Source organism: Macaca mulatta, chromosome 19, assembly GCF_049350105.2.
Source record: "Macaca mulatta isolate MMU2019108-1 chromosome 19, T2T-MMU8v2.0, whole genome shotgun sequence".
In the NCBI taxonomy this organism is placed as follows: domain Eukaryota; kingdom Metazoa; phylum Chordata; class Mammalia; order Primates; family Cercopithecidae; genus Macaca; species Macaca mulatta.
In genome coordinates this window covers 24,725,009-24,797,097 of record NC_133424.1, presented here as the reverse complement: position 1 = coordinate 24,797,097, position 72,089 = coordinate 24,725,009, and the positions used below count along the sequence as shown (strand labels likewise).

At 38.0% G+C, this 72,089-nt stretch overlaps 2 pseudogenes; one reads left to right on the top strand and one right to left on the bottom strand.

Annotated features, from left to right (window-relative positions):
- Nucleotides 1–16,029: 16,029 nt before the first annotated feature.
- On the bottom strand, nt 16,030–64,340 carry LOC144337081 (uncharacterized; annotated as a pseudogene).
- On the top strand, nt 64,220–64,746 carry LOC114674200 (small ribosomal subunit protein uS10 pseudogene; annotated as a pseudogene).
- The last annotated feature ends 7,343 nt before the right edge of the window (nt 64,747–72,089 follow it).

The following is a 72,089-nucleotide window of genomic DNA, read 5'->3' as shown; positions in this document are numbered from 1 at the left end:
TGTCATAATTAAAACTCAATGTTTTACCTTCATCCCAAACAACACTGCCCCTGATGAAAGTATAACAAAGGCATTGCAAGGTCTGACTGCTCTGTCCAATAGGTTAGCCAACAACTCAGGGGTAAATGACCCCTTTACAGGATGGCTAGAAATGTGGTTCGGTAAATGAAAAAGAATAATAGCCTCAATTCTTACTTCCCTCGCAGCCGTAATGGGTGTACTTATTCTTGTTGGATGCTGTGTCACACTACGCATCCATGGGTTGGTGCAGAGGCTCATAAAAACAGCACTTACTAAAACAGCCCTTAACTATCCTCCACCTTATCCAGAGTAGCTTCTTCTTTCAGAAAATCAAGTAGAACTAAGCTAAGACATGTTAAAGAAGTTTGAAGAGAAAGAGCTGTAAGGAAAATGCAAGAGGAAGGAGTTGTTAGATATGAGTGCTGGCGAAACTAACTACCAATAGATTGGTCCTGCAAAAGATGTTCCAGGGATTTCTAATATAATAACAAAAGACTGATATTCATCATCATTAAAAAATATAAAAGCATAAAGCTAACAAGTATAAAACAAAAGAGAAAAAATAAATCAAATCACAACATGACAGAAATTTGTTAAACCACAAAGATAGATAAAAAGAAAAAAAGACAAGAAAATATTTAATATTATGACAGCAACAATAACTTACTTATTAATATTAACCTTGAATATAAAAATTATTCATTGAAATGTATAGATTCACGAAATGAATAAGAAAAAAATGATCCAACTCTATGTCGCCTACAAGAATCCACCTTACTTGTAAAACACATATAAATTAAAAGTAAAGGGGGGAAGATATTAATACAAACAGAAACTAAAAGCAAACAGGAGTATCTATACTTATATCAAATAAAACAGAGTAAATAAAAAGTGGTAACAACAAGGATAAAGAAGGTCATCATCCAATAGTAAAGAAATTATTTGAGCAAGAAGATATAACAATTCTAAATATATATGCGCCCAACATCAAAGCACCCAGATTTTAAAAAGAAATATTATTAAACCTATAAAAAGAGATAGACAGTCACACAAGAAGAATGGGGAAATTCAACATTCTCCTCATGGCATTAGAGAAACCATTGAGATAGGAAAGTTGGCAAATCAACGAAGTACCCCCAAAAACCAAAATTATATCAACTACTTACTAAGACCACGGTAGAATAAAACTACAAATCAATATCAAGAGAAATTTCAGAAACTATAAATTTACAAAGAATTAAAGCAATATGCTCCTAACAGTCACCATAAATGAAGTAATTAAGATGGCCAGCCAAGGGTGGTGGCTCACCTCTGTAATCCCAGCACTTTGGGAGGCTGAGGCAAGTGAATCAGCTGAGGTCAGTACTTTGACACTAGCCTGGGCAACATGCCAAAACTGTATCTCTACAAAAAATATTTAAAAAAAAGCTAGGTGTAATGATGCGCACCTGTGGTCCTAGCCACTCAGCAGGTTGAGATAAAAAGATGGCTTGTGCCTGGAATGTGGAGGTTGCAGTGAGCCAACATTGTTCTACTGCTCTCCAACATGCATAACAGATAAAAACCCATCTCAAAAAGAAAATTAAGATAAAAATTAAAAATACATGGGAAAAAAGATAGAAAGAGAAACACAATATAATAAAACCTGTGAGATAAAGAAAATATACACTAAAAAGGCAGTTTACAGCCTAAATACCTGCATCAAAAAAGTAGGAAGCTTACATATTAAGCACCTGACATCACGCACACTTCAAGGAACTAGAAAATTAATAACAAACAAAATTCCAAGTTAGAAGAAAAAATAACAAAAATCAGAACAGAACCAAATGAAATAAAGATGAAAAACAATAAAAATGATCAAGAGAATAAAGAGTTGGTTTTCCAAAAAGACAAAAAGGGTAAATTGCTAGGTAGATTAACCACAAACAGAATAGAAATCTAAATAAAATCAGATACAAAGGAGACAATACAGTGGATACAGCAGTAATACAAAAGATCACTAGAAACTATTATAAACAACTAGACACTAATAAACCTGAAAACCTAAAAAGAATGAATAAATTCATGAAAACATACAACCTCCCAAGATAGAGCCAGGAAGAAATACAGTACCTGAACAAACCAATAATGAGTAGCATGATTGAGTCAGTAATAAAAAATATCTCAACAAAGAAAAGCTCAGGACTAGAAAAATGCACAGCTAAATTCTACCAAATATAAAAAGAATAATAATCCTCCTTAAACTCTTCCCAAAAATTGAGGATAATGAAATTCTTCCCAAGTCACTCTGAGGTCAGAATCACCCTGATACCAAAACTAGCCAAGGACACAACAAAGAAAACTATTATTATTATATTATTATTATATTATTATTTAAAAATGGACAAATGGGACTCAAACAAATGAATTTTTGCATAGCAAAAAAAAAAATCAACAGGGTAAATAGGCAACCTACAGAATAAAAAGAGTGTATTTGCAAACTATGGGCCAACATGAAACTAATATTGAGAATTTACAAATAACTCAAACAATTCAAAAATATCATAATAAGAAATCCTATTGAAAAATGAGCAAATAATACTACTAAGCATTTTTCAGTGAAGACATACAAATAGCCAACACGCATATGAAAAAATGCTCAATCTCAAATAACTAAATATAAAACTACCATTTGATTCAGAAACCTCATCATTTGGCATCTACTCAAAGAAAAATAGTTTATTATATGAAAATGATACCTAATGTCACCTACAAATAGGCAACTGCAAATGAAAACAATGATGAGCTATCACTTCAAATCTGTTAAAAATTACTAATATCAAAAAGAAAAAATGGAAAGTGGGCATGGTGGCTCATGCCTGTCATCCCAGCACTTTTAGATGCCAAGGTGGGAGGATCACCTAAGTGCGGGAATTCTAGACCAGCCTGACCAACATAGGGAAACACCATCTCTACCGAAAATACAAAATTAGTTGGTGGTGGTGGCACATGCCTGTAATCCCAGCTATTCCGGAGATGGAAGCAGGAGAATCTCTTGAATCCACAGGAGAATCGCTTGAACCCAGGAGGAGAAGATGGCGGTGAGCTGAGATCAAGCCATTGTACTCCAGCCTGGGCAAAAAGAGCAAAACTCTGCCTCCAAAAAAAAAAAAAAAAGAAAAGAAAGAAAGAGAAGAAGAGTAAAGAAAAGAAAAGAAAAAAGAAGAGAAAGAAATAGCAAGTAACATCTGTCATTGATGTTCCTGAGATTTCTGAAACAAATCTTAATGTCATCACTGCTCTCACACATTTCAGATATGATGGAAAAAGAAAACTTCAGAAACAATCTAACATGCAGTTCCTCAAAATGCTCAGAGATATTCTTACATTACCCTTGAAGCAATGGAAGAGTAGGCATATCATGCAGTATAAACCATAAAGAGGACTTTAGCTCTCACGGTACCTTCAAGGAAAAATCACTAAATAGCAAGTAGAGTCCATAGAGAATTTAACGGTATGGGACAAAAGATGCTCCTATATAAAAGCTACGGAATAAAAAATGGCTTTTTAGGAAATCTTTCCATTGAAGCAGAGCATCCCATACCACATTTTAAGGTCTGCAATTCTTTTTGACCTTTGTACCTCTCGTCTGTGTTATCTGCTTCATTCATGCTTACTTGTCTCCGTATTTGACTACTGTCTCGTCTCTTCACATTGCACGGCTCTTTTATTTGCTCAAGACAGGAGATCAGACCAGGTTTAGAGAAAGCAAGGCCTGTTTTGTTAGAAAAAAGTAACATAACTTACTGAGATTCTACAGTTACCAACCTTGTACCATGTTCAGTAGAGAGGAGAAATTGTTATGAAAGATTCTAAAAATTTAATTCCAAAATACTGTTTTCTGATAGAAACTTTAGAATATTTAGAACATATTTTACATTTCTAGGTCCTTAGCTCTACTATCCAACATTATTGAATTTAAAATTGGTGCTGGATATTGAATTTTAATATTTGGGCAAGAATATTTAATGCCACTGAATTTCTAGAATTACTATTAATCTAGAGTGAGGAATACAGATTAGCTCAAGAAAGGGGAAGGTTCCTGTTAAAACATCTTGAAGATTTTCTTTTTTATTCCAATAAACCTTCAGGTTTTCCTTAAAAGTGTTGATCTAAAAATAATTTATGCAGAGGAAAAACTCCCAAAATTATTCTACAAAGGGAGAAAACAGAAGCCTTAGGGTATATTAGAAAATCTGGGGAAATTTTATTGTCACAGAGAGACCAGTTTTCGATGGTTCTCTAACATTACATCTCTACAAATTTCACTTAGCAGTATTCAGACATTTCCATACCTCCTGAGAGAATTCTATGGCCACAGCCTTGAAAGTTAACATCTCCTAAAATAAATCTCCTAAAATAAACACCCACACATACTTAGCAAGTGGCCATAGGCAGAATTGTTACTTTTACTCTAAGTGTTTGAGAGTTAAGAGAACTGGCTCTGTTTTACTTAAGAGACTGGCATTATCCAGTAAAATATTGTTCAATAGAGAAAGATTCTCTAATGCATTCCTTCATTCTGAGGAAAGAGGATGAAACAAGATCCACAAAACCAGTGTAGGTACTATCGTTTTCTGAATGATACAGCATAAAATTTATGGCATAAACACAAGCATATACAGTTTTGAATTCCATATATACATTATACAGAGTAAGTTGTGTCCTGTTCTCATATGGAGAAGTTACAGTAAGTTAGAAGGTACCTCTCAAATTTTAATGCATACATCAATAAACTGGAGATTTTATTAAAATACGTATTCTAATTCAAGAGATCTGGGATGAGACCTGAGTTACGGTATTGCTAACAAACTCACCAATGATGTCAATGTTTCTAGCTTAAGAAAAATACTTTGTAAAACATCTAGTAGGTGATAGAACCTGGGTTTTATCCCAGTGTATATGACCAGTAAACAAAGATGACAGCTTTCATTTTCCAAAGCAAGGTATAAACAAAGAGAAACCATTAAGAGAAAGAGTATAAGAAAAACGGATGTTCTGTGGTCAAGAATAGGCCATGGTAAACATCTGGTTCAGCATGACTCAGTTAGTTTGGAGTGCAGGTGCACAATTCTGCTCATTATGTAACCTGGCCGTGTAAGCTCATACTTGGCTCTGAGCCACTATTGAGTGTAAGGAGTACAGAGACAGGTGGACAGGAGGGAGAGGGAGAGTAAAACCGCTCACCCTGTACACAGGGCTCATGCTTAGGCTTGTGCCTAGAAAGAAAAAAAGCCATCTCAAAACTTCCCACAGTTCCTTGATTGTTTTTCCAGCAACCCACCACTTACCCACCACTCCTGTTAGACCTCAAATTAGACTGGAACCTGACACCTGGCATGACAGGGGAGCTTTCAGATTAAATGTGATTGTTTATGCACATTAGTTAACTCTCCAAAATACCTACTAATAATACAGATTTTCAAAAGAAACATTGTAGTGAAGAATTTATTCACAAAACACGTTAACCAAGTGAATAAAATTAATGGGACAGATTGGTATCAGGTGCTGACACATATAGGCAGACGCAACAAAACATCTGTGAGACTACTGACCCAAAAACCATAAATTATAATCTGAATCTAATCATGAAAAAGTGTTTTATGTAAAGTTCAAGCCACATATGTTGCCCATGTTTTGTAATTTCTAATAGTGTATTTAAATACTCTCTCTTTAGCATTCTAGAAGGCAAATTTATTTGAATTCATTCCCTTTCATATCTTTCTAAATTATTCCAGGCTACTAATTCCATTCTTTTTATTTTTATTTTTTTATTTTTTTTATTTTTTTATTTTTTTTTTATTTTTTTGAGAGGGAGTCTCGCGCTGTCGCCCAGGCTGGAGTGCAGTGGCCGGATCTCAGCTCATTGCAAGCTCCGCCTCCCAGGTTTGCGCCATTCTCCTGCCTCCGCCTCCCAAGTCGCTGGGACTACAGGCGCCCGCCACCTCGCCCGGCTATTTTTTTGTATTTTTTAGTAGAGACGGGGTTTCACTGTGTTAGCCAAGATGGTCTCGATCTCCTGACCTCGTGATCCGCCCGTCTCGGCCTCCCAAAGTGCTGGGATTACAGGCTTGAGCCACCGCGCCCGGCCATTCCATTCTTTTTAAGTGTGCATTTAAATATTATGTTCTTCATAGAGTTCATGGAGCATTCTGATGGAACCTAAAAGGTGCGGTTTTCTCCCTCACTGATAACTGAGGACCCAGCACCATTCCCAATAAGAATGTTTTATATCCCCACCTTCCCAGGCTGACCTGTCAACAAATGGAATACTTTCAATATTTTTGGGTATAAATTCAAGGTGAGTATTAGTTGTGATAGGTAAGAAGCCTGGATGGAGAGAATAAATATAAGGCTCTGATATATAGGGGTGAATTATTTTAATGAAATCCTTTCACTGTCATGAGAAGAAAAGAGAAAAGGTAGTTGAAATAATCTTGTTAGGCAAAAGCATCAGAAGTAGAAATGTAAATGATTGCAATTCTAAATACATGACATTCTAGAAGAAAATGTGGACACAGTTTTGACCTGGGACACACTTATCTGACAATCAACCATTTTTTCCTCTCTTCTCTGATTCCTTCTCAGGAGAGATTATCTGAACAAATCACCACCTTCATCTTGAGAAGGTGTCATTAAAGGCATTAGAACAGACCTTCTGAAGGAAGCAGACTGCTCCTGAAGGACCCTGGAGACACCCCAAATACTGAGAGTGCCACAACTGCAGAAATGGGAAAGGGAGGCCTTCCTCTCCTAAACACACAACCCCACTGGAGAAACTGAAAGTCTGTTTGTGGGAGAAGTTTCTAACTACCTGGAGCTGCATCAAGTTAGAGAGCCAAGCTGAGTGAAATACAGGGGCGCAGGAGGCAACAGGAAGGCCCTGGGAGCTCGCTGAATCACCAAGGAGCCCATTCCTGCCTGGCACCACAGGGATCCATCGAGGGGAGGACAGAGGAGCAGGCGGTAAAACTTTCAAGGGGAGAAGGGCTTCCCTAGCTGAACTTTGTAACAATTTGAATGGGGCAAGAAGCCTTCTGACCAGAACTCGGGGGAAGGCATGAATCTGGCTTGAAGACTTCACAGGCATGGAAGAACTTAAGTCCTTTTTTTTCCTGCAGCTGGGAGACAGAAAACCTGGGGAAATTTTCAAGCCCAACTCGCCCTCCACCTGGAAACAGACTCAGGGCTGTTATGAAGGGCACAGTGAGAGTGAGACCAGCCCTTTGGTTTGCATGGAAGCTGAGTGAGTCCTGTGACTGCCAGGCTTCCCCCACTTCCCTGACACCCTGCATGACTCAGCAGAGACAGCCATAATCCTCCTAGTTTCACAACTCCAGTGACCTGGGAATCTCACCCCCATCCACCACAGCAGCTGCAGCAACAACCACCCAAGGAGACTCTGAACTCAGACACACCTAGCACCTCCTGCACCCAATGGTCCTTCCCTACACACCATGGTAGCGGAAGACAAAGGACATATAATCTTGGGAGTCTTAGGGCCCCACCCACTGCTGGTCCTTTTCAACGCTACTACAGCTGATGCTTTCTGGAAAGTGCTATCTCCTGGCAGGAGGTGTACCAGTACAAAAATAAAGCATTAAATCACCAAAGCTAAGGACACCCATGGAATCCATTGCACCCTTAGCCACCTCCACCAAAACAGGCACAGGTATCCATGGCTGAGAGACCCATAAATGGTTCACATCACAGGACTTTGTGCAGACAACCCCAAGTATCAGCCTGGAGCTGGGAAGACTCACTGGGTGGCTAGACCCAGAAGAGAGACAACCAATCACTGCAGTTCAGCTCACAGGAAACCACATCCACAGGAAAAGGGGGAGAGTACTACATCAAGGGAACATCCTGTGGGATAAAAAAAATCTGAACAACAGTTTTGAGCCCTAGACCTTCCCGCTGAAAGAGCCTACCCAAATGAAAAGGAACCAGAAAAGCAAACCAGGTCATATGACAAAAGGAGGTTTGTCAACAATCCCTCCCCCCCCCCCCCACCAAAATCACACTAGTTCACCAGCAATGAATCAAAACCAAGAAGAAATCCCTGATTTATCTAAGAAAAGAATTCAGGAGGTTAGTTCTTAGGCTAATCAGGGAGGGACAAGAGAAAAGTGAAGCCCAGTTTTTAATTTTTTAACAAAATTAAAAAAAAAAAATCATACAAGTGAAGGAAGAAATATTCAACAAAATATATAGCTTAAAGAAAAAAAACAATCAAAAATACAAGAAACTTTGCACAGACTTTTAGAAATACAAAATGCTCTGGAAAGGCTCAGCAGTACAAGTTACCAAATGGAAGAAAGAAATTCAGAGCTCAAAGACAAGATATTTGAATTAACTAAATCCAACAAAGACAAAGAAAAAAGAATAAGAAAATATGAACAAAGCTTCCAAGAAGTCTGGAATTATATTAAATGACCAAACCCAAGAATAATTGGTGTTCCTGAGGAAGAAGACAATTCGAAAAGCAAGGAAAACATATTTGAGGGAATAATCAAGGCAAACTTCTCTGGCCTTGCTAGGGACCTAGACAAGAAATACAAGAAGCACAAAGAACACCTGGAAAATTCATTGCAAAAAGATCTTCGCTTAAGCACACTGTCATCGCTTATCCAAAGTAAAGACAAAGGAAAGAATCTTAAGAGTTGTGAGACAGAAGCACCAGGTAACTTATAAAGGAAAACCTACCAGATTAACAGCAGACTTCTCAGGAGAAACCATACAAACTAGAAGTGATTGGAGCCCCATCTTCAGCCTCCTCAAACAAAACAATTATGTGCCAAGAACTTTGCATCCAGTGAAACTAAGCATCATATATGAAGGAAAGAAACAGTTTTATTTTTAATAGAGAGGGAGTAACTATATGTTGATCAGGCTGGTCTCAAACTCCTGACCTCAGGTGATCCACCCGCCTTAGCCTCCCAAAGTGCTGGCATTATAGGAGTGAGCCACCATGCCTGGCCCAGAAACTCTTTAAAGCATAAATCAAACAAGACTTATAAAATAAAAATACAAGTTAAAAAAAGATACCAGATGCAGTGGCTCATGCCTGTAATCCCAGTAAACACTTTGGGAGGCCAAGGTGGGTGGATCACAAGGTCAGGAGTTCGAGACCACCCTGTCTGATATGGTGAAACCCTGTCTCTACTAAATACACAAAAATTAGCCAGGTGTAGGGGTGGACACCTGTAGTACCAGCTACTCAGGAGGCTGAGGCAGGAGAATCACTTGAACCTGGAAGACAGATATTGCAGTGAGTCAAGATCGAGCCACTGCACTCCACCATGGGTGACAGAGCAAGACTCCATCCCCAAACAAAAACAGCAAAAAAACGAACAACAAAAAAAAACCTAACCAAAGTATGCAGGCAACAAAGATCATGATGAATGCAATGGTACCTCACATTTCAATACTAACATTGAATGTAAATGGCCTAAATGCTCCACTTAAAAGACACAGAACTGCAGAATGGATAAGAACTCACCAACTATCTGCCATCTTCAGGAGACTCACCTAACATAAAGACTCAAATAAAGTAAAGATGTGTAAAAAGGCATTTCATGCAGATGGACACCAAATGTAAGCAGGGGTAGATATGCTTATATCACACAAAACAAACTTTAAAGCAACTGTGGTTAAAAGAGACAAAGAAGGACATTATATAATGGTAAATGGCCTGATCCAACAGGAAAACATCACAATCCTAAACATATATGCAATCCTAAATATATAAACATCACACTGGAGCTCCAAAATGTATAAAACAATTACTTATAGGCCAAAGAAATGAGATAGACACCAAGATCATAATAGTGGGAGACTTCAATACTCCACTGACAGCACTACACAGGTCATCAAGACAGAAAATCAACAAAGAAACAATGGATTCAACTATGCCCTGGAAAAACTGGACTTAACAGATATACACAAAACTTTTCATCCAACAACCAGGGAACACACATTCTGCTCAACAGCACATGGAACTTTCTCCAAGATAGATCATATGATAGGTCATAAAACAAGTCTCAATAAATTTAAGAAAATCAAAATTATTTCAAGCACTCTCTCAGACTGCTGTGGAATAAAACTGGAAATCAACATGCAAAGAAACTTTCAAAACCATGCAAAAACATGGAAATTCAGTAACCTGCTCCTGAATGAGCATTGGGGCAAAAACAAAATCAATATGGAAATTAAAAATTTTTCTTACTGAATGACAATAATGGCACAACCTATCAAAACCTCTGGGATACAGGAAAGGTGGTGCTAAAAGGAAAGTTCATAGTCCTAAATGCCTACATCAGGAAGTCTGAAAGAGCAGAAACAGACAATCTAAGGTCATACCTCAAGAAACTAGAGAAATGAGAAACAAGAACAAACCAAACCCAAACCCAGCAGAAAAAAACGGAAATAACCAAGATCAGAAAAGAATTAAATGAAATTGAAACAAAAAAAAAAATACAAAAGGTAAATGAAACAAAAAGCTTCTCCTTAGGAAAAATAAATAAAATTGATAGACCATTAGCAAGATTAACAAATACAAAAAAGGAGAAAATCCAAATAACCTCACTAAGAAATGAAACAGGAGATATTATAACTGACACCACTGAAACACAAAAAATCATTCAAGGCTAGTATAAACACCTTTACAAAAAACTAGAAAACCTAGAAGAGATACTTAAATTCCTGGAAAAATACAACTCTTCTAGCTTAAATCAGGAAGAATTACATACCCTGAACAGACCAATAACAAGTAGTGAGATGAAAATGGTAATTTAAAAACCACCAACAAAAAATAAGTCCAGGACCAGATGGGTTCACAAAAGAATTCTACCAGATATTCAAAGAATTGGTACCAATACTTTTGACACTATTCCATAAGATACAGAAAGAAGGAAATCTCTCCAATTCATTCTATGAAGCCAGCATCACCCTAATACCAAAACCAGGAAAAGACACAACCAAAAAAGAAAACTACAGACCAATATCTTTGATAAACATTGATGTTAAAATCCTTAACAAAACATTAGCTAATTAAATCCAACAACATGTCAAAAAGATAATTCACTGTGTTCAAGTGGATTACATACCAGGGATGCAGGGATGGTTTAACATACACAGGTGAAAAGTAATGTGATACACCACATAAATAGAATTTAAAACAAAAATCACATGATCATCTCAATAGATTCAGAAAAAGCATTTGACAAAATCCAGCATCCCTTTAAGATTAAAACTCTCAGCAAAGTTGGCATGCAAGGGACACAGCTTAACATAATAAAAGCTATCTATGACAAACCCACAGCCAACATAATACTGAATGGGGAAAAGTTGAAGGCATTCCCTCTGAGAACAGCAACAAGAGAAGGATGCCCACTCTCACTACTCCTTTTCAACACAATCCTGGAAGTCCTAGCCTGAGCAATAAGACAAGAAATAAAGGGTATTCAAATCAGTAAACAAAAGGTCAAACTGTCCCTGTTTGCTGATGATATAATCATTTACCTTGAAAACCCTAAGGACTCCTCCAGAAAGCTCCTAGAACCGATAAAAGAATTCAGCAAGGTTTCTGGATACAAGATTAACCTACACAAATAAGTAGCCCTTTTATTCACCAACAGCAACCAAACAGAGAATTAAATCATGAACTCAACCCCTTTTACAATAGCTCAACAAAAATAAAATACTTAGGAACATACCTAATGAAGGACTCGAAAGAATTCTACAAGGAAAACCACAAAACACTGTTGAAAGAAATCACAGATGAGACACATGGAAACACATCCCATGCTCATGGATAAGTAGAATCAATATTGTGAAAATGACCATACTGCCAAAAGGAATCTGCAAATTCAACACAATCCCCATCAAAATACCACCAACATTCTGAAGATAGTGAGTTAGAAAAACAGAGTTAGAAAAAACAATTCTAACATTCATATGGAACCCACACAGCCAGAGAAAGGCTAAACAAAAAGAAAAATTCTGGAGGCACCACACTACCTGATTTCAAACTATACTATAAAGTCATAGTCACCAAAACAGCATAGTACTGGTATAAAAATAGGCACATAGACCAATGGAACAGAGAACCCAGAAATAAACCCAAATAGTTACAGCCAACTGATCTTCAACAAAGCAAACAAAAACATAAAGTGGGGAAAGAACACCCTTTTCAACAAATGGTGCTGGAATAATTGGTTAGCCACATGTAGGAGAATAAAACTGGATCCTCATCCCTCACCTTATACAAAAATCAACTTAAGATGAATTAAGAACTTCAATCTAAGACCTGAAACTGTATAAATTTTGGAAGACAACATTGGAAAAACCCTTCTAGGCAATGGCTAGGGAAAAATTTCATTACAAAAACCCAAAAGCAAATGCAGTAAAAACAAAGATAAATACCTAAGACCTAATTAAATTAAAGAGATTTTCATGGCAAAAGGAACAGTCAGCAGAGCAAACAGACAACTCACAGTATGGGAGAAAATCTTAACAATCTATACATATGACAAAGGACTAATATCCAGAATCTACACTGAACTCAAACAACTCAGTAAGAAACAAGAAAATCCCATAAAAAAGTGGGCTCTTGATTAGACAATTCTCAAAAGAAGATATACAAATCACCAACAAACATATATTTTAAAAAGTTCAACATCACTAATGATCAGGGAAATGCAAATCAAAACCACAATGCAATACCACCTTATTCCTGCAAGAATGGCCATAATCAAAAGATCAATAAACTGTAGATGTTGGTGTGGATGCGACAATCAGGAAACACTTCTACACTCCTGGTGGGGATGTAAACTAGTACAACCACTATAGAAAAGAGTGTAGAGATTCCTTAAAGAACTAAAAGTAGAACTACCATTTAATCCCACCACTGGGTATCTACCCACAGGAAAAGAAGTCATTATTTGAAACATAGAACAATGAAACAGAGAACCCCAAAATAAACCCAAACACTGATTATATGAAAAATATACTTAAACATTCATGTTTCTAGGAATACAATTCACAACTTCAAAATCGTGGAACCAAACAAAAAGCCCATTAATCAACAAGTAGCTAAGGTGTGGTGTGTATATGCATGTGTATATATATGTGTGTGTGTGTGTGTGTGTGTGTGTGTGTGTGTGTGTTGGGATACTACTCAACCACAAAAAGGAATGAATTAACAGCATTTGCAATGACCTGGATGAGATTGGAGACTATTATTCTAAGTGAAGTAACTGAGGAATGGAAAACCAAATAGTGTATGTCCTCGCTGATATGTGGGAGGTAAGCTATGAGGACGCAAAGGCATAAGAATGATAAATAGACTTTGGGGACTTGGCAGGAAGAGAGGGAAAAAGGAGGGATAGAAGACAACATATATGGTACAGTGTATACTGCTCAGCTGATGGGTCCGTCGGGATCTCACAAATCACCACTAAAGAACTTACTCATCTAACCAAGTATCACTTGTACCCCATTAAATTATGGAACAATGAAATTTTTTAAAAAATTATTCTTATAATTACAGACTAGCTCACATAATGAATACTTCATAAACGATTACGCAGGCTGGGCATGGTGGCTCACGCCTGTGATCCCAGCACTTTGGGAGGCCAAGGTGGGTGAATCACCTGAGGTCAGTAGTTTGAGACCAACCTGACCAACCCTGTCTCTACTAAAAACACAAAAATTAGCTAGGCATGGTGGCAGGCACCTGTAATCCCAGCTACCTGGGAGGCTGAGGTAGAAGAATTGCTTGAAACTGACAGGCCAAGGTTGCAGTGAGCCAAGATAGCACCATTGCACTCCAGCCTAGGCTATAGAGCAAGATCTGTCTCAAAACAAAAACAAAACAAGACAAAAACTATTAAACAAACAAACAAAAAGAAAATTATGGGTCTAACATGAGTAACAGTCAACTTAAAACAGAGAATTTTCATGGGGAGATTCTGAAGCATAAGCCAAGGATTATATGGTAATAAATTCAATACAAAGCAGAGAACATAGATTTGCGGTCAGCAGTTTTGAAATTTTTTTTCTAGTAAATTAGACACCTTCTTAACATGATTTATTTTGTTCCAATATTGTTTTTTTTCTAGTAAAAATAGTTTCGAACTTACGATAACACAAACACATTTCCTCCAAAATTTATTTACACCTAAGATTTATCTTTAGACTAATAGGTATATTTAACTCTATGTAAATCAATACTAACAGTCCATATGTGCATGCAGGCAGAGGCCACATGTTCAAAGAAAAATATATTAAAATTTTAAAAAATATTTATTTAGGACTCAGAAATGCATGGATTTTACTTATGTTTCTATATAATTTTCATTATGACCATAAAAATGATCCTGTAGTCAATAACAATTTAATTGTACAATTAAAAATAACTAAAATTGTAGAACTGAATTGCTTGCAATAGAAAAAATAAATGCTACAGGTAATGGTACATATTTTCCTCTAATATGATTATTATACATTGCATGCCTGTATCAATATATGCCATATATGGCATAAGCATATACACATATTATGTATCCACAAAAATAAAGGATAAATTTAAATGTGAAAATAAGAATAAAAATTTCCCCTATAAGAACAGTGTTCTGCAACTTATTGGCAATTTAAAGCCACTGGCAATAAAGATTAGTAGAGATTTCAGTCCATTATCTTACCAAATAATATATTGTTACCATCTTTTACCTACATCCTTGAGTAAGGTGGAATAGGTTAAAGTTAGTGGCAGAACACTTCAATGAATTCATGATAGTATTTAAACTGTTAAAAATGTTTAATTGGAAAGTTAAGTTGACATAAAATTTATAATTTAAAAATATACTGCATATTATTCCATAAAAGTACAATTAATAAGATAACATACTAACTTAAACAAAATTTAAAAATGTTTTTCTTTCCTAATAATGCAGATTACTCTGGACACCTGCCTCACGCATCACTCAGTATTATAAGTTAACAACAAGGAACCTCTCTACTTAAATTTTCATCATGCACCTTACATTTTAATGTCCTTACCCTTCCATAGAAAAGGTCATAAATAACACCTACATAAAAAAAAGGATCGTATCTTTTACGCAGCAACAATTAGTCACATGTTTTCACATGTGAATACACCAGGAATGATGAAACGGCATGAAGTAATTTAAGACATTAATTCCATTATTATTCACTTTTTTAAAATTCCATCTTTTCACAAGAAGTATAATTGATGTAATTATAACTCTCCAAAAATGTTCTTTTTTAAAAAGTTACATACAAATAATGTTTACGTGAACTTTAGTTTGTATTATTTTTTATACTCAGCATTCTGATTTAGTGTAATGTCTAAAGTTTGAGTGCCCTAGATATTTCTACTGTAAATTATTCCCTGATATTTGGATAGAACTAATTTTGGATTGAACATCTTTCATATTTAATGCATCTGTAAAAATATATTTTAGTATAAACTCTTTGGTGTTTTATAATTTGCAGTTTTTGAAAAAATGTTTTTCCAAATTTATTACATTGGCAGAGTTTTCTTCAGTATAAACTCCTTGATGTTGAATAAAACTTTAACAACTGCCTCAAGAGTTTCCTCTAGTACAAAATGTGTACAATATGATCTGTGATACAAGCAAAGGTATTACAGCACTCTTCATATTGGTAATGATTTTACAAAACAAATACTCTTCTGCACTTTATAGACATATTTTCTGATAGATCTTTTGACAGTAATTAGACTTTTAATGCTTTATTTAGTATGAACTCTGATTTTGAGTAAGATGTGAGCAGGTATTAATTGTTTTTTTACTTTGTCTATATTTGTACATTGGTTCTCAAGTATAAATGCTTTACTGTGCAGTAAGATGTGAGTATTGGTTAGAAGCTTGGCCACATTGTTCACACTGTCAATTTTCTCAGTATGAATTATCTTACCTATAATCAAGTGTGACAATCATTTAAAGGCTTTGTCATATGCTTCACATTTCTAGAATTTGTCAGCAATATGTTTTTATGTTTAGAAAAGTTTGAGGTGTTGTCAAAAGCATTGTCACATCTTTCAGGTTTGTAGAGTTTCCCTCCCATATGAATAATCTTATGCCTGCTAAGAATTGAGGACTTTTTATAGGCTTTCCATATTACCACACTTGTAAGATTTTTCTCCAATGTGACTTATCTGTAGTAATATGTGAGGACTGGTTAAAGGTTTTGCCAATTTTTTTTCCATTTGTAGGGTTGCTGTCTAGTATGAATTTTCTTATGTGTAGTTAGGGCTGAGGATGAAAAAAAGGCTTTCCCACATTCTTCACATTTGTACAGTTTTACTCCAGTATAAACTACCTCAATATTTAGTAAAAGTTGAAGACAGGTTAAAAGATTTGCCGCATTATTCATATTATCAGAGTTTCTCTCCAGTATGAATTCTCTTATGGTTAGTAAGAATCGGAGACTGGGTAAAGGTTGTGCCACATTGTTCACATTTGTAGGGTTTGTCTTCAGTGTGAATTACCTTATGTTTAGTTAGATTTGAGGACCATTTAAAGGCTTTGCCACATTCCTCACATTTGTAGGGTTTCTCTCCAGTATGAACTACTGCATGTTTCGTGAGATTTGAGTAACAATTAAAAGCTTTGCCACATTCTTTACACTTGTAAGGTTTCTCTCCAGTATGAATTCTCTTACGGTTAGTAAGGACTGAAGACTGCTTAAAGGCTTTGCCACATTCTTCACATTTGTAGGGTTTGTCGTCAATATGAATTATCTTATATTTAGTTAGATTTGAGGACCATTTAAAGGCTTTGCCACATTCTTCACATTTGTAGGGTTTCACTCCAGTATGAATCATCTTATGTGCAGTAAGGGTTGAGGATTATCTAAAAGTTTTGCCACATTCTTCACATTTGTAGAGTTTCTCTCCAGTGTGCATCCTCTTACGTGTAGTTAGGGTTGAGGATCAGCTAAATGCTTTGCCACATTCTTCATATTTATAGGGTTTCTCTCTAGTATGAATTTTCTTTTCCTTTTTTTGTTTTTTTTTAGATGGAGTTTCACTCTTGTCGCCCAGGCTGGAGTGCAATGGCACGATCTCAGCTCACTGTAACCTCTGACTCCCAGGTTCAAGTGATTCTCCTGCCTCAGCCTCCCAAGTGGCTGGGACTACAGGCATGTGCCACCACATATGGCTATTTTTTTTTTTTTTTTGTATTTTAATAGAGAGGGTTTCACCATCTTGGCCAGGCTGGTCTCGAACTCCTGACCTCATGATCCACCCGCCCTGGCCCCCCAAATTGCTGGGATTACAGGCGTGAGCCACCACGGCCAGCTCTAGTATGAATTTTCTTATGTCCAGAAAGGCTTGAGGACCATATAAATGCTTTGCCACATTCTTCACACTTGTAAGGTTTCTCGCCAGTATGAATTATCTTATGTGCACTAAGATTTGAGAATCGATGAAAAGCTTTGCCACATGCTTCACATTTGTAGGGTTTCTCTTCAGTGTGCATCCTCTTATGTATGGTTAGGGTTGAGGATTTGTTAAATGTTTTGCCACATTCTTCACACTTGAAAGATTTCCCTCCAATATGAGTTACTTATGTGTAGTAAGATTTGAGGATCAATTAGAAGTTTTCCATGTTCTTCACATTTGTAGGGTTTTTCTTCAGTATGAATTTTCTTATGATTAGTAAGTGTTGAAGACCAAGTAAAGGTTTTTCCACATTCTTTACATTTGTAGGACTTCCCTGTAGTATAAATGCTTTTATGCTGGGTTATATGTGAAAGCACGCCAAATGGTTTGAAACATTTTTTACATTCAGAGGTTTCTTTCCAGTGTGTTTTATCTTATGTCTGTTTGAATTTACAAATTTATAAAAGACTTTCAAACATTTACCACATTGAAATACTTTGGGTAGTTGTGTAACACTGGTTAAGTCCATTATAACCTTCTTTCTGCACCTTAAACTCATCCGCACTTTTAGAGCTTTTTCTTAACTGTAAATTCTGGTGTCCACATTTTTCATATCTTCTCAGTATTACTTTTTGAAAAGAATCTTCCATGCCCTGCTCTGGCCAAAGGTCTTGAGCAACATGAGAACATACATCTGAAAAGAATTTTTATTTTATTATTATTTTTTATTTATTTATTTTTTGAGACGGAGTCTCGCTCTGTCGCCCAGACTGGAGTGCAGTGGCCAGATCTCAGCTCATTGCAAGCTCCGCCTCCCGGGTTTACGCTATTCTCTTGCCTCAGCCTCCCGAGTAGCTGGGACTACAGGCGCCAGCCACCTCGCCCGGCTAGTTTTTTGTATTCTTTAGTAGAGACGGGGTTTCACCGTGTTAGCCAGGATGGTCTCGATCTCCTGACCTCGTGATCCACCCGTCTCGGCCTCCCAAAGTGCTGGGATTACAGGCTTGAGCCACCGCGCCCGGCTGAAAAGAATTTTTAAAATAAATTACTCCACTTACTAAACTCACATGAATATAGTTTTAAAATCTTACCTATAAATATATACCATCTACATAAATAAAATGGCTTCGCAAAATACCACAGGCCCTAATTCTTTCATAGACATATAAATGTAACAAAAACATACCGACCAAAATACATCTGTGGAAAATGTATAAATGAGTTAATTGTGTGCAGTGTCCCAGATGAGCACAATGTGAAAAACCACAAAGAAGAAAAAGAGAAGTCTGTTAAATTTACCCAACACAGCTTTTCCTGCTTCCCACTGTAACTAATGCCTATAGAGAGGGCAGCCTGGCCAGCATGGCAAATCCCTGTCTCTACTAAAACTACAAAATTTAGCTGGGTGTGGAAGCATGTGCCTGTAATCCTAGCTACTCAGGAGGCTGAGGCTGGAGAATCACTTGAACCTGGGAGGTGGAGGTTTCAGTTAGCTGAGGTCGCACCAGTATACTCCAGGATGCCTGGAGGATAGACCGAAGCTGTGTCTCCAAAAAATAAAAATTAAAAGAAAACAGTGATGTGCCATTTACAAACATAGTCTTATGAGATAATCTGTGAACAGTTAACATACATTTTCCAGGCCATAACGGAACTGTGTGATGTAGTCATAAAAAAAGTTGTGAAAAAAACAGCTATTAAGTGAGAATAATACCATCAGTGAATCTGTCCTGCCAAATAAAAAAATAAAAATTTTCCAAAGTAAACAAATTCTAAAAAAGTGTATTGGTACTGCTTATGTCCTACATATAAAGGGTGCTGAAAACAGTTTCTTTTACTGAAAAGAACATGATTCAAAAAAAAAAACCCACACAATCACATAATCATATAAAAATAATTTTCTGGGAAACATACGCAAATAAACAAAAGTAGAATTTCTGAGCATTATCCTAGTGGTGCAGAAAACATTTTTCACTATTCTTTGAAATTTGAAAGAAAAAGGCATAGAAATAATTATAAATATCTGTTAATGAATATATAACACAAAAGGACATAACTAGCAACATCAATGACAAATTTGAGGGAAGATGTAATAAAAACAATTTTTGCATGCAACATATTTTTTTCACCAGATTAAAATATGTTCTTGTATTTTTTAGAGGTTATATGTAATCCCCAAAGTACCATAAACATATTTGAGTGAATACACAGAAGAGGTTGGGCACTGTAGCTCATGCCAGTAATCCCAGCACTTTGGGAGGCCGAGGCAGCTGGATCACAAGGTCAAGAGATTGAGACCACCCTGGCCAACATGGTGAAACCCTATCTCTACTAAAAATGCAAAAATTAGCTGGGCGTGGTGGCAGACGCTTGTAGTCCCAGCTACTCAGAAGGCCGAGGAAGGAAAATCACTTGAACCCAGGAGGCAAAGGTTGCAGTGAGCCGAGATCATGCCACTGCGCTCTAACCTGGGGGAAAGAACAAAACTTCATCTCAAAAAAGAAATTTAATGATTAAAAAAGACTGGAAGTAGACATTCCATGCAAACATTAATCAGAGGACAGCATAAACAGTCAAAATAATCATACACAAGCTACATCTTAAGTCACAAAGTATAATATTTTATAAAACATACTTGAAATTAAAGCTCCAAAGAAACAAAGAAGAACATCAAAAAATAATAGATTCATTAACTGGGAGCCTATTACACATTTCTGTGTGTCTGTGTGTGTGTGTGTGTGTGTGTCTCACATTAGAGTTCTAAATATATAAAGCCAATATTGACAGAATGGAAGAAACAAAAGAAAGCAGCATAATTAAAGAAAGATGTTTTAATACCACACTTTCTGCAACAAAAATAAAACAAGAAAGAATGTTAATAAGGGAACAGACTACTTAAAGGCAGTATAAAACAATCATTTCAAACAGAGTTATGGAGAACACTCCTCAACAACGTCAGAGTACACACCCTTCTCAATAGCTCATACAACATTTCCCTTGATAGACCACATCTTAGGCCACAAATGAAGTCTAACTAACATTTTTAAAAGGAAAATTCTGTGAACTACTTTCTATGACCAAAATTATATGAGAGTATACAACAATGAGAAAAAAATGAAAAATTTACAAATATATAGAAATTAACACACTCTTGAGTGTGCTCTTATACAAAAGTTGAAATAGTTAAATTGTGAAGAGGTCCATCATGCTCAATGCAATTTACATATTTAATGCAACGTTTTCCAAATTTCTCATTGCATTTTTGAAGAAATAGAAACAGCAACCCCAAAAGTATATAGAATTCCAAGAGACTATAAAGTGCCCAACAATCTTCAAAATAAAAAGAAAAAAAGAAGCAATGCTGGAGGCATTTAAGTTCTTAATTCAAAATACATTATAAAGCTACAGAATTAAAACAATTTGATATTAATATAAAGGTAAAAAATAGACTGATAAAATGGAATGCAGCACATATATAAACTTTCACATATATGATCATATAAGGAGTCATTTACATACTCATAATTATTGCAACATTGTTACTGTAAGCCAATAGGTGAAAGCAATGCAAATTTCTTTCACCAAATCAGTCAGCAGATATAATTTGAAATATAAAAGTTGTGAGGCCAGGTGCGGTGGCTCAAGCCTATAATCCCAACACTTTGAGAGGGTGAGGCAGGTGGATCACCTGAGATTGAGAGTTCGAGACCAGCCTGACCAACACGGAGAAACCCAGTCTCTACTAAAAATACAAAATTAGCCAGGCGTGGAGACACATGCCTGTAATCCCAGGAACTTGGGAGGCTCAGGCAGGAGAATCGCTTGAACCTGGGAGACAGAGGTTGCCGTGAGCCAAGATCGCACCATTGCACTACAGCCTGGGCAACAATGGCAAAACTCTGCCTAAAAAAAGAAAGAAAAAAGAAGAAAGAAAAAATAATTCTCGACTATCACTCAGTATTCAAAAAGCAGGAAATATTCTACCAACTATAAATATAAATATTGATGGCATTATGCAAAATCAAATGAGCCAGCCACAAAAAGAGAGAGATTGCATGAGATATATGAAGGAGTTACACTTTTAGAAACAAAGAACAGAGTGGTTTTTGCAAAGTGCCATAAAACAGAAAAAATTGGGGCCAAGCATGGTGGCTCACACTTGTAATTTCAGCACTTTGGTAGTCCAAGGCAGGTGGATCACCTAAGGTCAGGAGTTTGAAACCAGCCTGGCCAACATAGCAAAACCAATGTCTACTAAAAATGCAAAAATTCACCTGGTATGGTGGTGGACACCTGTAATCCCAGCTACTCAGGAGGCTGAGGCACTAAAATTGCTTGAACCTGGAAGGTGGAGGTTGCAGTGACCTGAGATCATGCCACTGCTCTCCAACGTGGGTGACAGAGCAAAACTCCATCTCAAAAAAGAACACAAAAATGGAAAAATTGGCAGTTGTTTAACATGTATTAAGATTTAGCTTTACAAGATAAAAACGTTTTAGCAATATGTTGCATGACAATGTCAAGATAAACTGAATATTTAAAAAATGTTGTGGTAAATATTGTTATATTTTATTGACAAGTAAATATAAACAATAATACCTAAAAGATATATAGTAATGATAGTTTTAAATTATATTCAAATCCAAATGTGTTTCTCCCATAAAAAAATCATATAGATTCACAAATTAATAGGATGTTGAAATTACAAGAATTTTATGACTTCTCATCTACACAGGATTAAAAAACCATTCACAACAAACCTTCACAACAAATATACAAGTTATAAAAAAATACAAGGATAACATTTTTCCAGGCAAATAGAGATAATTCTATTGGAAAAAGACATATGGCTAATTCATATATGATTTTGCTCCACGATGCCTTAAATTGTTCAAAGTTAAATATTGGCATGCACAATTAGAATATATACTAAAAAATCAAAACACAATTAACAGATGTGTCATGACATACCCTCAAATATATATATATATACACATTTTATATACAAAAATATAAAGTTGCAAAATAAAATTAAAACATGGAATGTAAAACCTATTAGATACCATCAACTAGATCAAAATATTCATTAAGGAAATCTTAGAAGAAGAACATGAGGAAAAAACAATACAGAGGTTACTTAAAGATAAAAAAGGGTGAGAACTTTCCAAATTTTGATGTAATAAAAGAAAAAAAATTCTAACCAATAACATTTGATTTAAATTTATTTCACTTTAAAAAGAAGATGAAAATAAAAAAAATCCAACATAAAGGGTGAGGGTATTCATCACCACTATCACAGCTCTATGAAAAAATGCTACATGGGGGCCAGGCACAATGGCTCATGACTGTAATCCTACAATTTTAGGAGGCCAAGGCTATCAGAACAGTAGAGACTAGGAGTTTCAGATAATGCTGAGTAATACAGTGAGACTGTGCATATAACAAAAAAAAAAATGCTAAAGTGAGTCAATCTTATTTAAAAATAAAATACTGGACAGCATCATAAAACCATATATAAAATAGCACTCTCTATTAAATGTAAATATACAAATATAGAAATCTTTACTATCATAATGATGATGCATACAACTCTTAAAGCTATTCTGTAGAATATTTAAAACAGCATAAAAACCTGCATAAATGTTAATGCACAATATAAAATAATTTTTAATATTAATTACAAACTGAAAATATAGAGATATAATTTTTATATTCAGTTGAAGTTGTCATGAGATTTAAATATATTGTTTTAATTTTAAGATGTTTCATGTAAACTCCATTTTTTTTTGTTTTTGTTTTTGTTTTTATTATTATTATACTTTAAGTTCTAGGGTACATGTGCATAACGTGCAGGTTTGTTACATATGTATACTTGTGCCATGTTGCTGTGCTGCACCCATCAACTCGTCAGCACCCATCAACTCGTCATTTACATCAGGTATAACTCCCAATGCAATCCCTCCCCCCTCCCCCCACCCCATGATAGGCCCCGGTGTGTGATGTTCCCCTTCCCAAGTCCAAGTGATCTCATTGTTCAGTTCCCACCTATGAGTGACAACATGCGGTGTTTGGTTTTCTGTTCTTGTGATAGTTTGCTAAGAATGATGGTTTCCAGCTGCATCCATGTCCCTACAAAGGACACAAACTCATCATTTTTGATGGCTGCATAGTATTCCATGGTGTATATGTGCCACATTTTCTTAATCCAGTCTGTCACTAATGGACATTTGGGTTGATTCCAAGTCTTTGCTATTGGGAATAGTGCCACAATAAACATACGTGTGCATGTGTCTTTATAGCAGCATGATTTATAATCCTTTGGGTATATACCCAGTAATGGGATGGCTGGGTCATATGGTACATCTAGTTCTAGTTCCTTGAGAAATCGCCATACTGTTTTCCATAATGGTTGAACTAGTTTACAATCTCACCAACAGTGTAAAAGTGTTCCTATTTCTCCACATCCTCTCCAGCACCTGTTGTTTCCTGACTTTTTAATGATCGCCATTCTAACTGGTGTGAGATGGTATCTCATTGTGGTTTTGATTTGCATTTCTCTGATGGCCAGTGATGATGAGCATTTTTTCATGTGTCTGTTGGCTGTATGAATGTCTTCTTTTGAGAAATGTTTGTTCATATCCTTTGCCCACTTTTTGATGGGGTTGTTTGTTTTTTTCTTGTAAATTTGTTTGAGTTCTTTGTAGGTTCTGGATATTAGCCCTTTGTCTGATGAGTAGCTTGCAAAAATTTTCTCCCATTGTGTAGGTTGCCTGTTCACTCTGATGGTAGTTTCTTTTGCTGTGCAGAAGCTCTTTAGTTTAATGAGATCCCATTTGTCAATTTTGGCTTTTGCTGCCGTTGCTTTTGGTGTTTTAGACATGAAGTCTTTGCCCATGCCTATGTCCTGAATGGTACTACCTAGGTTTTCCTCTAGGGTTTTTATGGTATTAGGTCCAACATTTAAGTCTCTAATCCATCTTGAATTAATTTTCGTATAGGGAGTAAAGAAAGGATCCAGTTTCAGCTTTCTACTTATGGCTAGCCAATTTTCCCAGCACCATTTATTAAATAGGGAATCCTTTCCCCATTTCTTGTTTCTCTCAGGTTTGTCAAAGATCAGATGGCTGTAGATGTGTGGTATTATTTCTGACGACTCTGTTCTGTTCCATTGGTCTATATCTCTGTTTTGGTACCAGTACCATGCTGTTTTGGTTACTGTAGCCTTGTAGTATAGTTTGAAGTCAGGTAGCATGATGCCTCCAGCTTTGTTCTTTTGACTTAGGATTGTCTTGGAGATGCGGGCTCTTTTTTAGTTCCATATGAACTTTAAAGCAGTTTTTTCCAATTCTGTGAAGAAACTCATTGGTAGCTTGATGGGGATGGCATTGAATCTATAAATAACCTTGGGCAGTATGGCCATTTTCACGATATTGATTCTTCCTATCCATGAGCATGGTATGTTCTTCCATTTGTTTGTGTCCTCTTTTATTTCACAGAGCAGTGGTATGTAGTTCTCGTTGAAGAGGTCCTTTGCATCCCTTGTAAGTTGGATTCCTAGGTATTTTATTCTCTTTGAAGCAATTGTGAATGGAAGTTCATTCATGATTTGGCTCTCTGTTTGTCTGTTACTGGTGTATACGAATGCTTGTGATTTTTGCATATTAATTTTGTATCCTGAGACTTTGCTGAAGTTGCTTATCAGCTTAAGGAGATTTTGGGCTGAGACAATGGGGTTTTCTAAATATACAATCATGTCATCTGCAAACAGGGACAATTTGACTTCTTCTTTTCCTAACTGAATACCCTTGATTTCTTTCTCTTGCCTGATTGCCCTAGCCAGAACTTCCAACACTATGTTGAATAGGAGTGGTGAGAGAGGGCATCCCTGTCTTGTGCCAGTTTTCAAAGGGAATGTTTCCAGTTTTTGCCCATTCAGTATGATATTGGCTGTGGGTTTGTCATAAATAGCTCTTATTATTTTAAGATACATTCCATCAATACCGAATTTGTTGAGCGTTTTTAGCATGAAGGGCTGTTGAATTTTGTCAAAAGCCTTTTCTGCATCTATTGAGATAATCATGTGGTTCTTGTCTTTGGTTCTGTTTATATGCTGGATTATGTTTATTGATTTGCGAATGTTGAACCAGCCTTGCATCCCAGGGATGAAGCCCACTTGATCATGGTGGATAAGCTTTTTGATGTGCTGCTGAATCTGGTTTGCCAGTATTTTATTGAGGATTTTTGCATCAATGTTCATCAGGGATATTGGTCTAAAATTCTCTTTTTTTTGTTGTGTCTCTGCCAGGCTTTGGTATCAGGATGATGTTGGCCTCATAAAATGAGTTAGGGAGGATTCCCTCTTTTTCTATTGATTGGAATAGTTTCAGAAGGAATGGTACCAGCTCCTCCTTGTACCTCTGGTAGAATTCGGCTGTGAATCCATCTGGTCCTGGACTTTTTTTGGTTGGTAGGCTATTAATTATTGCCTCAATTTCAGAGCCTGCTATTGTTCTATTCAGGGATTCAACTTCTTCCTGGTTTAGTCTTGGAAGAGTGTAAGTGTCCAGGAAATTATCCATTTCTTCTAGATTTTCTAGTCTATTTGCATAGAGGTGTTTATAGTATTCTCTGATGGTAGTTTGTATTTCTGTGGGGTCGGTGGTGATATCCCCTTTATCATTTTTTATTGCGTCTATTTGATTCTTCTCTCTTTTCTTCTTTATTAGTCTTGCTAGCGGTCTGTCAATTTGTTGATCTTTTCAAAAAACCAACTCCTGGATTCATTGATTTTTTGGAGGGTTTTTTGTGTCTCTATCTCCTTCAGTTCTGCTCTGATCTTAGTTATTTCTTGCCTTCTGCTAGCTTTTGAATGTGTTTCCTCTTGCTTCTCTAGTTCTTTTAATTGTGATGTTAGAGTGTCAATTGTAGATCTTTCCTGCTTTCTCTTGTGGGCATTTAGTGCTATAAATTTCCCTCTACACACTGCTTTAAATGTGTCCCAGAGATTCTGGTATGTTGTATCTTTGTTCTCATTGGTTTCAAAGAACATCTTTATTTCTGCCTTCATTTCGTTATGTATCCAGTAGTCATTCAGGAGCAAGTTGTTCAGTTTCCATGTAGTTGAGCGGTTTTGATTGAGTTTCTTAGTCCTGAGTTCCAGTTTGATTGCACTGTGGTCTGAGAGACAGTTTGTTATAATTTCTGTTCTTTTACGTTGGCTGAGGAGTGCTTTACTTCCAATTATGTGGTCAATTTTGGAATAAGTGCGATGTGGTGCAGAGAAGAATGTATATTCTGTTGATTTGGGGTGGAGAGTTCTATAGATGTCTATTAGGTCTGCTTGCTGCAGAGATGAGTTCAATTCCTGGATATCCTTGTTAACTTTCTGTCTCGTTGATCTGTCTAATGTTGACAGTGGAGTGTTGAAGTCTCCCATTATTATTGTATTGGAGTCTAAGTCTCTTTGTAAGTCTCTAAGGACTTGCTTTATGAATGTGGATGCTCCTGTATTGGGTGCATAGATATTTAGGATAGTTAGCTCTTCCTGTTGAATTGATCCTTTTACCATTATGTAATGGCCTTCTTTGTCTCTCTTGATCTTTGATGGTTTAAAGTCTGTTTTATCAGAGACTAGGATTGCAACCCCTGCTTTTTTTTGTTCTCCATTTGCTTGGTAAATCTTCCTCCATCCCTTTATTTTGAGCCTATGTATGTCTCTGCGTGTGAGATGGGTCTCCTGAATACAGCAGACTGATGGGTCTTGACTCTTTATCCAGTTTGCCAGTCTGTGTCTTTTAATTGGAGCATTTAGTCCATTTACATTTAAGGTTAATATTGTTATGTGTGAACTTGATCCTGCCATTATGATATTAACTGGTTATTTTGCTCGTTAGTTGATGCAGTTTCTTCCTAGCCTAAATGGTCTTTACATTTTGGCATGTTTTTGCAATGGCTGGTACTGGTTGTTCCTTTCCATGTTTAGTGCTTCCTTCAGGGTCTTTTGTAAGGCAGGCCTGGTGGTGAGAAAATCTCTTAAGCATTTGCTTATCTAAAGGATTTTATTTCTCCTTCACTTATGAAACTTAGTTTGGCTGGATATGAAATTCTGGGTTGAAAATTCTTTTCTTTAAGAATGTTGAATATTGGCCCCCACTCTCTTCTGGCTTGTAGAGTTTCTGCTGAGAGATCTGCTGTGAGTCTGATGGGCTTCCCTTTGTGGGTAACCCGACCTTTCTCTCTGGCTGCCCTTAACATTTTTTCCTTCATTTCAACTTTGGTGAATCTGGCAATTATGTGTCTTGGAGTTACTCTTCTCAAGGAGTATCTTTGTGGCATTCTCTGTATTTCCTGGATTTGAATGTTGGCCTGCCCTACTAGATTGGGGAAGTTCTCCTGGATGATACCCCGAAGAGTGTTTTCCAACTTGGTTCCATTTTCCCCCTCACTTTCAGGCACCCCAATCAGATGTAGATTTGGTCTTTTTACATAATCCCATACTTCTTGCAGGCTTTGTTCATTTCTTTTTCTTCTTTTTTCTTTTGGTTTCTCTTCTCGCTTCATTTCATTCATTTGATCCTCAATCGCTGATACTCTTTCTTCCAGTTGATCGAGTCGGTTACTGAAGCTTGTGCATTTGTCACGTATTTCTCGTGTCATGGTTTTCATCTCTTTTATTTCGTTTATGACCTTCTCTGCATTAATTACTCTAGCCATCAATTCTTCCACTTTTTTTCCAAGATTTTTAGTTTCTTTGCGCTGGGTACGTAATTCCTCCTTTAGCTCTGAGAAGTTTGATGGACTGAAGCCTTCTTCTCTCATCTCATCAAAGTCATTCTCCGTCAAGCTTTGATCCATTGCTGGCGATGAGCTGCACTCCTTTCCCGGGGGAGATGCACTCTTATTTTTTGAATTTCCAGCTTTTCTGCCCTGCTTTTTCCCCATCTTTGTGGTTTTATCTCCCTCTGGTCGTTGATGATGATGGTGACGTACTGATGGGGTTTTGGTGTAGGTGTCCTTCCTGTTTGATAGTTTTCCTTCTAACAGTCAGGACCCTCAGCTGTAGGTCTGTTGGAGATTGCTTGAGGTCCACTCCAGACCCTGTTTGCCTGGGTGTCAGCAGCAGAGGCTGCAGAAGATAGAATATTTCTGAACAGCGAGTGTACCTGTCTGATTCTTGCTTTGGAGGCTTCCTCTCAGGGGTGTACTCCACCCTGTGAGGTGTGGGGTGTCAGACTGCCCCTAGTGGGTGATGTCTCCCAGTTAGGTTACTCAGGGGTCAGGGACCCACTTGAGCAGGCAGTCTGTCCCTTCTCAGATCTCAACCTCCGTGTTGGGAGATCCACTGCTCTCTTCAAAGCTGTCAGACAGAGTCGTTTGCGTCTGCAGAGGTTTCAGCTGCTTTTGTTGTTGTTTCCTGTGCCCTGTCCGCAGAGGTGGAGTCTACAGAGACAGGAAGGTTTCCTTGAGCTGCTGTGAGCTCCACCCAGTTCGAGCTTCCCAGCGGCTTTGTTTACCTACTTAAGCCTCGGCAATGGTGGGTGCCCCTCCCCCAGCCTCGCTGCTGCCTTGCCGCGAGATCGCAGACTGCTGTGCTAGCAATGAGGGAGGCTCCGTGGGCATGGGACCCTCCCGGCCAGGTGTGGGATATAATCTCCTGGTGTGCCTGTTTGCTTAAAGCGCAGTATTGGGGTGGGAGTTATCCGATTTTCCCGGTGTTGTGTGTCTCAGTTCCCCTGGCTAGGAAAAGGGATTCCCTTTCCCCTTGTACTTCCCAGGTGAGACGATGCCTCCCCCTGCTTCAACTCTCGCTGGTTGGGCTGCAGCAGCTGACCAGCACCGATTGTCCGGCACTCCCTAGTGAGATGAACCCAGTACCTCAGTTGAAAATGCAGAAATCACCAGTCTTCTGCGTCGCTCGCGCTGGGAGTTGGAGACTGGAGCTGTTCCTATTCGGCCATCTTGCTCTGCCCCCTAGAGCAGCTTTCATGTTGGAATTTCTCCTCCAATTTTTCTCTCCTTACTCTAATGCTCAGAATACAGAGCCAAGTTAATGGTACCTAGAATCTACACATAAGGGCTGATATCCACCTGGAATTCACAAGACAGGGTCAGACTTTACATCATGTACAGTGAGCCACTGTGGTTGTGTGAGGGACTCCTGGTGTAAAGTAAATTTGGTGGCAGAATCCATAGGTGTACAGAAGCACCTTAGCAGAGGGAAGGCAGGGCCACAGCTGTCCAGAACTATGAAGACAACTACATCTACTATGTGTGAATTGTGTTACTGGAGAAGGGTATTCTTGTTCTCATACCCAATAGTTAACTCAACAGGTATAGGTAATATCAGATCTGGATTGAGAATCAGGGATTGTTCTATTTTTTATTCTGGCCCCACAGAGTCAGCCTGAGTCTCCTCTGTTTGAATAGCTATTGGAACATCTGCCCAGGGCCACTGCAGACCCTCTCACTAACACCTAGGAGTCTTTGAGACATTTAGGGATGTACTGTGCAGACAAGGGTCAGGCTGACGAGTCCAATCTTCCTCCCATCTCATAAAATAAGGAGTAATCCAGGGCTTCTTTCTCCCCTCACAGATGGTATCTCCTTATTTAGTGTCCAAATGGGAGTTGCTCCAATTTCCTGATACTTGGGTAAAGAACAAGTAGGTCTGGAGGCCCAAACTGATAGGTAAACAAATTGTTTCCATTTTATTTGGCCATGAGAAGAACAGGTGAGGCAGTCATGGACCCTACCATCAAGGAATTTTTATTCTAGAGTCAATGGATACATGATTTAAATTAGAGTAATGTGATCAGAACAAAGGGAGTTGTATAGAGAACTTGGGCTTCATTTGGGACTCTAAATGTATGTTGTGGTTGTGAGTTCTGATGTCAGTACCTGAAGGGCCACACATGGACAGAAAAGTTGTTACAATTATTATTTCTATTTCTTTTCACTTGTCAAGAATAGTTTTCTACGTACTTTTCTTTATTTTATTATTATTTTTACTTGAAATGAAATCTCACTCTGTTGCCCAGGCTCGAGTGCAGTGGCATGATCTTGGCTCACTGCAACCTCTGCCTCCTGGGTTCAAGCAATTCTCCTGCCTCAGCCTCCCAAGTAGCTGGGATTACAGATGACCACAACCACACCCAGCTAATTTTTGCATTTTTAATAGAGACGGGGTTTCACTGTATTGGCCAGGCTGGTCTCGAACTCCTGACCTTGTGATCCACCTGCCTTGGCCTCCCAAAGTGCTGGGATTACAGGCATGAGCCACCACGCCCAGCTTCAATGTAATTTTTTTTAGAAAGACCTACATGATTTAGATAAATTGGTTGCTATTGTATCAGGCAAAATAGATAGGGATGAGGCTTAAATCATTCAAATCAGAAAAGTTCTGGGAGTCAAGTTCTTGTTGGTCAGGCTTAGAATAGAGAACTGAAAATAAGCCAGCAGCATAGAGATGAGAAGCTGAGGGCCAGTTCCCTGCCCCGGCCCTACCCAGCTCTACCCTCTTCTGAGCCTTGTCCAGGTCTGGCCTCATCCTGAAATTTCCCTTACAGACTGATTAGAGGAGATCAGATTTCTGTGTGGCAACTCTTGGTGTCTCTTCAGAGCTGGATCTCACAATTTTCCCAGACCCAAAAACAAATAAATGGGAGGAGAGGATTACTTATTTGGTGTTGTGGGAAGTCAGGGACCTCAAACGGAGGGACTGGCTGGAGCCATGGCAGAGGAACATAAATTGTGAAGATTTCATTTTAATATGGACATTTATCAGTTCCCAAAATTAATACTTTTGTAATGTCTTATGCCTGTCTTACTTTAATCTCTTAATCCTGTTATCTTCATAAGCTGAGGGTGTACGTCACCTCAGGACTGCTATTGTGTTAACTGTACAAATTGATTGTAAAACATATGTGTTTGAAAAATATGAAATCAGTGCACCTTGAAAAAGATCAGAATAACAGCGATTTTAGGGAACAAGGGAAGACAGCCATAAGGTCTGATGGCCTGCAGGGTCGGAGAAAAAGAGCCCTATTTTTCTTCTTGCAGAGAGCCTATAGATGGACATGCATGCAGGAGAGACATTGCTAAATTCTTTTCCTAGCAAGGAACATTAATATTTAGACCCTAGGAAAAGAAATGCATTCCTAGGGGGAGGTCTATAAACGGCAGCTCTGGGAGTGTCTGTTTTACACAGTTGAGATAAGGACTGAGATATGCCCTAGTCTCCTGCAGTGCCCTTAGGTTTACTAGGATTGGAAAACCCTACCCTGGTAAATTTGAGGTCAGACCAGTTCTCTGCTCTTGAACCCTGTTTTCTGTTGTTTTCAATGTTTATCAATACAATACGTGCACAGCTGAACATAGACCTTTATCAGGAGTTTTGATTTTGCCCTTTGCCTTGTGATCTTTGCTTTGCTCTTTGCCTTGTGATGTTTATTGGCCTCAGAAGCATGTGATCTTTGTTCTCCTTTTTTCCCTGTGAAGCATGTGATCTTTGTGACCTACTCCCCATTCGAACACCCCCTCCCCTTTTGAAACCCTTAATAAGAACCTGCTGGTTTTGTGGCTCAGGTGGACATCATGGTCCTACAGATATGTGATGTCACCCCTGGAGGCCCAGCTGTAAAATTCCTCTCTTTGTACTCTTTCTCTTTATTTCTCAGCTGGCCGACACTTATGGAAAACAGAAAGAACCTACATTGAAATATTGGGGGTGGGTTCCCCCAATAATTTGGAGGCTTAATTTCTTTCTTTCTTTCTTTCTTTCTTTCTTTCTTTCTTTCTTTCTTTCTTTCTTTCTTTCTTTCTTTCTTATTGAAACCAGTGCTTCTAGAGACATTTCATACAGCAACCTCTTTTACACTTTTGCAAATCCAATAGTTTTTCTACATGTTATGAGAAAGAAAATCTAAACACAACAATTAAAAGTCTTTCGGAACTCTATTTGACTCTTCATTTCTGTTTTCCTTTTATCTGTCTGTATTTAGGTTTTATAGTGATAAGAAAACAAACAGGGCTGGGCTCGGTGGTTCACACCTGTAATCCCAGCACTTTGGGAGGTGGAAGTGGGTGGATCACCTGAGGTCAGGAGTTCGGGACTGGCCTGATCAACATGGTGAAACCCTGTCTCTATTAAAAATACAAAATTAGATGGGCATGGTGTCACATACCTGTAATCCCAGTTACTTGGGAGGCTGAAGCAAGAGAATTGCTTGAACCTGGGAGGAGGAGGTTGTGGTGAGATAAGATTGCACCATTGCGCCAACAAGAGTGAAACTCCATCTCAAAAAAAAAAAAAAACAAACAAACAGAAAGCCTGAATCATCATCTAAATTCTGCTAGAAATTATGGGACACTTAATACCTACTTCACAAAATTTTTTGAGGTTTAACTCACACCAGGTGAGTTTCCCAGCACAACACACCACAGCATGCTTGGCAGCACATAGTATGAGATCAATAAACATTGTATTAACACATATGTACATGTTTTCAAAATGCAGACTTAGGCATTGCTGCATTCTCCAGCCTTCTGTAGACTTCAGATAGTTGGCAAAAAATGTGATCTTTTGGGATGGTGATTAGTGATTTTCACTGTAAACTGTTTCAATAAGAATATTGAAACAACCTGGCCAACATGGTGAAACTCCATTAGCTGGGCATGGTGCCATGTGCCTGCAGTCCCAGCTACTCTACTCAGGAGGCTGAGACTGGAGAATTGCTTGACCCTGGGAGGCAGAGGTTGCAGCGAGCCCAGATCCCGTCACTGCACTCCAGCCTGAGCAACAAAGCAAGACTCCATCTCAAAAAAAAAAAAAAAAAAAAAAAAAAAAAAAACCGGTCTGGGTCAGGTGCAGTGCCTCATGCCTATAATCCTTGCACTTTAGGAGGCTGAGATGGGTGGGTTACCTGAACTCAGGAGTTCGAGACCAGTCTGGGCAACATGGTGAAAACTTGTCTCTACTAAAATACCAAAAAAACCCAAAAAAGCCTGACGTTGTGTTGGGCACCTGTGATCCCTGCTACTTGGGAGGCTGAGGCAGGAGAATTGCTTGAACCTGGGAGGCAGAGGTTGCAGTGAGCTGAGGTCATGCCACTGCACTCCAGCCTGGGCAACACAGTGAGACTCAGCCTCAAAACAAAAACAAAAACAAAAACAAAAACAAAACCTGCTTTTGTTGTATCCAAGAAGTTTTGGGTCCTGTGTGTTGATTTTGATTTATATAAGGGTGCATTTTTTTTTTTTTTTTTTTTTTTTTTGAGACAGAGTCTCACTTTGTCACCTAGGCTGCAGTGCAGTGGTGCAATCTTGACTCATTTTAACCTCTGCCTACAGGGTTCAAGCAATTCTCTTGCCACAGCCTCCCCAGTAACTAGGACTACAGGCCCATGCCATCACGCCTGGCTAATTTTTTGTATTTTTAATACAGATGGGGTTTCACTGTGTTAGCCAGGATGGTCTCGATCTCCTAATCTCATGATCCGCCCACCTTGGCCTCCCAAAGTGCTGGATTACATGTGTGAGCCATCATGTCTGGCCCAGGGAGCTTTCTTATTTTCCCTCTACTTTCTTCTTTGACTGTCATTTGTTGTTTAGAAGCACGATGTTTAATAGCCACATGTTTTGAGTTTTCTAACTCTCTTCTTGCTATTTTTTTCTAGTTTTATGCCATTGTGATCAGAATAAAAATGACATAATTTTAACCTTGTTAAATTTGAAAAACCCTGTTTATTTATTTCTGCTTTAATGTATAATTTCTCCTGAAAAATATTTTATGTATTTTTGTTTTTATTTTCATTTTGTTATTTTTTTTCTTTGCTCTGTCTTGTTCTGTTGCCCAGGTTGGAGTGCATGGGCGCAGTCTTGACTCACTGTCAACTCCTGAAATTATCATTTCTCAAAGTATAATTTCTCCTGAAAAATATTTTATGTATTTTTTTATTTTTATTTTCATTTTCTTATTTTTGTTGTTGTTGTTCAGTCTTGCTCTGTTGCCTAGGCTGGAGTGCATGGGTGCAGTCATGACTTACTGTGACCTCCATCTCCCCATATCAAGTGATTTTTTTGCCTCATCCTCCCTGGTAGCTGGAACTACTGGTGTACGCCACCAAGCGCAATCAATTTCTGTATTTTCAGGAAGATGAGGTTTCACCATGTTTGCCAGGCTGGGAGAATATTTCATGTATTTTTCAGATGAATGTGTATCTCGTAATGTTGAATGAAATGTTATATGTATATCATCTATTTAGTCTATAGTGGTATCACTGTTTTCTTAGTAGGTTTCTGTTTGAATGATCTGTCTGTTGTTTTGAGTAAGGTATTAAAGTTTTATTGTATTTCTGTCTACTTCTCCCTACAGTTTTGTGAATATTTACTTTATATATTTAGAAGGTCCAGTGTTGGGAGCATACATATTTTTAATTCCTATATCCTCTTGACAAATTAACCTCTTTATTATTGCATGGTAAATTCATTAGACTCTTGTGATAGATGTTGCTAGGAAGTCTTTTTTGTATAATTTAACAATAACTACCATTGCATACCTTTGATTATCATTTTCATGGAATATCTTTTTTCTTCCTTTCACTTTCGGCCTATGCTTGTCCTTAAATCAAAAGGGAGTCTCTTTTAGGCAGCATATCATTGGGCTTTTAAAAAGTAACTCAACCACTCAGTTTCAGTGTGTTGTTTGTTGCTATATCAATGTATCACAGGCTAAGTATTTTATGAAAAGCAAAAATTTCTTTGCCTCATGATTCTGGAGGCTGGGATGGCAAAGAATATAACACGCATCTGTTGAAGGCCTTGTTCTGTATAATAACATGGCCAAAGGCATGAGGAAGAGACAGCTGCCTTTCATAAGAGACCCTCTCTTGTTATAATTAACCCATCTCATGATAAGAACCTTTATCCATTCATGAGGGTCAGGTTGCTTATGGCCTAATCAATTCTTAAAGTTCCCACCTTTTAATTCTATTACAATGGCTATTTAATTTTAACCTAAAATGTGGAGATGACATTGTGTATAGTAGCTGTGTCTGTTTATTGGATAATTTATTCTCTTTATATGTAAAATAGTGATAGGTTACTATTAATAAGTTACTATTGTGATTTTGTTTTTTTCTGTTTATTTAAATTTTTAAAAATATTTTATTCTTGTCCCATCTTTCCTATGGTTGTGTTAGTTTGTGTGAAGGCACGGTTATGCTTTGTTGCCCAAGCTAGAACACAGTGGCATGGTCACAGCCCTCTGTAACCTCAACCTCCTGGGCTCAAGCAGTCCTCCCATCAGAGTCACCAAGGTAGCTGAGACTACAGGTATGCTCCACAACAGCCAGCTATTTGTTTTTTTTTCATAGAGAAATGTCTCATTATGTTGCTCAGGCCAGTATCAAACTCCTGAGCTCAAGTAATTCTCCCACCTCAGTCTCCCAAAATGCTGAGATTTTAACAGTCTAGTTTAGGATGATAACAATTTAACTTCTGTGTATGTAAAAACTGTACACATTTTCTTCTTTTAAACACTTAATACTATATAGTCATACTTTATAACTTTTTATGTTGTATATTTATTAAAAAATTATTGTCACAATCTTTATTTTTAATACTTTTTGTATAGATCTTATTTTAGAGTTTAAAGTATTTTTACAAAACTATTACAATATTCTGAATTTCACTACATACTTATCATTTCTGGTGACATTTATACTTATTGTTAGTTATCATTCCACCATTTTAATGTGAAGAATTCCCTGTATCATTTCTTATAAGGCAGGTTGAGTGGTGACAAATTTCCTCACCTTTTCCCTTTGTCTTGAAATGTCTTGATCTCTTTTATGTCTAAAAGACAGCCTTACTGGATATATTCTTTTTAGTTTTCAGGTTTTTCTTTTCTTCTTTCAGTATTTTAAATATATAATTGAATATTCTGGCTTGCAATATTTTTGCTGAAAAATCCACTGATTACATAAAGGTTCTCTTGTATGTAAAGAATCTCTTATCTCTTCCCGTTTTCAAGATTTGTGCTTTATCTGTAAATGTTGGCAATTTAATGATAATGTATTCTAGGTTAATCTTTATTAGGCTTATATATTTTTCTCTGTACATAAATTGAGCTTCATAAAACTGGATGTTCATATCCTTTTCTAAATTTGGAAAGGTTTTTTCTGAGACAGGGTCTCACTCTGTCACCCAAGCTGAAGTGCTGTGGCATGATCTCAGCTCACTGCAACCTCTGCCTTTCAGACTCAAGCGATCTTCCCACATCTGCCACCCAAGTAGTTGAAACTAAAGACATTGTCACCCTGTCTGGCTAATTTTTGTATTTTTTTCGTAGAGATGGGATTTTGTCATATTTTCCAGGCTGGTCTCAAACACTTGAGCTCAAGCCATTCACCCACCTTGGCCTCTCAGAGTGCTGGTGTGAGCCACCATGCTCAGCATAGATTTGGAAAGTTTTCAGACATTTTGTCTTTCAGTCACTTTTATTCTTTCTCTCTGTCTTCTTCTGAAAATTCTAAAGTGTGTCAATTTGTTCACTTTATGATTGATCACTTTCAAAGGACGTGTTTTTGAGTTTGTTGTTTACTTTAACTGCAGGATTTTTGTGTGGTTGTTTTTATGGTTTTTATTGCTCTCTTTCTATCTATCTATATTTATACCTCTATCTATCTATCTATCTATCTATCTATCTATCTATCTATCTAATCTATCTATATTTCTATCTATCTAAAAAATGAGATGTCATTTTGCTATTTGGTCAGGTTGGTACTGAACTCCTGGTCCCAAGCAATGCTCCTGCCTCAGCATCCCAAAGTTTTATTATTATAGGTGTGAGCCACCATGCTTGGCCTACTTATGTATTATACTTCTAATTCTGTTTCTGTGTTGTTTCCTAAAATTTTTTAGTTATCTGTGTTCTTTGCATCTTATTGAAATTTTTTAAAATAATTGTTTTCTTTTGAAAAAATTTTTTTATTATTACTATACTTTAAGTTCTAGGGTACATGTGCCCAAAGTGCAGATTTGTTACATATATATAGATGTGCCATGTTGGTGGTGTGCTGCACCCATTAACTCATCATTTACATTAGGTATATGTCCTAATGCTAACCCTCCCCCCTCCCCCCTCCCCACAATAGGACCCGGTGTGTGATGTTTCCCTTCCCAAGTCCAAGTGATCTCATTGTTCGATTACCACCTATGAGTGAGAACATGTGGTATTTGGTTTTCTGCTCTTGCGATAGTTTGCTGAGAATGATGGTTTCCAGCTGCATCCATGTCCCTACAAACGACACAAACTCATCCTTTTTTATGGCTGCATAGTATTCCATGGTGTATATGTGCCACATTTTCTTAATCCAGTCTGTCACTGATGGACATTTGGGTTGATTCCAAGTCTTTGCTATTGTGAAAAGTGCTGCAATAAACATATGTGTGCATGTGTCTTTATAGCAGCATGATTTATAATCCTTTAGGTATATCCCCAGTAATGGGATGGCTAGGTTAAATGGTATTTCTAATTCTAGGTCCTTGAGGAATCACCATACAGTTTTCCACAATGGTTAAACTAGTTTACATTCCCACCAACAGTGTAAAAGTGTTCCTATTTCTCCACATTCTCTCCAACACCTGTTGTTTCCTGACTTCTTAATGATAGCCATTCTAACTGTTGTGAGATGGTATCTCATTGTGGTTTTGATTTGCATTTCTCTGACGGTGAGTGATGATGAGCATTTTTTCATGTGTCTGTTGGCTGTATGAATGTCTTCTTTTGAGAAGTGTGTGTTCATATCCTTTGCCCACTTTTTGATGGAATTGTTTGTTTTATTCTTGTGTATTTGTTCGAGTTCTTTGTAGGTTCTGGATATTAGTCCTTTGTCAGATGAGTAGATTGCAAAAATTTTCTCCCATTCTGTAGGTTGCCTGTTCACTCTGAGGGTAGTTTCTTTTGCTGTGCAGAAGTTATTTAGTTTAATTAGATCCCATTTGTCAGTTTTGGCTTTTGTTGTCATTGCTTTGGGTGTTTTAGACATGAAGTCCTTGCCCATGCCTATGTCCTGAATGGTATTACCTAGGTTTTCTTCCAGGGTTTTTATGGTTTTAGGTCTAACATTTAAGTCTCTAATCCATCTTGAATTAATTTTTGTATAAGGAGTAAGGAAAGGATCCAGTTTCAGCTTTCTACTTATGGCTAGCCAATTTTCCCAGCACCGTTTATTAAATAGGGAATCCTTTCCCTGTTTCTTGCTTTTGTCAGGTTTGTCGAAGATCAGATAGTTGTAGATATGTGGTATTATTTCTGAGGGCTCTGTTCTGTTCCATTGGTCTATATCTCTGTTTTGGTACCAGTACCATGCTGTTTTGGTTACTGTAGCCTTGTAGTATAGTTTGAAGTCAGGTAGCGTGATGCCTCCAGCTTTGTTCTTTTGGCTTAGGATTGTCTTGGCAATGCAGGGTCTTTTCTGGTTCCATATGAACTTTAAAGCAGTTTTTTCCAATTCTGTGAAGAAAGTCATTGGTAGTTTAATGGGAATGGCATTGAATCTATAAATTATCTTGGGCAGTATGGCCATTTTCACGATATTGATTCTTCCTATCCATGAGCATGGTATGTTCTTCCATTTGTTTGTGTCCTCTTTTATTTCACTGAGCAGTGGTTTGTAGTTCTCCTTGAAGAGGTCCTTTACATCCCTTGTAAGTTGGATTCCTAGGTATTTTATTCCCTTTGAAACTATTGTGAATGGGAATTCATTCATGATTTGGCTCTCTGTTTGTCTGTTACTGGTGTAAAAGAATGTTCGTGATTTTTGCACATTGATTTTGTATCCTGAGACTTTGCTGAAGCTGCTTATCAGATTAAGGAGATTTTGGGCTGAGACAATGGGGTTTTCTAAATATACAATCATGTCATCTGCAAAGAGGGACAATTTGACTTCTCTTCTTACGTGAATACCTTTATATCTTTCTCTTGCCCAATTGCCCTAGTCAGAACGTCCAACACTATGTTGAATAGGAGTGGTGAGAGAGGGCATCCCTGTCTTGTGCCAGTTTTCAAAGGGAATTTTTCCAGTTTTTGCCCATTCAGTATGATATTGGCTGTGGGTTTGTCATAAATAGCTCTTATTATTTTGAGATAAGTTCCATCAATACTGAATTTATTGAGAGTTTTTGGCATGAAGGGCTGTTGAATTTTGTCAAAGGCCTTTTCTGCATCTATTGAGATAATCATGTGGTTTTTGTCTTTGCTTCTGTTTACATGCTGGATTATATTTATTGATTTGCATATGTTGAACCAGCCTTGCATCCCAGGGATGAAGCCCACTTGATCATGGTGGATAAGCTTTTTGATGTGCTGCTAGATTCGATTTGCCAGTATTTTATTGAGGATTTTTGCATTGATGTTCATCAGGAATATTGGTCTAAAAGTCTCTTTTTTTGTTGTGTCTCTGCCAGGCTTTGGTATCAGGATGATGATGACCTCATGAAATGAGGGAGGATTCCCTCTTTTTCTATTGATTAGAATAGTTTCAGAAGGAATGGTACCAGCTCCTCCTTGTACCTCTGGTGGAATTTGGCTATGAATTCGTCTGGTCCTGAACTTTTTTTGGTTGGTAGGCTATTAATTATTGCCTCAATTTCAGAGTCTGCTATTGGTCTCTTCAGAGATTCAACTTCTTCCTGGTTTAGTCTTGAGAGAGTGTAAGTGTCCAGGAAATAATCATTTTGTCTAGGTTTTCTAGTTTATTTGCGTAGAGGTGTTTATAGTATTCTCTGATGGTAGTTTGTATTTCTGTGTGGTCGGTGATGATATCCCCTTTATCATTTTTTATTGCGTCTATTTGATTCTTCTCTCTTTTCCTCTTTATTAGTCTTGCTAGTGGTCTATCAATTTTGTTGATCTTTTAAAAAAACCAACTCCTGGATTCATTGATTTTTTGGAGGATTTTTTGTGTCTCTATCTCCTTCAGATCTGCTCTGATCTTAGTTATTTCTTGCCTTCTGCTAGCTTTTGAATGTATTTGCTCTTGTCTCTGTAGTTCTTTTAATTGTGATGTTAGGGTGTCAATTTTAGATATTTTCTGCTTTCTATTGTGGGCATTTCGTGCTATAAATTTCCCTCTATACACTGCTTTAAATGTGTCCCAGAGATTCTGGCATGTTGTATCTTTGTTCTCATTGGTTTCAAAGAACATCTTTATTTCTATCTTCATTTCGTTATGTACCTAGTAGTCATTCAGGAGCAGGTTGTTCAATTTCCATGTAGTTGAGCGGTTTTGATTGAGTTTCTTAGTCCTGAGTTCTAGTTTGATTGCACTGTGGTCTGAGAGACAGTTTGTTATAATTTCTGTTCTTTTACGTTGGCTGAGGAGTGCTTTACTTCCAACTATGTGGTCAATTTTTGAATGAGTGCAATGTGGTGCTGAGAAGAATGTATATTCTGTTGATTTGGGGTGAAGAGTTCTGTAGATGTCTATTAGGTCCGCTTGATGCAGAGATGAGTTCTATTCCTGGATATCCTTGTTAACTTTCTGTCTCGTTGATCTGTCTAATGTTGACAGTGGGGTGTTAAAGTCTCCCATTTTTATTGTATTGGAGTCTAAGTCTCTTTGTAAGTGTCTAAGGACTTGTTTTATGAATGTGGGTGCTCCTGTATTGGGTGCATATATATTTAGGATAGTTAGCTCTTCCTGATGAATTGATCCCTTTACCATGACATAATGGCCTTCTTTGTCTCTTTTGATCTTTGATGGCTTAAAGTCTGTCTTATCAGAGACTAGGATTGCCACCCCTGCTTTTTTTTGTTTTTCATTTGCTTGGTAGATCTTCCTCCATCCCTTTATTTTGAGCCTATGTATGTCTCTGCATGTGAGATGGGTCTCCTGAATACAGCAAACTGACGGGTCTTGACTCTTTATCAAATTTGCCAGTCTGTGTCTTTCAATGGACCATGTAGTCCATTTACATTTAAAGTTATATTGTTATGTGTGAACTTGATCCTGTCATTATGATATTAGCTGATCATTTTGCTGGTTAGTTGATGCAGTTTCTTCCTAGCATCAATGCTCTTTACATTTTGGCATGTTTTTGCAATGGCTGGTACCGGTTGTTCCTTTCCATGTTTAGTGCTTCCTTCAGGATCTCTTGTAGGGCAGGCCTGGTGGTGACAAAATCTCTAAGCATTTGCTTGTCTGTAAAGGATTTTATTTCTCCTTCACTTATGAAACTTAGTTTGGCTGGATATGAAATTCTGGGTTGAAAATTCTTTTCTTTTAGAATGTTGAATATTGGCCCCCACTCTCTTCTGGCTTGGAGAGTTTCTGCTGAGAGATCTGCTGTTAGTCTGATGGGCTTCCCTTTGTGGGTAACCCGACCTTTCTCTCTGGCTGCCCTTAACATTTTTTCCTTCATTTCAACTTTGGTGAATCTGACAATTATGTGTCTTGGAGTTGCTCTTCTCGAGGAGTATCTTAGTGACGTTCTCTGTATTTCCTGAATTTGAATGTTGACCTTACTTACTAGGTTGGGGAAGTTCTCCTGGATGGTATCCTGCAGAGTGTTTTCCAACTTGGTTCCATTTTCCCCGTCACTTTCAGGCACACCAATCAGACGTAGATTTGGTCATTTCACATAATCCCATATTTCTTGGAGGCTTTGTTCATTTCTTTTTACTCTTTTTTATGTACACTTCTCTTCTCACTTCATTTCATTCATTTGATAATCAATCACTGATACTCTTTCTTCCAGTTGATCGAGTGCACTTGCCACGTTGTTCTCATGTCATGGTTTTCATCTCTATCAGTTCTTTTATGGTCTTCTCTGCATTGACTATTCTAGTTATCCATTCATCCATTCTTTTTTCAAGGTTTTTAGTTCCTTTGCACTGGTTACGTAGTTCCTCCTTTAGCTCTGAGAAATGAGAAGTTTGATTGACTGAAGCCTTCTTCTCTCAACTCATCAAAGTCATTCTCCGTCCAGCTTTGTTCCGTTGCTGGCGATGAGCTGTGTTCCTTTGGAGGGGGAGATGCATTCTGATTTTTTGAATTTCCAGCTTTTCTGCCCTGCTTTTTCCCCATCTTTGTGGTTTTATCTGCCTTTGGTCTTTGATGATGGTGATGTACTGATGGAGTTTTGGTGTGGGTGTCCTTTCTGTTTGTTAATTTTCCTTCTAACAGTCAGGACCCTCAGCTGTAGGTCTGTTGGAGTTTGCTTGAGGTCCACTCCAGACCTTGTTTGCCTGGGTATCAGCAACAGAGGCTACAGAAGATAGAATATTGCTGAACAGTGAGTGTTGCTGTCTGATTCTTGCTCTGGAAGCTTCGTCTCAGAAGTGTACCCAGCCCTGTGAGGTGTGAGGTGTCGGTCTGCACCTGGTAGGGGATGTCTCCCAGTTAGGCTACTCAGGGGTCAAGTACCCACTTGAGCAGGCAGTCTGTCCATTCTCAGACCTCAACCTCCATGCTGGGAGAACCACTGCTCTCTTCAAAGCTGTCAGACAGGGACATTTACATCTGCAGAGGTTTATGCTGCTTTTTGTTTAGCTATGCCCTGTCCCCAGAGGTGGAGTCTACAGAGGCAGGCAGGCTTCCTTGAGCTGTGGTGGGCTCCACCCAATTCGAGCTCCCCAGCTGCTTTGTTTACCTACTTAAGCCTCAGCAATGGAGGGCACCACTCCCCCAGTCTTGCTGCCACCTTGCAGTTAGATCTCAGACTGCTGTGCTAGCAATGAGGGAGGCTCCATGGGCGTGGGATCCTCCAGGCCAGGTGTGGGATATAATCTCCTGGTGTGCCATTTGCTAAGACCCTTGGTAAAGCATGGTATTAGGATGGGATTTACCTGATTTTCCAGGTGTTGTGTGTCTCAATTTCCCTTGGCTAGAAAAAGGAATTCCCTTCCTCTTTCACTTCCCAGGTGTGGTGATGCCTCACCCTGCTTCAGCTCTTGCTGGTTGGGCTGCACCTACTGACCAGCACAGACTGTCTGACACGCCCCAGTGAGATGAACCCAGTACCTCAGTTGAAAATGCAGAAATCACTCATCTTCTGTGTTGCTCACCCTGGGAGCTGGGGGCTGGAGCTGTTCCTGTTTGGCCATCTTGGGCGCCCCCTCTTTATGGTTCCTTTCTTTTCTTTTTCTTTTTTCTTTTTTTTTTTTTTTTGAGAGAGAATCTCATTCTGTCACTCAGGCTGGAGTGCAGTGGTATGATCTTGGCTCACTGCAAACTCCACATCCTGGTTTAAGTGATTCTTCTGCCTCAGCCTCCTGAGTAGCTGGGATTACAGGAACACACCACCCTGCCCGCCTAATTTTTGTAGTTTTAGGAAAGACAGAGTTTCACCATGTTGGCCAGGCTAGTGTCAAACTCCTGACCTCGTAATCTGCCCAACTCAGCCTGCCAAAATGCTGGGATTACAGGCTTGAGACACCACACCTGGCTATGGTTGCCTTCTAAATATTTTATATATTTTTTTTTATTGGGCCATGATGCCTTAATATTTTGTATACATTGTAATCTTTTATTGAGATTTGAACATTAAAAAAGCTACCTCTGCTGGGCACGGTGGCTCATGCCTGTAATCCCAGCACTTTGGGAGGCTGAGGCGGGCGAATCACAAGGTCAGGAGATAGAGACCACGGTGAAACCCCATCTCTACCAAAAATACAAAAAATTAGACAGGCGCGGTGGTGGGCGCCTTTAGTCCCAGCTACTCAGGAGGCTGAGGCAGGAGAATGGCATGAACTTGGGAGGCGGAGCTTGCAGTGAGCTGAGATCGCACCACTGCACCCCAGCCTGGGCGACAGAGCGAGACTCGATCTCAAAAAAAAATAAAAAAATAAAAATAAATAAAAATTAAAAAGCTACCTCTAACAATCCTTATAATATAGCTTTGTCCTGGCATAGTCTGAATCCAATTGTCTTTGCTAGAGTCTCTGGGAGTCTCTCAAACATGTACTTAGGATGTGTCCTGTCTAAAATTTTGTTTTTTTTTTTTTTTAGTTAAAAAAGTTTATTTCAGCCGGGCATGGTGGCTCATGGCTGTAATCCCAACACTTTGGGAGGCCAAGGCAGGCAGATCATGAGGTTCAGAGATTGAGACCATCCTAGCTAACACTGTGAAACCCCGTCTCTACTAAAAATACAAAAACTAACTGGGAGTGGTGGCACACGCCTGTAGTCCCAGTTACTCTGGAGGCTGAGGCAGGTGAATTGCTTGAACCCAAGAGGTGGAGGCTGCCATGAGCCGAGATCATGCCACTGCACTCCAGCCTGCACAACAGAGCAAGACTCTGTCTCAAAAAAAAGAAAAAAAAAGTTTATTTCTGTTTTAATAGTCAGTAACTACTTGCTACACGTGTTTCCTGTATGTGATGCTGCAGTGTCTCTGCTGCTATAACATTTACGTTTGGTCTCAGCAGACTCAAACTGTCAATCCAAAGTATCCCACCATTTCTTTCAGCACTTTATGTAATGCAGGAAAGAAACTAGTGTCTGGAAAGGCCCCTTGAAGCCAGAAATAAGTATGTATGCACCAGTGTTTTTCTCATCTTTTAAAAAAGAAACCAGGAGTTGGCAATTACTTTTTTTTTTAAAAAAAAGACAGAACATTGCTCTGTCACCCAGGCTGAAGTGCAGTGGTGAGATCTTGGCTTACTGCAACCTCCACCTCCCAAGTTCAAGTGATTCTCATGCCTCAGCCTTCAGAGTAACTGGGATTACAGGTGTGTGCCACCATACCTGGCAAATTTTTAAATTTTTAGTAGACATGAGGTTTTGCTATTTTGGCTAGGCTAGTTTCAAAACTCTGACCTTGGGTGATCCACCTCTCTCTGCCTCCCAAAGGGTTGGGATTTACGGGTGTCAGCCATCGTGCCCAGCCAGCAATTAACTGCCTGAAAAGCTTTGTTATCTTAGGGATCAGGAAAAACTGTGTTGTGTAACTGTAACACAGTCTTTCTGTGTGGCTCTTTGCACTGTTTTTACCTGGGCATTGCACACGGTTAACCCATTTATACATTTCCTGCAAGTGTATTTTGATCAGTATGTTTTTGCTGCATGTATATGTCTATGAAAGAATTAGGGCCTGTGGCATTTTGCTGTGCCATCTTGATTACGTGGTTTGTACAGCTTTATAGGTTAGATTAGTAAAGTATGTTTATCTGAGTCTAACAACTGGAGTAACTTGTTATTTTTATTTCTTTCAGTTATGTTCTCTCATTTTGCTCAAGACCTGTGGCCAGAGAAGGGCATAAAAGAATCCTTCCAAAACTTGATATTGAGAACATATACAAAGTGTGGAGATAAGAATTTACAACTAAGAAAAAAAAACTGTAAAAGTTTGGATGATGGTAGGATGCACAAAGGAGGTTATAATGGACTTAATCAATGTTTGACATCTACCCAGAGCAAAATATTTCAGTGTGATAAATATGTGAAAGTCTTCTATAAATATCCAAATTCAAATAATAATAAAATGAGACATACTGAAAAAAATTCTTTCAAATGTAAACAATATGGCAAATCATTTTGCATGCTTTCACACCTAACTCAACATAAGAAAATTCATACTAGAGAGAATTCCTACAAATGTGAAGAATGTGGCAAAGTCTTTAAACAGCCATCGACCTTTACTCAACATAAAAGAAGTCATACTGAAAAGGCACTGTTCAAATGTGAAGAATGTAGCAAAGCTTTTAAATAGTCCTCAAATCTTACTGAACATAAGACAATTCATACTAGAGAGAAACACTACAAATGTGAAGAATTTGGCAAAGATTTTAAGTGGTCCTCAAATCTTACTGAACATAAGATAATTCATATTGGAGAAAAACCTTATAAATGTGAAGAATGTGGCAACGCTTTTAAGTGCTCTTCAAACCTTACTAGACATAAGATAATTCATACTGGAGAGAAACTCTACAAATGTGAAGAATGTGGCAAAACCTTTTACTCCTCCTCAAACCTTACCTTATATGAAATGATTCATACCAGAGAGAAACCCTACAAATGCAAAGAATGTGGCAAAGCTTATAAGTGGTCCTCAAACCTTACTGAACATAAGATAATTCATACTGGAGAGAAACCCTACAAATGTGAAGAATGTAGCAAAGCCTTTAAATAGTCCTCAAACCTTGCTAAACAGAAGATAATTTATACTGGAGAGAAACTCTAGAATTTGAAGAATGTGTCAACGCTTTTAAATGGTCCTCAAAACTTACTGAACATAAGAGAATTCATACTTGAGAAAAACTACAAGGGTGAAGAATGTGGCAAAGCTTTAACTCATTTCTCAATGCTAAAGATGGATTGAGGTGAAGAGTTTGAGACCAGCCTGGCCAACATGGTGAATCCCCATCTCTACTAAAAATACAAAAATTAGCTGGGCATGGTGGAGAGAAAATTTTATGCTGGAGAGAGAACTTACAAATGTAAAGAATGTGGCAAAGCCTGTAACCACTCCTCAGGTCTTACTACACATAAGTCATACTGAAGAGAAATTACAAATGTGAAGGAATGTGGCAAAGCCTTAAACAAGTCTTCAGATCATACTGGAGAAAAACTTTACAAACCTGAATGATGTGACAGTGCTTTGACAACACCTCAAACCTTTCTAAACATGAAAGAACTCATACTGGTGAGAAAGTCTAAAAATGTGAGGAATATCACAAAGCCTTTAAATGGTTATGCTATATTGTAGGTAAGATAATTCATACTGGAGAAAACTTCTACAAGTGTGAAGAATGTGGCAAAACCTTTAACCAATGCTCACACTTTATTGCACAGGAAACCATTTATACTTGAGAAAAATTGTAAAAAGTAAAGACTATAGAAAAGCCATTGGTATCTGCTCACATCTTAATATCAGAGAGTTCATACTTAATAAAAGTATTATAAATGCAATTATTCTGAAAAGGTCTTTCAGAAAATATAAGCCTATAATGTGAAAAAGTATTTATTCTGAGGGCAAACATTACAACTATAAAACGGATTGCAGTACCTTTACTTGTATCACAGATCTTATTGTATACATTTTGTACTAGAAGAAAACCCTAAAGAAGTTGCCCGAACTGGCCGGGCGCGGTGGCTCAAGCCTGTAATCCCAGCACTTTGGGAGGCCGAGACGGGCGGATCACGAGGTCAGGAGATCGAGACCATCCTGGCTAACACGGTGAAACCCCGTCTCTACTAAAAAATACAAAAAACTAGCCGGGCGAGGTGGCGGGCGCCTGTAGTCCCAGCTACTCGGGAGGCTGAGGCAGGAGAATGGTCTAAACCCGGGAGGCGGAGCTTGCAGTGAGCTGAGATCCGGCCACTGCACCCCAGCCTGGGCGACAGAGCAAGACTCTGTCTCAAAAAAAAAAAAAAAAAAAAAAGAAAACATCATAGAGTTCATACTAAGATATTTTTGTAAATGAAGTAAATATTAAAAAAGCTTCAAAATTAACTTTATGTAAATCACAGAGAATAAACAGTAGAAATAATAAGGCACTTACTCTTCAGACATTACACTAAATCAGAGTTTTGAGTACAGAAAATAATCCCAAACTGAAATTATTCGGTAAGTTACTATATATATAACTTCAAAAGAAGTAGAAGATTGTTTGGAGAGTTATAATTACATTAAAAGTATACTTTTTTATTATTACAGATTTTTTTGAAAAGCAAATAATGACGTAATTTAACTCTCAAATTACTTCATGCTCTCCATTCCTATTGTATTTACATGTGAAAGCATGTGATCAAGTACAACGGCATCGTAGATATAAGGATTCTTTTTTATTAGGTAGGCATTATTTATGACCTTTTCTGTGAAAGAGTAAGAACATTAAAATATAAAATACATAACAAAAATTTAAGTAGAGAGGCTCATTGTAGTTCACTTATAATGTTAAGTGATGTGTGAGGTAGGTGTTCTGAGTCATATTTTTGTCCACTATAGTGAAAAAAATTTTTTTAAGTTTTAGTTAAAATTAATTAAATTAGCAGTAACTTATTAATTGTACTTTTATGTAATATGCGGTACATTTAAAAATTTTTCAATTATATGTAAACTTAATTTTTCTAGTTAAACATTGTTCAAAATATTACATCTATTGCACATTCAATGAAGTGCCTTTTTTTTTTTTCTTTGAGATGGAGTCCCACTCTGTCGCCCAGGCTGGAGTGTGGTGGCACGATCTCTGCTCACTGTAACCTCTACCTCCCAGGTTCAAGCAATTCTCCTGCCTCAGCCTCCCAAGTAGCTGGGATTACAGGCACTTGCCACCATGCCCAGCTAATTTTTGTATTTTTAATAGAGACGGGGATTCACCATGTTGGCCAGGCTGGTCTTGAACTCCTCACCTCAAGTGATCCGCATAAATGGCATATTTTGATACAGGCATATAATATGTAATAATAACATTAGAGTACATGAGGTATCCATCACCACTAGCATTTGTTCTTTGTATTACAAATAATCCAATTCTACATTTTTAGCTATTTTTAAATGTACAATTGCCATTGAGTACAGGATCATTTTTATGGTCATAATTAAAATTACATAAATAAAATTCATACATATCTGAGTCCTAAAAAAACTTTCAAAAATTTGTTATATGTATGTGTGTGTGTGTGTGTGTGTATATATGTATATATATATTTGAACACGTGACAACTCTGCCTGCAAACACATACATACAGAATTTTAGTTTTGATTTAAATCGGGTTAAATATACACATATATTATTTTAAAGACAACACTAGGTATTTGCAAATTATGATGACTGTGTGTGTAAGTATGAGTTAGGGCATAATTTCAGAAGAAAACAGTAAATTTTTTTATTAAGGTGACTAATTTGGTAGAAAAGTAGAAACCTAAAAAATGTGGAAAGCAATTCTATACTGTCTGCTTTGTATTGAATTCTTTAAAATTTTATGGCTTATGGTTCAGAGTCTCCCCATGCAATTCGTCTGGTTTTACTTGTCTGGTACTCTTGCTAAACCCATAATTTCCTTGTTTCTTATATTTTTTTGTTTTGAAGTTTATGCAGTATTCATTATGTGAGCTGGTCAGGGATTATAATAATGATTTTTATGAAATTTAGTAGTGCACACAAAATAATTGGTATATGTAATTTTACAATTAGTGTATGAAGTTATATTGTATTTAATTAGAAGATTCCATTCTGTTCTTTTGCTTGAAGAATACTATATAAGCCCACTTTTATTTAGTTACTGTTCCTTTCAGATTTTAAAATTGTCATAAGTTAATTAATTTATTTATTGAGCAAATTTGCTCAGGTAAGTACTAGGGAGGCTTCCATAAGTCAAGAGGATGTTTTTGTGTATAAATGCAGCAAAAAACCTCGCAGTGCTTGCTGTGTAGCAGATGCTTCATGATAAACCATAAGTATTCCTCCTGGAGTTAGTTTGTAACTTCAAGTCAGAGAGAGAAAATATCAGTGGTGAAGAAATAACGTGGATGTGTCATGCGAAGAGGATTTTTTAATTTTTATTTTATTTATTTATTTATTTATTTATTTTGGCTGCACAACTGACTCTTGCTGAATTTAAAGAGAAATACTGCTTTTTTTATTTTTATTTTTCAGATAGAGTTTCGCTCTTCTTACCCAGGCTGGCGTGCAAGGCATGATTCGGGTCACTGCAACCTCTGCCTCTCGGGTTCAAGCGATTCTCTTGCCTCAGCCTCCTGAGTAGCTGGGATTCCAGGTATGTGCCGCCATGCCTGGCTAATTTTGTATTTTTAGTAGAGACGGGATTTCTCCATGTTGGTCAGGCTGGTCTCCAACTCCCGACCTCAGGTGATCCACCTGCCTCGGCCTCCCAAAGTGCTGGGATTACAGGTGTGAGCCATCGCGCCTGGCCAATTCTGCTTCTTATATTACCAAATTATCTCAGGTTTGTTTGTCTCATTATTGGCATTCCAACTATGTATGCATCACAGACCTTCTTTTTGTTATACGAGTTACAGCTACAGTATCCTCACTGTTGTCTTCCTGCCATGTCATTTCACATTGTACTTTGTAGGTTTTCATAAGAAAGTTGGTATTTTATTAATGCACTGAAAAATTCGTCTTAACTGAAGAATTAGCTTATCGATATAACTTTCAGATCAGTTAATTAAGAAGCGGCCGGGCACCGTGGCTCACGTCTGTAATCCCAGCACTTTGGGAGGCTGAAGTGGGTGGATCATGAGGTCAGAATTCAAGACCAGCCTGGCCAAGATGCTGAAATCCTGTCTCTACTAAATATACGAAAATTAGCCGGACTCAGTGGCAGGCGGCTGTAATCCCAGCTACTCGGGAGGCTGTGGCAGGAGAGTCGCTTGAACTCAGAGGGCAGAGGTTGCAGTGAGCCGAGATCGCGCCACTGCATTCCAGTCTGGGAGACAGAGTGAGACTCTGTCTCATAAATAAATAAATAAATAAATAAATAACCCGCATACACCGTCCTCAGTTAGCATCGTCTTTCTTTGCAACAGAAAAATCTCATGAGATTCTTACACAAAGTGTGACAAATATAAAATTTGTTAGAAAATATATCTTACAAATTAGGTTTTTAAGACTTACTCATAAGTAAAAAAAATTTAATTTTTCATCAAATAGCACAATTTATGTTCTCACGCAGAATCTTTTGTTTTTTAAGCAATAATGTTAACTTTTGCAAAATAATAAAATGAACTCGGTGGATTTGAAATTCAAAATAATATTTCTGTTTCACATGATACTACAATTTTGAGGAGTTGCTCTTATTGTATATAATATTTTTAGTGGATGAAGTTCAGGCTACAGTTTTTATTCTTAGTCACCTATCTGTCATTAACTCCTTGGTCATTTTTTTTCTGGAAAAATTTTAAAGATCGTGGCAGCTTTTGGATTAAAACATTTTCTGTTATTTTGCACGCAAACTTGTTTACTATATTCACAGAGTGCCCTGTGATGGGACCATAAGCAACATCTGGTTTCTTAGTGTCTTTTATACCTTTAGGATCAGCACCAGAAGCCTCATGTGCTCTCAAGTTTAAAATAAAAGCCCTAATGTACATGGGCTCCTCCCATGCACTGTGCTGGGTTCAGAACATGCTCTAAATATCAGAGTTTTCTATGATTGCGACTGAGAAATTAAATGGCAGAAGCAGCACAGAAATCATATGTTTTTGATGCTATTTAGCCAAATTAATGACAAAGAGACAGTATTTTACACATTGGTATTCTTCTGTAATATTTTAAAAATATCTTTTTAACTTGATAGATACGTGTATTTATTCTGTAAAACATGATGTTTTGAAGTATATATACATTGTCAAATGCTTAATTTTAGGTAATTAATGCTTTACCTCACATAGTTAAAATTTTTTGTGGTGAGGCCACATGACCTTGTCCTAGCATTTTAAAAAAATATAATAAATTATTGTGTTTTTTTTTCTTATTTTATATTCCAGAGTAGATGTGCAAGTTTGTTACACAGGCGAATGTGTTACATAGGTAAATGTGTGCCATGGTGGTCAGCTGCACCTATCAACCCATCACCTAGGTATTAAGCCCGGCATGAATGAGCTATTTTTTCCTGATGCTCTTCCTACCCTGCCCTCGCCTGATAGGCCCCAGTGTGTGTTGCTTCTCTCCCTGTGTCCATATGTTCTTATTGTTTAGCTCCCACTTACAAGTGAGAACAGGAGGTGTTTTGCCTTCTGTTCCTGTGATAATTTGCTGAGGATAATGGCTTCAAGCTTCATTCATGTCTCTCTGAAAGACATGATCTCACTGCTTTTTATGGCTCTATAGTATTCCATTGTTTATATGTACCAAGTTTTCTTTATCTAGTCTTTCATTAATGGGCATTTGGGTTGATTTCATGTTTTTGCTATTGTGAATAGTGCAGCAATGAACATACACGTGCATGTATCTTCATAATAGAATGATTTATATTATTTTGAGTATATACCAAGTAATGGAGTTGCTGGGTCAAATGGTGTTTCTGGTTTTAAATCTTTGAGGAATTGCCACATTATCTTTTCCAATAATTGAACTAATTTGCATTCCCACCAACAGTATATAAGCATTCCTGTTTCTCTGCAACATAGCCAGCATCTGTTGTTTCTTGACTTTTTAATAACCACTATTCTGACTGGCGTAAGATGGTATCTCATTGTGGTTTTGATTTGCATTTCTCTGATGATTAGTGATGGTGAGTTTTTTCTCACAGGTTTGTTAGCTGCATGCATGTCTTCTTTTGAAAAGCGTTTGTTCAGCCAGGTGCAGTGGCTCACGCCTGTAATCCCAGCACTTTGGGAGGCCAAGGCGGGGCAGATCACAAGGTCAGGAGTTCAAGACCAGCCTGACCAACATGGTGAAACCCCATGTCTACTAAAAATACAAAAATTAGCTAGGCATGGTGGCACGCGCCTGTAGTCCCAGCTACTCAGGAGGCTGAGGCAGGAGAATCGTTTGAACCCAGGAGGCAGAGGTTGCAGTGAGCCACGATCATGCCACTGTACTTCAACCTGGGCAACAGCGAGACTCCATCTCAAGAAAGAAAAAAGTGTTCATGTTCTTTGCCCACTTTTTTATAGGGTTGTTTGTTTTTTTTCTTATAAATCTGTGTAAGTTCCCTCTAGATTCTTGATATTGGACCTTTGTAAAATAGATTGCAAAAATTTTCTCCCTTTCTGTAGGTTGTCTGTTCGCTCTGATGATAGTTTCTTTTTATGTGCAGAAGCTCTTTAGTTTAATTAGATCCCAATTCATCAGTTTTTGCTTTTTTTGCAAATGCTTCTGGTGATTTCAACATAAAATGTTTGCCCATGCCTATGTCCTGAATTGTATTGCCTAGATTCTCTTCCAGGGTTCTTATAGTTTTGGGCTTATATTTAAGTCTTCAATTCAGCTTGAGTTATTTTCTATAAGGTATAAGGAAGAGGTCCAGTTTCAGTTTTCTACATATGGCTAGCCAGTTCTCTCAGCACCATTTATTAAATCGAAAAAAAATTTTTCCATTGCTTGTTTTTGTTAGGTTTCTTGAAGATCAGATGTTTGTAGACAGGCAGTTTTATTTCCAATTTCTCTATTCTGTTCTATATGGCCTATGTGTCTGTTTTTGAACCGGTACCATTCTTGTTTTAGTTACTGTAGCCTTGTAGTATACTTTGAAGTCATGTCATGTAATGCCTCCAGCTCTGTTCTTTTTGTCTAAGATTGTCCTGGCTATATGGGCTGTTTTTGTTGTTGTTGTTTGTTTGTTTGTTTTGAGACAGAGTCTCACCCTGTCACCCAGGCTGGAGTGCAATGATGCTATTTCAGCTCACTGCAACCTCTGCCTCCTGGGTTCAAGTGATTCTCCAGCCTCAGTGTCCCGAGTAGCTAGGAATACAGATGCCCACAACTATGCCTGGCCAATTTTTGTATTTTTAGTAGAGACATGGTATCATCATGTTAGACTAATCGCGAACTCCTGACCCCAGGTGATCTGCCTGCCTCAGCCTCCCAAAGTGCTGGGATTACAGGTGTGAACCTTCACACCCAGCCTATGGGCTCTTTTTCGGTTCCATACAAATTTTAATATAGTTTTTCCTAATTCTGTGAAGACTGTCAATGGTAGTTTAATGGGAATAAATTGCTTTGAACAGTATGGCCATTTTCACATTATCGATTCTTCCTGTCCCTGTGCATAGAATGTTTTTTCATCTGTTTTTGTCCTCTAATTTCCTTGAGCAGTGTTTTGTAGTTCTCCTTAAGGAGGTCTTTCACTTCCCTTATTAGCTGTATTCCTAGGTACTTTATTATTTTTGTGGCAATTGTGAACGAGAATTCATTCATGATTTGGTTCTCTGCTTGTCTGTTGTTGGTGCATAGGAATGCCTGTCATTTCTGCACATTTATTCTGTATACTGAGACTTCGCTGAAGTGGTCTTATCAGCTTAAGAAGCTTAAGAGCTGAGTATATAGGGTTTTCTAAATATAGGATCATACCATCTGAAAACAAAGACAATTTGACTTACTATCTTCCAGTTTGAAAATTCTTTATTTTTTATTCTTGCCTGATTGCCCTGACCAGAACTTCCAATAATATGTTCAATAAGAGTGGTGAGAGAGTGCATTCTTGCCTTGTGCTGGTTTCCAAGGGGAAATGTTTCCAGTTTTTACCCAGTCAGTATGATATTGGCTGTGAGTTTGTCACAAATGGCCCTTATTATTTTGAGGTACGTTCCTTCAATACCTAGTTTATTAAGAGTTTTGTTGTTGTTGTTGTTGTTGTTGCTATTGTTGTTGTTTTGAGATGGAGCTTCACTCTTGTTGCCCAGAATGGAGTGCAATGGCACTATCTCGGCTCACTGCAACCTCCATCTCCTGGGTTCAAGCAATTCTCCTGCCTCAGCCTACCGAGTAACTGGGATTACGGGCATGTGCCACTACACCCGGTTAATTTTGTATTTTTAGCGGAGACAGGGTTTCTCCATGTTGGTCAGGCTGGTCTCAAACTCTCAACATCAGGTGATTCACCCACCTCTGCCTCCCAAAGTGCTGGGATTATAGGCATGAGGCACCACACCCAGCCTGCTAAGAGTTTTTAACATGAAGGGATGTTGAATTTTATTGATGGACTTTCCTGCATCTATTGAGTTAATCGTGTGGGTTTTTTTTTAGATCTGTTTATATTATGAATTACATTTATTGATTTGCATATGTTGAACCAGCCTTGCATCCTGGGAATCAAGCCAACTTGATCATGGTGGATGAGCTTTTTGATGTGCTGGTATATTCAGTTTGCAAGTATTTTGTTGGTAATTTTTGCATTGATGTTCATTAGGGATTATAGTCTGAAGTTTTCATTTTTTGTTGTGTCTCTGCCAGGTTTTTGTATGAGGATGATGCTGGCCCCACACAATGTGTTAGGGAGAAGTCCCTCCTTTTGAATTGTTTGGAATAGTGCATAAGAAAGGGTATCAGCACCTCTTTGTACTTCTGGTAGAACTCAGCTGTAAATTCATCTGGTCCTGGGCTTTTTCTGGTTGGTAAGCTATTATTGCCTCAATTTCAGAATTTGTTAGTGGTCTATTCAGGGATTCAACTTCTTCCTGGTTCAGTCAGAGGAGGGTGTATTTGTTCAGGAGTTTATCCATTTCCTCTAGGTTTTCTAGTTTATTTGCATAGAGGTGTTTATAGTATTATCTGATGGTTATTTGCATTTCTGCAGGGTAAGTGGTGGTATCCCCCTTCTCATTTCTAATTATGTTTATTTGAATCTTCTCTCTTCTCTTATTTAATAGTTTAGCTAGCAGTCTATCTATTTTATGATTTTTTTCCATGAATCTGCTTCTGGATTCATTAAGTTTTTTGAGTCATTTTTAACGTTTCTATCTTTTACAGTTCTACTCTGAGCTTGGTTATTTCTTCTGCTAGCTCTGGGGGTTTTGGTTTTTTTTTTTTTTTTTTTTTTTGCTCTTGGCTCTCTAGTTCTTTTAGTTGTGATGTTAGGATTTCAGTTTGAGATCTTTCTAGCTTTTTGATATGGGCATTTATTGCTATAAGTTTTCTTCTTAAACTGCTTTAGCTGTGTGCCAGAGATTCTGGTATGTTGTCTCTTTGTTCTCATTAGTTTCAGATGTTTTAAAATTTCTGCATTAATCTCATTATATACCCAGAAGTCATTAAGGAACAATTTGTTCAATTTCCATGTAGTTGTGTGGTTTTAAGTGAGTTTTTAAATCTTGAGTTCTAATTGGATTGCACTGTTGCCTGAGAGACTGTTATGATTTTAGTTATTTTGCATTTTCTAAGGAGTGTTTTACTTCTAATTGTGTAATATATTTTAGAGTGAGTGCCATGTGGCACCAAGAAAAATGTATATTATGTTGTTTTTGTGGGGAGAATTCTGTAGATATCTATCAGGTTCACTTGATCCAGAGCTGAGTTCAAGTCCTGATTATCTTTGTTAATTTTCTTCCCAATGATTTGTCTAATATTGACACTGGGGAGTTAAAGTCTCCCATTATTATTGTGGGGGAGTCTAAGTCTCTTTGTAGGTTTTTAAGAACTTGTTTTATGAATCTGCATGCTCCTGTATTGGTTGCATATATATTTAGGATAGTTGGCACTTTGTGTTGAATTGAACCATTTTCTGTTATGTAATGATGTTTTTTTACCTTTTTTGGTTTAAAGTCTATTTTGTCAGAAACAAGGATTGCATCTCCTCCTTTTTTCTGCTTTCCATTCGCTTGGTAAATTTTTTTCCATCCCTTTACTTTGAGCCTATGTGTTCTCTGCACATGAGATGTGTCTCTTGAACCCAGCACAGTGATGAGTCTTGTCTTTTTATCCAGCATGCCATTCTGTGTCTTTTAATTGGGGCATTTAACTCATTTATATTTAAAGTTAATATTGTTATATGTGAATTTGATCCTGTCATCATGATGCTGGTTGGTTAATTTTGCAGACTTGTTAACATGGTTGCTTCAGTGTTATTGGTCTGCGTACTTCAGTGTCTTTTTGTGGTGGATGGTAATGGATTTCCTTTCCATGTTTAGTGCTTCCTTCAAGAGCTTTTGCAAGGCAGGATGAAATTCTTGAGCATTTGCTTGTCTGCAAAGGATTTTATTTCTTCTTCACTTATGAAGCTTAGTTTGGCCAGATATGTAATTCTGGGTTGAAAATTCTTTTCATTAAGAATGTTGAATATTGGCTCCCAATCTCTTCTGGCTTGTAGGGTTTCCACTGAGAGGTTTGCTGTTAGTCTGATGAGCTTCCCTTTGTCGGTGACCTGGCCTTTCTCTCTGGCTTCCCTTAACGTTTTTTTTTTTTTTTTTTTTTCAACCTTGGAGAATCTGATGATTCTGTTTTGGGGGGTCAACGTTTCATGGAGTATCTTATTAGGGTTCTCTGGATTTTCTGGATTTAAATGTTGGCCTGTCTTGCCAGGTTGGGGAAGTTCTCCTGGATGATCTCCTGAAGTGTGTTTTCCAACTTGGTTCCATTCTCCCTGTCTCTTTTCGGTATGCCACTCAGTTGTAGGTTTGGTCTTTTTACAAAGTTCCATAGTTCTCGGAGTTTTTATTCATTCCTCTTTATTTTTTCCCTCTAATTTGTCTGCTTGCCTTATTTCAGCAAGATAGTATTCGAGCTCTGACAGTCTTTCTTTCTCTTGGTCAATTCAGCTATTGATACTTGTGTTTGCTTCATGGAGTTCTCATGCTCTGTTTTTCAGCTCCATTGGATCATTTATGTTTCTTTTTAAGCTGGTTATCTAGTTAACAGCTCCTGTAATCTTTTACTATGGTTCTTAGCTTCTTTGAATCAGGTTACAACATAGTCCTTTAGCTCAGCGAAGTTCATTATTACTTACTCACCTCCAGAAGCCTCCTTTTGTCAGTTCATTTATCTGAGCTTCAGCCCAGTTCTGTGTCCTTGCTGGAGAGGTTTTTTGCAATCAATTGGAAGAGAAGAGGCATTCTGGCTTTTGGAATTGTCAGCATATTTGCACTGGTTTTTCTTCATCTTTGTGGATTTATCTACCTTTGAGATTTGAATGAGGTTTTAGTGGGGTCTTTCTTGATGTTGTTGCTTTTTTCTTTCTTTTTTAACAGTCTTCTCTTCTGCAGGTCTGCTGCAGTTTGCTGGGGGTCAGTCCACTCCAGATGCTGTTCACCTGGGTATCACCAGTGAAGGCTGCAGAACAGCAAAGATTGCCACCTGCTCCTTCCTCTGGAAGCTTCTTCCGACAGGGACACTGACCTGATGCCAGCCTGAACTCTCCTGTATGAGGTGTCTGGGAACCCCTGTTGAGAGGTCTCACCCAATCAGGAGGCACAGATTCAGGAACTGATTTAAAGAAGCAGATTGGATGCCCCTCACTGGTGTCAGTGTATTGTGCTCTGGGGAATCTCTCCCTCATCCAGATCACTAGGACACTTCAGAGCCAGCAGGCAGAAAAGATTGTGTCCACTGAACCTTAAGATTATGACCGCCCCTCCCCCAGGTGGTCTGACCCAGAGAGATGAAAGTTCTGTCTGTAAACTTATGGCTGAAGTTCCTGGAATTTGTCCAGGGAGACTCTGCCCAGTAAGGAGAGATGTATCTGGTTCCCACTTAAAGAAGCAGTCTGGCCATGATCTGCCACAGCCACTGTGCTGTGCTGTGGGGACTTTCACGCAGTCCAGACCTCAGTCTTTCTACCACTGGCAGAGGAAAACTACCAACTAGAGCCACAGTTATGGCAGTCACCCCTCCCTCCAAAATAAACTTGGTTGCATTATGCATACTCCAGGCTGCTTTGCTGGCCAGCATGGGTTCCAATCCAGTGGGTCTTAACTTGTGGGATTCAATGGGAGTGGGATCTGCCGAGTGAGACCACTTGGCACATTGACTTTAGCCCCCTTCCCACATAAGTGGATGAATCTCCTGCCTCATGAGTTCTGGAAGCCACTGGAGTTTGCAAAAATTCCTGCAACTAAGTGCCTGTCTGAATGGCCGCTGACCCTGGCAGCTGCCACAGGTCTGCACAGCTTCATGCTTGGAATGCAAGGGCCTGGTAGTGTGGGACCAAAAAGGGCTCTCCTAAACGACAAATTGCAAAATTCCATGGGAAAAGTGTAGTTTTTCATCTGAGTAACATAATCCCTCACTGCCTTTCTTGGCTGGGGGAGGGAGTTCCCTTTCACCCTGTGAAGGTCCTGGGTGAACTGTGGCCACACCCTGCTTTTTCCTGCTCTCTGTGGGTCACACCAACTGCCTAGCCAGTTCCAGTGAGAGAATCTGGGTACCTCAGTTAGAAATGCTGAATTCACCTACTGTTTACATTCGGTGGGAGTTGCAGACCAGAGCTGTTTCTCCTAGGCCATCTGGGCCCTTCGCAATATAATACATTATTATTAACTATAGACACCATGCTGTACAATATATCTCTTGAATGTATTCTTCCTATCCAACTATAATTATGTATTATCTGACAGACATCTTCCCAAACACCCCTTTCTTTTAAATACCTTGGGATCTGGTGGTCACCATTTTACTCTCTACTTCAGTGAAATTAAGTTTTATAGAATCCATGTGTAGCCGGGCGCGGTGGCTCACGCCTGTAATCCCAGCACTTTGGGAGGCCGAGGCGGGCGAATCACGAGGTCAGGAGATCGAGACCATCCTGGCTAACACGGTGAAACCCCGTCTCTACTAAAACTAAAAAAAAAAAAACTAGCCGGGCGAGGTGGTGGGCGCCTGTAGTCCTAGCTACTCGGGAGGCTGAGGCAGGAGAATGGCGTGAACCCGGGAGGCGGAGGTTGCAGTGAGCTGAGATCTGGCCACTGCACTCCAGCCTGGGCGACAGAGCCAGACTCCGTCTCAAAAAAAAAAAAAAAAAAAAAAGAATCCATGTGTAGGTGAAATTAGGAAATTTTAATCTTTCTGTGCCTGGCTTATTTCAAGTAATATAATGTCCTCCAAGTTAATCCATGTAATTGAACATAATAGAATTTTCTTTTTAAAAAATAAATAGTATTTTATTGTGTGTGTGTATATACCACACTGTCTTTATTGACTCATTAGATGTTGAACTGTTGATTCTACATTTTGGCTATTGTGAAGAGTGTTGCAAACAACACAGAAGTGCAAAGGTTTCTTCATTCTCATTTTATTTCTTTTAAATATATATGCAATAGTGAAATTGCTGTGTTATAGGGTACTTTGATTTTAAATTTTTTGAGAAATCTCTACTTTGTTTTTATGGTTCATGATGGCTGTCCTCATTTACATTCACACCAACAGTATGCAAACATTCTCTTCACATATTTATCTTTTTTTTTTCCTTTTTCTTTCAAATAGGAGTCATTCTAATAAGAGCGAGTTGATATATTATAGATTTTTTGGCTTTCCTTTCCCTGATAATAATTGACATTGAGGTTTTTCTTTTTGACTGAGTTTTACTCTGTTGCCCAGGCTGGAGTGCAGTGGCATGATCTCTGCTCACTGCAGCCTCTGCCTCCCAGGTTCAAACAATTCTCCTGCCTCAGCTTCCCAAGTAGCTGGGATTACAGGTGCCCACCACCATGCCTGGCTAATTTTTGTATTTTTAGTAGAAACTGAGTTTCGCCATGTTGGCCAGGCTAGTCTCAAACTCCTGACCTCAGGTGATCCACCTGTCTTGGCCTCCCAAAGTGCTGGCATTACAGGCATGAGCCACTGCACCCCGGCCACATTGAGTCTTTTTAAATTTATCTATTGGCCTTATGTATCTTTTCTTAAAAAATATTTAAGCCCTCTGCTCATTTTGGTAGTTATTTGCTTTTTGTTGTATAATTATTTGAGTTTCTTACATATTCTTAGTATTAACCCCTTGTCAAATGTATAATTTTCAAAAAATATTTTTAGTCATCTCATTTTAAGTGTGTCAGATTCTGTGCAGGACCTTTATAATTTGCATTAATCTTACTCATCTATTTTTTCTTTTGTTCCCTGGGATTTTGAGTTTAAATCAAAAAAAGTCACAGCCCAGACCAACGTTATGGGGCTTTCAGTTTATATTTTTTGTAGTAGTCTCAGAGTTTCAGGCCTTGCATTTAAGAATTTATTTTATTTGATTTTTATATATGAAGTAAGATAAGGGTTGCATTTTATTGCTCTTCATGTGGCTATTAAATTTTTCTCAGCACCATTTATTGAAGATACTGTTCTTTTTCTAAGAAATTGTTACCTTTATCTAAAATCAGTTAGCTGGAAGTGCATAGATGTATTTCTAATTTCTCTTTTCTGCTTCATTGGCCTATGTATCTGTTTTTGTTCAAGTAACATACTGTTTTATTTGCTGTAGCTTTGTAGTATATTTCAAAGTCAGATACGGTGGTAACTTCTGTCTTTCTTATTTGCTGGATTTCTTTGACTATTCAGAGTCTTTTGTGGTACCACATAAATTTTAGATTTTTTAAAATTTTCTATTAAACATGTCACCAGTATTTTGATAGAGGTTGCATAATATATGTAGATCATTTTGTGTAATACACACATTTAACAATATTAATAACTCCAATGCATGAATGAGTAACATTTTCCATTTGCATATGATTTTATTTTAATGTTTTTTAGATTATAATGTACAAGTGTTTCAACTTTTTAGTTAAATTTATTTCAAATTATAGTTACTACAGTTATTGCAGATGAGATTGTTTTGCATTATAATTTCATATTGAGATAGTTAATTATGAGTGTATAGAAATGCTACTGACAAATTGGCACCTAATTAAACTAAAGTGTTTCTGCACAGCGAAACAAACTATCAACAAAGTAAACAGACAACCTACAGTATAAAATAAAATATTAGCAAACTGAATACAAAGTAAGATTAATATATAGAATCTATAAGAAATTTAATAAGAAAAAAGCAAATGATCTAAATAGACAGTACTCAAAGAAAGATACAAAAGCTGTGAATAAACATACAAAAAGTTGCTCAACATTCCTAATAATCAGAGAGACATAAATCAAAATGACAATGTCATATCATCCCACATCCGTTAGATTGGCTGTTGTTAGAAAGTCAAAAAACAACAGAATTTTAAGTCATGGAGAAAAGGAAATCTTGAAACACTGTGAAAATGCAAATTAATTCATCCCCAATGAAAAGCAGTTTGGAGGTTTCTCAAAGAACTAAGAATATAATTGCCATTTGACCCATCAGTCATATTACTGGGTATATACCCAAAGGAAAATAAATTATTTTATCAAAAAGACATCTGCATTCATTGTTTATTACTGCACTATTCACAATAGCAAAAACATTTTTTTTTTTTTGAGACAAAGTCTTGCTCTTGTTGCTCAGCATGGCACGATCTCAGCTCACTGCAACCTCCACCTCCCAGATTCAAGCGATTCTCCTGCTTCAGCCTCCCAAGTAGGTGGCATTACAGGTGCCTACGACCACACCTGGCTAATTTTTGTATTTTTAGTAGAGATGGGGTTTCACCATGTTGGCCAGTCTGGTCTCAATCTCTTGATCTCATGATCCCCCCAACTCGGCATCCCAAAGTGCTGGGATTATAGGCGTGAGCCACCACACCTGGTCAAACAAAATTAAATTAGATACCCATACATCTTAAATTGGATTTTTAAAAAATGAGGTACTTCTACACCATGCAATAATATGCAGCCACAGAAAAGAATGAAGTAAAGTTTTTTGCAGCAGCATGGATGCAGCAGAAGACCATTATTTTAGGCAAATTAACATAGAACAGGAAAAAATCAACATGTTCTCACTTATACATGGGAGCTAATCATTGCATGCGCATGGAAACAAAGATGGAAAAAATAAACTCTGGAAATTCTAAAAAAGGAGGAAGGGAGACAAACATTAAAAAACTGTGTATCAGGTATGATGTATGCTACTTGAGCAATGGAATTATCAAGTTCCCAAACCTCAACATCATGCGGTATGTTACAGGTCTGCACCTGTACCCTCTGAATCTAAAATAAAAATAATAGAAAGCTCTGTGGTATAATGACATGTTACACTTCTCCAGTTTTGGGTTGCTATTGAAATTAGGAGTGAAAAACAGAATTATGTCACCTTTGGCCATAAGGGTGAATGTTTCTATACCCGGTCTCCCCACATTCTATAAGCCAACCTCTCAGGAAGCTCTAAACCTATTATCTCAAGAAGTGTTTTATTTCCAAGTGTGCACCTAAACCAAATGACTCTACATCTTTATTTTTCAAGTTTTAACTGTTCACTAGACTACAGAGTTAATGTATTACCCTGCTTTTTTGGGGAAAAATGATAAGTGGTTTAATCACATTTCTTCTTTAGAATAAACCATTTATGAAAATGTGAGGCTGTGGAAATCATGCTAAATTACTGAATTGGAAAGAGAAAATGTTTTTGTAAAGAAAAGCATACAAGTTTTATAGCCATAGCCCAAATATGATGAAACAGAGAGTGTGGGATATTTAGGACCACACAACTACTAAATGCTCAGGTCATCACAACCATTCTTGTGTAAAAAGGAATAATGGTTCAGCAGGTACTTTTAGAATACTTTTCTGATTCTACTACAGTGTTAAATTTTTTGTCTTTATTATATGCCATGTAAAGTCTCTAATTCCACAAAAGATGCCATGAATTCAAAGTTAATATGCTCACAAATATGTTTTCCCTAGAAGGGCACTACTGTGTTTGCAGTCAAGGTGCAGCATTTCTGGCCGTTTTTTTTTTTTTTTTTTTTTTTGCTGATATGTTTGTGTGAAATAGGCAGGAAGTGAAGCAAAGTTAATCATAACATTTCTAGATTCTATAACTACAGCATCTGAAATCTAGTATTATGTCAACTAGTAATAATGACAATATTTCAAAGCTGAAGAAATAAATTGATAAATACTTTATATGTTTATTTGTAATAGTTTATAAAAATTCATAGTTTCTAAATTATAAGTGAAACAAGTTGAATATGCAGATACCTAAAAGTTCTATTTGGATGATAGTATTAATATTTTAATATCTTATGATTGTGAATCACTACTGCCTTATTGGGTTTACTGTAAAGCAGTTATTTACCTTCTAAATGTAAACAGAGAAGAGGATTTTAATAATCTTAAGCATACAGATTTATTAAGATTAGCACTTTGTTTAGATTTGAATAAAATTTATAGGTTTTTAGCAATAAAAAATTTAGCATTGTTTCTAGTAGAAATAAAACAGCAATATAAATATGTTGTTAAAAATGTGTTTAAAAGCTTTTTTTTTGAGGAAGACGCGGTCGTAGGACTTGCGGATCTTTGGTTCGCACGCTCCTGCTCCTGACTCACCGCTGTTCGCTCTCGCCGAGGAACAAGTCGGTCAGGAAGCCGCGCAGCAGCCATGGCTTTTAAGGATACCGGAAAAACACCCGTGGAGCCGGAGGTGGCAATTCACCGAATTCGAATCACCCTAACGAGCCGCAACGTTAAATCCCTGGAAAAGGTGTGTGCTGACTTGATCAGAGGCGCGAAGGAAAAGAACCTGAAAGTGAAAGGACCAGTTCGAATGCCTACCAAGACTTTGAGAATCACTACAAGAAAAACTTCTTGTGGTGAAGGTTCTAAGACATGGGATCGTTTCCAGATGAGAATCCACAAGCGACTCATTGACTTGCACAGTCCTTCTGAGATTGTTAAGCAGATTACTTCCATCAGTATTGAGCCAGGAGTTGAGGTGGAAGTCACCATTGCAGATGCTTAAGTCAACTATTTTAATAAATTGATTACCAGTTGTTAAAAAAAAAAAAAAGTGGCCGGGCGCGGTGGCTCAAGCCTGTAATCCCAGCACTTTGGGAGGCCAAGACGGGCGGATCACAAGGTCAGGAGATCGAGACCATCCTGGCTAACACGGTGAAACCCCGTCTCTACTAAAAAATACAAAAGACTAGCCGGGCGAGGTGGTGGGCGCCTGTAGTCCCAGCTACTCGGGAGGCTGAGGCAGGAGAATGGCCTGAACCCAGGAGGCGGAGCTTGCAGTGAGCTGAGATCCGGCCACAGCACTCCAGCCTGGGCAAGAGAGCCAGACTCCGCCTCAAAAAAAAAAAAAAAAAAAAAAAAAAAAAAAAAAAAAAGTGTTTAAAAGAAACTACATGTGTTTGTTAAATAACGTTTAAAACCACATTGTAAGTGACAGATTAGTAATTCCAATCTTTATTTTAGTCACTGAGAAAACTTAGTATACTTTAATTATTCAATGGAAAAGAATATTCTTATATTAGTGTTCCTGAAACTTTCAGAAACTATAGACCACTCAATAGATGATGATGTAGATGCAGAACACAAATGTTCTATATAATAATAGACTCATCTTAGCCTTTTTTTATTTATTTATTTATTTTTTTTGAGATGGAGTCTAGCTCTGTCACCCAGGCTGGAGTGCAGTGGCATGATCTTGGCTCACTGCAACTTCTGCCTCCCGGGTTCAAGAGATTCCCCTGCCTCAGCCTCCCGAGTAACTGGGATTACAGGCACCTGCCACCACGCCCGGCTAACTTTTGTATTTTTAGTACAGACAGGGTTTCACTGTGTTGGTCAGGCAGGTCTCAAACTCCTAACCTCATGATCCACCCGCCTCAGCCTCCTAAAGTGCTCAGATTACAAGCGTGAGCCACTGCGCCTGGCCTCATCCTACCTTTTAATATAAAAATTCAAAAGTAAAATTAGTGGCTTTTTTTTTTTTTTTTTTTTTGAGACAGAGTCTCACTTATCGCCAGGCTGGAGTGTAGTAGTGCCATCTGGACTCACTGCAACCTCCGCCTCCCAGGTTCAAGCGATTCTCCTGCCTCAACCTCCCAAGTAACTGGGACTACAGGAGTGGGCCACTACGCCCAGCTAATTTTTGTATTTTTAGTAGAGATGGGATTTCACCATGTTGGCCAGGATGATCTTGATCTCTTGACCTCGTGATTCGCCTCCCTGGGCCTCCCAAAGTCTTGGGATTACAGGCATAAGCCACTGCACCGGGTCTTTTATTTATTTATTCATTAATTCATTCGTTTATTTATTTATTTATTTTGAGGCGGAGTCTCGCTCTGTCTCCAGGCTGGAATGCAGTGACGTGCTATTTATTTATTTATTTATTTATTTATTTATTTATTTTGAGGTGGAGTCTCGCTCTGTCGCCAGGCTGGAATGCAGTGGCGTGATCTTGGCTCACTGCAAGCTTCACCTTCCAGGTTCAAGCTATTCTCCTGCCTCAGCCTCCCCAGTAACTGGGACTACAGGCGCACACCACCATGACCGGCTAATTTTGTATTTTTAGTAGAGATGGGATTTCACCATGTTTGTCAGGCTGGTCTCTTTAACACCAGACCTCAGGTGATCTGTCTGCCTGGGCCTCCCAAAGTGCTGGGATTACAGGCGTAAGCCCCCGTGCCCGGCCAATTAGTGTCTCTTTTAAGTCACTAAAGGGATGCCATTGTTAGAATCCATTTACTGAAGTATTTGTGTTAGGCTTAGTAATGAGAACTTTAAACCAAATATCACGTTCTACATACTAAGGGTGGAAAAAAAAAAAAAAAAACCCTGTTTTAAAATTTCTCTTTATTTCTACGAAATTAGAAAATTCAAAGTCAAAAATGTTATGTCAGGAATAAAAACAAGTATTGGGTGAGAGGGTGTTGGGCCTAATAGTTAAGATTGAAACTCATTATCATCTCACTGATACAAAGTGAAGAAGGTATTGAAATAGTGAAAAACAGTGATATAAATTGAGTACTTACATATAAAATACAATTTTTAATAAAAAGTAGCATTTAATGTACAGCTATAGAGGAGAACTTTTGGTCAAATATTACCTGCCTTCAATAGAAATTAAAAAATATATTATTTTGTGTTTATTTTCTTTTTATCTTTTTTTTGAGACGGAGTCTCACTTTGTCACCCCGGCTGGAGTGCAGTGGCAATCTCGGCTCACTGCTACCTCCGCCTCCTGAGTTCAAGCGATTCTCCCATCTCAGCTGCACAAGTAGCTGGGACTACAGGTGCACGCCACCACGCCCAACTAACTTTTGTATTTTTTAGTAGAGACGGGGTTTCATCATGTTGGCCAGGCTGGTCTCAAGCTCCTGACCTTAAGTGATCCGCCTCCCTCAGCCTCCCAAAGTATTGAGACTACACTCTTGCGCCACCTCCCTTGGCCATAAAAAAATTCTTTATTTTACCACAAGCATTTTATTATTGATGCATATGCTTATTTTGCTTAAAATACAGTATCTTTTGATGAAAGATTTATACTTTTCTTTCAGTGTGTTGTTTATTGCTGAGAAGTGGCTGTCCCGCTAGGAAACTGCTATTCTCGGCAACACCCATATTGACTAATAGTGAATGGAAGTGCTGTGTGGATAAGAAGCAAATGTGTCTTCTCTGCATCTCTTTTCTCATCCATTGGCTGAAGAATGAGAAGGATGTAGAGAGAAAACAAAAGAGTGGCCGGGCGCGGTGGCTCAAGCCTGTAATCCCAGCACTCTGGGAGGCCGAGGCGGGCGGATCACGAGGTCAGGAGATCGAGACCATCCTGGCTAACACGGTGAAACCCCGTCTCTACTAAAAAAAATACAAAAAACTAGCCGGGCGAGGTGGCGGGCGTCTGTAGTCCCAGCTATTCGGGAGGCTGAGGCAGGAGAATGGCGTAAACCCGGGAGGCGGAGCTTGCAGTGAGCTGAGATCCGGCCACTGCGCTCCAGCCCAGGCGACAGAGTGAGACTCCGTCTCAAAAAAAAAAAAAAAAAAAAAGAAAGAAAATGTAATCCCTTAAAAATGATGAAGTCCTCTTTTGTTTGTTTGTTTTTGGTTTTTTCTTTTCTTTTTCTTTTTTTTTTTTTTTTTTTTTTTTTTTGAGACTTAGTCTCGCTTTGTCACCCAGGCTGGAGATCTCGGCTCACTGCAACCTCAGCCTCCAGGGTTCAAGCGATTCTCCTGCCTCAGCCTCGCGAGTAGCTAGGATTACAGGCATGTGCCACCACGCCTGGCTAATTTTGTATTTTTAGTATTTTTAGTAGAGACGGGGTTTCTCCATGTTGGCCAGGCTGATCTCAAACTCCCGACCCCAGGTGATCTGCCCGCCTCAGCCTCCCAAAGTGCTGGGATTACAGGCGTGAGCCACCACACCTGGCTGGGAAAATCAAAATTTTAAAATCAAACATATTTGAGCTTGCTTTGAGTCATTAGCTGTGTGCCCAAGAGAAATTATTTTACATCCTTGGAGCTTCAATTTTCATTATTAGTAAAACATTCTATTTTTCCCAGGGCTGCTTTAATTCACACATGGTAGCTGTAAGTCTTTTCACTGAAAGTCTTTTTTATATATGTATATTAAATATTTAACAATAAAAATAAAATTATTCATATTTAAAGATACTCTAATCGAGTGGGTATATTTTGTCATATTTAATGTATTTATTCTTTCTAAAAAATACCAAAATTAGAATTTTATTATTTTTCCTGCAATAACATATTAAGGGTTTCTACATTGTGACCTTGCTAATTTTTGCATATGGTTTTGACTGCTACTGTTGAATACAGGTTGAATTTTAAACCCACTGTTGTCTAGCTTGTGTGATTTTAGTTCATTTGGGGAACCAAATATATTTGACATGGATTGTTTGGGGTAACTTGGCTTGATTTCTGCTGTCCTTCTGTTATTACATCTGGAGCTTTAGAAATGACTAGGATTCAATAAGGTTGATTTGCAGTCAGGCAACAGAAAATCCCAGAAAAGACTGTGGAAAATAGTTACTTGATAGTGCCTTTCAGTGAGATTTGTACATGAAACAGAGTTCAATGAAATTATTGCAAGTTTGTTAAATTTCAAATCTAATTGCCTGTAACATACTAGGCGCTTGTCTTAGTTTGTTTATGGCACTGTAGCTTGGAGAAGTTGACATTACAGAAAAGGATATTGCTACATTAATAAGATTAGGAACAAATACTAATGTGCTTGTAAACATTTGCCTTAATATTCCTTAGATACATGCCACTCTGGCTCAATTCTTTTGGCACAACTGTTTATGACTCCAGAGACTCCTTTCCACCAAATTCAAGTCACGGGGTTTTCAGGTTCTTATGTTTATTTTTACCTAGTAATCTTCATAGTTGACATTATTATGTTGGAATCCCCCAGGCAATGCCTGAGCCTTAGAGTGACCATCCTACCTTACCCATCTTGTTGCACATTCTCTGTTGTTCAGTCCCTCTCACTCCATATTGGAGCTTTAATGAAGACTCAGTGGTTTGGAGGAAACAGTGGAATGGGTTGCCATATATGTTGCCACATATGTTGAGTTGAGAATAAGCGTCCTCTTGAGGATAAACACTTTACATTTATTATTCATAGTACAAAGCAGTATTTTTAAGATGTGAACCTGTTTCACTCAAATTAAATATGAATGATGTATCCGTATGACAATATATTAAAATTAACTGCATCAGGTTCACCAAATGTTTTCCTTTGGACTCTCCAAACACAAAGATTCATATGTATGCATTGGTGGATGTTAGCTTTTTTGGTTTAAGTTTTTGTTTTCATTTTTAAAGATTTTTGCCTACTTTAGAGCTCATGTTAAGCTACAGAAAGCTTACCAAAAGCTTTATTTTACCAATTTTTTTTAACCAAAGTTTAAATATTGAAAGTGACATTTTGGATTACTACTTTTCACTGATATAGCTTGCATTTATTAGTACATTTCAGTTTTTCCTTATGTGGTGTAAGGTTTTAAAAATTCCTTCCAGGCGTGGTGGCTCACGCCTTTGATCCCCGCAGTTTGGGAGGTAGAGGCAGGTGGATAAACTGAGGTCAGGAGTTGAAGACCAGCCTGGTCAACATGGTGAAACCCCATCTCTACAAAAATACAAAAATTAGCCGGGCACGGTGGCTCACACCTGTAATCTCAGCACTTTGGGAGGCCGAGGCAGGCAGATCATGAGGTCAAGAGATCGAGACCATCCTGGCCAACATGGTGAAACCCCGTCTCTACTAAAAACATAAATATTAACTGGGCATGGTGGCATGCGTCTGTACTCACAGCTACTCAGGAGGTTAAGACAGAAGAATCACTGGAACCCAGGAGGTGGAGGTTTCAGTGAGCCAAGATTGCGCCACTGCACTCCAGCCTGGCGACAGAGCAAGACTCTGTCAAAAAAAAAAAAAAAGAAGCCAGGCATGATGGCACGTGCCTGTAGTCCCAGCTATTCAGGAGGCTGAGGCAGGAGAATCACTTGAACCCGGGAAGCAGAGGTTGCAATAAGCCAAGATTGCGCCACTGCACTCCTGCCTGACAGCAGAGCGAGACTCAGTCTCAAAAAAAAAAAAAAAAATCCTTCCAGTTGATTGTTTAGGTAACAGCAAAATATGTTTTCTTAGACAGCAGCATAAGAATTATTGATATTCCACCTTTAGAGGTACTGGAAGCAACTGGATAAATGTGCTGAAATCTGCATTTATTTATCAGCTCATTAGAGGCTAAGTCATAGCAACATATTCAACTCTTTTTTGTCTAAATTTTTGTCGAGCCACAACCATCTGTATATATAACTCTATCTTGGTAACAGCTTTTTAATTCTAAGCCGGAACTTGTTTTACCTGGTGGCTTCATTTTAAATGTGTCAGCTGTATTATAAAACATTCAAATAAGTAATAGAAATTTTATTCAAAAAATATGGATAGAAAAGTCATATGGGCACACTGAAAATAAATTGAAATCTAGCACCTGTCACTAATAACAGGTGGAGCATATTGGACTGACTAAAATCCCTGTAAACAACACCGAAAGACAGAATTTTTAAATTAAAAACATTTTCAGGCAGGCATGGTGGCTCACACCTGTAATCTCAGCACTGTGGGAGGCTAAGGCGGGTGGATCACCTGAGGTCAGGAGTTCAGACCAACCTGGCCAACATGGAAAACCCCTGTCTCTACTAAAAATACAAAAAAAAATTAGCCTGGCGTGGTGGTAGGTGCCTATAATCCCAGCTACCCAGGAGGCTGAGGCAGGAGAATCACTTGAACCTGGGAGGCAGAGACTGAAGTGAGCTGAGATTGCACCTTTGCACTCCAGCCTGGGCAACAAGAGTGAAATTCTGTCTTAAAAAAAAAAAAAAAAATTCAACAGTTTAATAGGCCTATGAGATATTTATAAAATTGATTTGTTTACCCATCATCAATCAATATCAAATTAAACTAGAAAATTTTAAACACATCATACAAGAAATATAATTACTCAACTATCCTCTGATTTAATCTGATTAAAGCAAGACTTCTGGGTATTTCAAAATGCTAAATTATTGGTGAAAAATATTTATTTTGAACAGATCTCTTATAAATATATATATATACACACACACATATATATATTACTACTAAGTAAAACCTAATACTGATAGGTGTGATTTATGAAATGTTTGTGAATGTCTATCACTGTAGTCAGAAAATCAAAAAATTATTTTAATCTGCTGTCTAAATAATTTTGATTAAAATATTTGGTATTTTAATTGAGTGGTAGCATATATGTGTGTGTGTGTGTGTATATATATATATGCTAATCACTCATTTCTTTACTATTTTGCCATTTTATAAAATAAGCCTGAATTTGTGGAGACATTTTTTAAAAACCCATCTTTTGTTTAAAAAAAAAAAAATTTAGGCCAGGATCAGTGGCTCAGGAGCGGTGGCTCATGCCTGTAATCCCAGCACTTTGGGAGGCCGAGGCGGGGAGATCACCTGAGGTCAGGAGTTTGAGACCAGCCTGACTAACCTGGTGAAACCCAGTGTTTACTAAATACAAAAAATTAGTGGGCGTGGTGGTGCATACCTGTAATCCCAGCTACTAGGATGGCTGAGGCAGGAAAATCACTTGAACCTGGGGAGTTGCAGTGAGCCAAGATTGCACCATTGCACTCCAGCCTAGGCAACAAGAGCGAAACTCCATCTCAAAAAAAAAAAAAAAAAAAAAAAAGACTTAGACATCAAAAAGTAAAGATATTAAAGTCATAATATATGCATAGTTTGTTAAACCCTACAGTAATTTGCAAAGTTTATTTATGTATACCAATCTTAGATTATCCAAAACATAATAAAGTTTCTTTTTTATGTTATAT